Here is a 62,568-nt window from a genome sequence, read left to right on the forward strand (position 1 = left end):
CTTTTAGTTCATTTGTTACTTTGTTAGTAATTTTAGTTCAGTTTAAAAAATGCTAATTAAGAAGCATTTTGAAATTTTGTTTACACCAAACAAACTTTTAACTTCTTGGTTTTTCAATTTCATCTTTTTGGCTTTAGAAATTGTGTTTTTGACAAACGGGGTTTTTCAATTTCATCTTTTTGGCTTTAGAAATTGTGTTTTTGACAAACGTATTTATACTTTACATTAAGTGAAAAATCAAATAAAGACTTTTTAGCTTGGTAGCCTATGGTTTTTTATTAGTTGCCAAACACCCCTAAGTAATACCTGATCAAAATGCAGTTATAGCTAACATGCCGACCTTAAGATTAAAATACAGCTAGCTACCACACTTACAATTTACAACAGATTGGTGGTCCATCTCAGGCTTGAGTCCTACAATACCAAATCCAACCTCAGGACATCGCACAAACACGTACACGGTGGGTCTACTCAGCCACTCAGGTCACCTCAAGAACAACTGTTTAACACATGCAACTAAACCAGTAACGTGGGATTTCTGCTTGACTGCACTACAAGTTTCATGTTTGTTAATAATGCGCGTTAAATGTAAAAACTGATTGTCAACGAGTTATATACAGCTATTCAGTAAACTGTGAATGTCCACGACTCCATGAGCATTCGAAAAAATTGTAAAACATCTAGATTCAGATAAAAAAAAACTAAAAAAAAACTAAAAATCGTTCAACTTGTAGAATTTCCTATTAAAGTATTGAGTACGTTTTCAAGAGTTTCAAGAGGATAGAATTTGCTATTCATAAAGGGCTAGCTATGCAACTTGTAGCGCCCTTGCCCCCTGCAACTTGTGTATATCTTCCGATCTTCAATAAAATACATATTTGGTTAAAAGCAGAGAATAGAAAAAAAAAAAAAAAACAACTTTCTTTTAGTTCACAGCTGGATCCTGACTGCAACTGTAAACTGAAAAGGCAACAATTAGCTTCCACATCTTGTTTATACTCTAATAAAAAGACTTTTCAGGCTTCTAAGCCAATGACCTATCATAAGAATCATCCAACCAAGCCTTAGAAATCCTCCACCGCACCCATCCACTACCCTCAAGGACAGTACTTCATACGCAGTTTACCAAGGGTCTCCACAAACTCAACCGGAAGTGCATTACTGAGAAAGTTTTCCTCCCACATCCTATGAAGATCTGTTTGGAAGGGTGGGCCAGTAAGTCACATAAATCTCTAGTAAAATTTCCACATTCAACATGCAAGACCGTAACTGTGACAAACAGTAACCTAAAGAACAGTGTATAAGATCCTAGAGCACAAAATGTTGGGCTCGATTTCTTTAACAACATTCAATAGTTCACTTTCATTCATGTGTTCTGCAAACAATCATACTCAAGCTCCATTATTGCTTAAAGAAGAACAATAGCTCACAGTATCTGGACACCAAAACTCTTACTGTTGTTTCAGAAGGTTTCCTCAATTAATTATTGCTTGTTTATCTTGTTATGAATATTTATGAACTATTCTTTCTTAAAAGTAAATGACTGTGAACTGCTATATAAAAAACTATGTTTCTAAGTTCTAACTAAAGCTTAGGAAAGCAACAACCTTTGAGTATCATATTAACCATGTGAACAGAACTTATTTGTAAGACGTTATATATTATGACATGTTTCCTGACATCCTAACTATTCCGCTCCATAAGGGTATGTCCACTCTCAAATACCAATGCAGTGAGTTAGTGAGCAAAAGACTCGAGCAAGCTCCTTGTCTTTCCTTACAAACTACTCTCATCTGGGGGTACTTTCAAGTGATGCCCATTCACTCTGAAATTTGTTCCAACAGTGTCTCGACTCTTGACACAATGAAACAGTGTTCCTACTGGTCCAAACAACATTGTAGTAAGCAAACATGTGAATTTTATTGAAGACTTTAGAAGTGTCCAACTTTGATAACACGGTATATGCATCACTCAAAACATTCCTGCCTACATACCAGACTTGTTCGTAGCAGAGAGACACATGATGAGCAAGTCAAATCGTGGGAGCTTGGCTAAATTATCCAAGTATCTGACAGCTAGCTCAGTTTCTTCCCTATAGAAAGACCGTCAAACAAAGTCAAAAGTTTTGCTAACAATCCTGAACAGCAAAAGGGGAGCAAAAAAAATCAAAACTAACCTGAAAAAGGTAGCCATGCACTTGATAATGTCAATCAGCAATGCCGCAGACAAGGAATTTTTGAACAAGTGTGGCAAGGAAGGAGGAGATATAGCCTAACCAAGTAAAAAGTGAAAATTTGTTAAATTCTCGTTAGTTGAAACATCGTGTATTTACTCGTTAGTTGAAACATCATGTATTTCAAACCACAAACAGGTGCTCATACAGGTGCATCCAATCAATTTAAGATCTCTTGGATGGGTAACACGGTTTACGCCTAAAAATACTTAATCCAAAAGATTCTAACAATGCAAAATACCAAATAATAGTTCTACGCCAACTTTTTCCAAGTATTGCCAACTACTCGACATAATAAGGCTTGGCCAATCCAAGAACAAACAAAAACATTTCATGCTCAGAGACATATCCATCAATTACGTTGAAAAGCAAGATACAACAAGTACTGTGTAACCTTTAGCAAACGAGCTTGTAATGCAACATCACCAGAAACACCCCTCCAAGAAATCTCAAACTGATAAGCTGACTTTGGTGATGTGATGGACTTTCCGGCTTCAGCCATAGCTCGAGCCGCTGCACCTGAAGCCAGCTCTTGCACAGACATCTTAACTTCTTGCTTCTTCATACCATGAACATTCTGTGTACAATTCAACCATTAGTAATTGTAATAGTCATCTCTAAAGAATTGAGAACAGAAATTATTCAGTTCAAAAGTGGGAATTTTCTTTCTTTAATTGTTTTTCTTTCTTCATTTTTTTTTTCCCGAAACCAAATAAGACAAATCGGACAGGTACCCCAACACAAGTCCTAAATGCAAGGAGGTTGAAGTCATATAGGTTGACTAACACATGCATAATGCAAAACAAACAGGACATGTACAAACTACAATACTGCAATGTTGACATCTATGTGGAGCAGTATTGTGCATGGGCAGCACAAGACGAGTGATAGGAAACCTGGAGTTCACAATCACTGGTCCACTCGCAGACTGCTAGATCAGGAAATCGCATAAAGCAAAATAAATCAAATTGTCCAAAGACGGTTCACAGCGGAATGGAAGGGCATGATCACAGACTAGAAGACTTGGCCTTAAAAGACAGAAAGTATGTGGTTCAGAGCATGTTTATTATACATAAAGGCGTAAAGCATGAATAAAGAAAAGGCACAACAAGACCTTGGAAGCGTCTGCAATAGGTTTTAATGTTGCACCTTCCTGAGATCCATTTGAATCTTCTCTTAGGCTTCTGTTACCAGCATTTGCAGATCTACCGACCACTTCCTATACAATGACCAAACACTTGTTAGGAAGCTTATCACGTTTGTTCACCGGAAAGAAAACACCCAGTAGGTTAAACATTACTAATATGTGTAACAAGTTACACATATAATGAGATTTTCATTTCTATTGGTAAAGGGAAACTGAAGTACCTCAATGATTTCTATGAATATTAATTTCTGGTCTGGTGTACCAAGAGCCCAGATGGATATCATATTCTAAAAAATACAAGCAGTTATTAGGAAGGCCATGTTATTTATACCTTAATGCGATTTTCATTCCCAATGACCCTCTGCGCTCCTTGAGTGGAATTTTTCATTGTCTCCGACGCCTTCTTAAGAAGCTCCTGGAGAAGAAATCCCAAATATGGTGGTACAATCAACAATGTAATAGAGAACTGTGCAAACTGATATCAAGATCAAAGGCAATAACGCCTTTCTCATTAATATTGATAACTGAACTCGAATACACAAGTGAAGACTAAATTGTAAAAACAAGGTGATATTCTGGTATGCTAACCTCCCAATGTCTTATCAATATGCGCTTAAAACGCAACATGGACCAAAACTTTTAATTGAACAAAAAAACCAGTACAAGTTTTCAACTAAGTGGTTGAATCGAACTGACTGAAACACTAAGTTTTCCATTTGATGACTAAGGTGAGGTATAGAACAGAAACACTGTGAAAGCTTGTAAAACTGAGGGAGAAGAAGAGATAAGGGTATAGGATTATTGAATGAAGGGAGTGTGGTATGACTGGTATCTAGTCTAAGCTTTACACTGAACCGTTTGAGTTTTAACTGCAGGTGATCAGCTGCCCCCAGAGGCCCAGACATATGTTTACGCAATTTGGGGCGAGATGGAGTGGACTGATTACCAAATTGTCATGCTTCTTGCCATCTTTTTATCATGTCCATCAGGGTTACTTCTTACTATTTGAAAAGCTCAAGAGGTACTAGACATGATATATTCTATTATTTATTTTGGTAAGTGAATTGTTCAGAGAAAGTTTCAAGACTCAGCACCTACAGGCTGTACGGATAGGATTTTCTGACAAACAAAAGGATGCTGCAAGGATTTCAAGTAGGAATCCTCCAGCAGACTCCAAAAAAAAGGATCTGACCCCTCTACTCAATTGATTGAATCCTCAGAAGCATCTACAGTGGCAACTGACCTCCCAACTGCCCGCACCTGAACAGCCCAGCAAATAGCTAAACTTCTAAGTAGTCACACTTATACAGAGCATAGGAAGCAGCAAACTCTAAGCAATCTACTAAAAGCTCTCCTAGTCTTGATTCCTCTGACTGTGGCTATCCATCCCAAGCGCCAATCTATGCAATCTTTGATGCTTTTGAGGTAATTTCTACACAGATTCAAAAACTACTGGATCTTTGAATCTGTGTAGACACATTTTTTTTATTTTGATAACTTCTGTAAAGTAATCAGTACAGGTTGCTAGATGGGGTAATCGAATAGAAAAAAAGATACTTTTTTTTTATTGAATCAAAAAGGTTCCTTGGCCTTAACATCTCTCATATGAAGACGTTTGAATGGCGGTCTAAACTTCAAGCACATACATCAACTATGAGTGTTGTTTACATTTAAAGGTCACCCCCTACACTAACCATAGTGATAAACACGTTCGAAACATCCAAAGCAAAACTTAACAGCAAAATTTCTTGGGGATTCCTTACCTTGTCATACATCGCCTTTGCTTCCGCATGCTGCTTCTTAAGTTCTTGGTTCTGAGGCTCTAACCTCAGAGCAAACTCAGAATCTGTAGATAGTTGCATATATTATATGTATGAAAATAACCATTATAACTGGAAAAGTACTGGTAAGTTCTAATCTAATCAATTTTTTGTAAAACGACGTAATTAAGGACACCATATACCTTCAAGGGATGCTTTTAGCTTCCCAAGTTCTTTCCTAGCAGTGCATCGCGTCGTGAGTGCAGCTTTGGTGTAGCGGTCATCCAAATTTAAAGCCTCTGTACAATCATTTTCAGCCTCTTCGAATCTAACAAACAAGAAAGACAAAAGGTAAAAATAAAATAAAACACACATCCTATATGTCTCTTTGATTCAAGTATATAAATAGCTCACCTTTTAGAACTATATAACAAGTTCTTACTTCTTACCAGTCATGAAGAAACAGAAAACAAATATGTCCATGGAGACGAAAGATCTAAAGGGTCAAAATTTGGAAAGATAAAATTTATAGAAATTGTCTTAATAAAGCCTTGCTGGAAACTTCATTCGGTACAATACCTAATTCATGCTGCTTATATGGAGGATACACGTTCACAAATTCCAACAAGATACTGGAAATAACTTAGGATGGTTTTAGAGGGAAAAACAAAATTTATTAGTTTATAGAGCAATATGTTCTCTTCCATTTCTATTTGACAGTCGTTTAGCATGTTCAAATACTCAAACCGTCACAATAGTGATCTCTATATAGGGTAACAAAAATTGTTCACATCATTGGAAATAACTCAACAACATATATCCCTCCAAGCGAAACAACACCATATTGGAACTTTTAATATATTGATACAAATGGCAAACCAATAAGGCCAACTCAAAGAACACGTAATGCAGCTCACTAGTAAACTTACCTCTTGATTTTAAGGTACGCCATGGATCTATTTGCAAAAGCCACTGCTGTTGGTGATAAAGCAATGCTTCTTGAATAACAATCAATGGCTTCGTTATACTTTTTCTGCTTAAAACACTCATTTCCCTGTACACACGAAACAACATTACTAAATTCTACACTAACTAACTAAATTTTACGCAATGGGAAAGTGTACATGGTTCATACCAAATCTTTTTCCGTAGCATCAGTTGTAGAACTTTCTTGAGTTAACAAGTCCTGATAACTTCTTTGTAATGAGGATGTACCCTAATACATTTAGTTAAAAACATTTGTATATTAGGAAATGAACCTAAGGTATAATAAATATAGTAATTTAATATTTACCACGTGTTTATCTTGTTTTAACCTTTTGTCTTTTTCTTTGAGTGAAAGCTCCCAGTCTTGTAAATTATTTATAAGCCCTTGAAAATACTGAAAAAAAAGATAATTATAAAAACCCTAATAATATAACGGAAGTCATAATTTAGAAGAGAGAGAAGAATTAGTTACGAGATTAGGATCATCGCGATTGTGTTTGTTCCTAGCAGCAGCAGCCATAGTAGGCAGTCAGAGAACAGCTCGAATTTCAGTGCGCGCGCGAGATGGTTCTAGAATTTAGAGACATCTATGCTTTTTTTAATGTTAAAGTTTATTGAGAAAGTACTAAAGTACCCCCATTATGTTTCGCTCCTTGTCCTTTTTTACTTGGGGTACCGTCCAAATTCACCAATTTTCTACAATTTGCAGGGAAGCCTTCTGGGACCGTGGTACTCATTTGAGTTTAAAAAAATGGGGAATCTGAAATTTGGTCACTTCCTGGCGTCCCAAAGTAAGGATTTCGTCAGAGTGTATTCTAGTGAATGTGTTTGTTGAGTTGAACGAACACCGTTAGACATAGTGCTAATGGTACTCACTCCATAGTATGCCTTTAAAATGCCAGTGTTTAACGATGAGGACTAGCATTTAACAAATTTAAATACGCGGATTAGCACTTAGCATCCTGGTGCTCGCTAGCACGAGAAACATTTCAAAACCAGCAAGCTCAACTGTGGTTATTGAGTTGAATTTGATAGTGGTTACTTAGCTACTTAAATTGGAAGTGGTAATGATACAGTAGGCCGGTGGAAATACAAAGTTCAATTGAGGGGAGAGTTAAACAATAACAATGTCAATGCTACCTGCAAATTTGAAAACCAAAATGGCATTTAAATTATAACTAGTCATACATTATAAAATCTTTTGAGAGCATGTCTCTACAGTAAGCTCTACCAAAGGGAAGGTGTAACCCAAATGACCTGTGGCAACCTTTCATTTATGACGAAATTCCCAGGGTCTGAGAATTTAAATCCTGCAGAAAAGAAAGATGAGGGTTCTAAGCATTGGCTCTCTATATCGAAGATGTCACATATGTAATCAGAGCTAGTGTCTGTAAAGTAGATGCAATTTCTTTTCAGTCCGGGATAGTTAGACGCCAGGATAGACAATGAATTAAAAGGACCTACAAACAACGTTGCGCCGCCAATATTCTTCACCTCCACCCACTCCTTGCTATCTTGACACAACTTAAAAATCCTAAATCCCATAGGGTATTCAGAGTTCTTATATTTGAAAGGACGAAGTCTTGGAATGATAAACAAGAGTTCTCCAGATAATTCAACCAGACGGGCATACTCGGTGTAGAGTTGATGGACGAGTTCATTGCTGCAAATTGTTTAGTTCCTGGAGAAGGAGGGCCGACATCACAAACCACAACTCTAGAGGGACCATAGAATTGCCCTGCTACATAGAATTACCAATCGTGATACCTAATGTCTCTACATATAGTTATCATACTCCTGTTAGGTGTTTCCTTGTTATCTACTATTGTTGTCCAGTTATTGTCTCCTGGAGTGTAAAATGCGCACCAAGCCACTTAACAGAAGCACGACACAACGATCGCCTTCCATGCTAAACAGTGTCGGATGTGAAGACAACTCAGCTCTCAATTTCAGACTCCTAGTAACTTGCCTAGAAGGGATGAACATGTAGTCGTGGACAACACCACCCAGATACTCAAATAACTCAACGGCATATTCTGTATCAATTCTGGAGGGCTGGGTAGTCCACCATCCAGGATATTTCCGTAGCAGGTGGTAGAAAGATCTTTGCCTCTGTGAGTGGATTCAACAGAAACATGGATGGACTGTTTTTACCTATCATAATTAACCAGCCAATGTTCGACCCAATGCATTCATGAGTGTGTGGATTTGGTGTTTTAAGCCATATTCTTCTATTTAGGGAGGGACTGAAGAAACATGTACCTAAATTCTCGTCGTTGATCAGCAGCCAAAGGATTTGAGGAGGTAACTTCCTGGGGGGCTTAATTGCCACGAAAACTGACCGCCATAACTTGCAAACTACACCGAAACGAACGTAATCTGTAACATCGGTCATCAAACACAAAGCTATTAATTCTAACAGTTCCTTTGGAAGACTAGACCAGCAAGTATCCATCGTGAAGAAAACGACCAAGAATCCTCAGGATAAGAGGGTGAGCGTAAAAGGGTTTTGGTGGAGGAAGAATCAGATCTAATTTTCCAAAAATATTATGCCCTCGGTAACATATCTTGGACAAAATGAGGGATGGAATATTGGAATCTCATCGTTGGTGCTAGTGTGCTACAAACATATATGTGAACAATAAGTTTGATGTTTCAGTTAACATTTCAGTGTTTTAAAACCCAACATCTCCAGCAATTACTTGTAAGCTGGTTTCAACAGAAGAAAACAGCTTACAAAGTTCGTTCCCATGAGTAGTAAATTGGTCTTGCAAAAGCACAGTTCTCACGGGGAGGAGGATAACTGCAACACCATATAAATTCCATGTATAGGTAGCCTAAAATTCATACAAGATCTAAACATGCAAGGTGTACAAATTTTAGAAACAAAAATGGAGTCATAGAAAACTCTCAAGTTAGAACTTTGTAAGAAAAATGAAAAGTCTCTAACCTGCAGGGCTTGGAACAGAATATAGTTGGCAATCCTATGTCTTGAGGAAATGTAACCACTGTCCCAGTAGGACTCATGACCCACCGGATTGTATTTGGTGGAAGCGTCAAAGCATTTGCAGCTTTCTCCTGTGTGAAACAAAGTGACAATATCAGAAAACTCAATGGCCTGAACGTAATTCACCAAAGTGAAAAAAGTAAAAAGAAAAAAACCAAATAATATGCAAATTGGACAGTATTCATAATCAATAAAAAAAAATCAACACCTGTGCTATCTCATCCCGGCGTTTCTTCAATTTGTCTTCCCTCTTTTTCCTACTGGAATCTTGACTAAGAATTTTCCTGATTGCCTCGGCCTAGTTGTATGAAACCAATAGGCATGTTTTACATTTGAATATCCTAACCATCAAGGAAAAAAAAAGAAATGAAAAAGCAAACCTCAGAGTCCCGATTCTCCTTCTCCACTTGCATTCTACGTCTTTGAGCAGCTTCGGCTTTCTTTAGTTGCTGCTCCACTTCAGAGAGCTTCTCCTTTTGCTCTGCCACCATATAAGACCCAGAAAAATCAATGTAAGCCCAAAATAAAAAGGAAAATGCAAAACAAATATTATAAAATGAAAGGATAAACAAAATATGACAATGTTATAGAAGACTAGAGTATGAAGACCTTCAGCTGCCACGTATTGCTCCAGCTCAGCTGCTTCTAGAATCAGTTAGATATAACAAACTAACAGAATTAGTTATAAGAATTAGTTATAACTGTATTAGAGAACTCTCTGTATATAAAGAGGTGTAATCAGAGGTGTAATTACTCAGTGAAAAATAATGAAAAATTCTTCTGCCTCAGTCTTCATTTCTTCTTCTTCTTCATACTTTGTTCATGGTATCGGAGCCATTGAATCTAAGTTCTTCATCATGATCCACCATTAAAGAATCAATTCAGAGTTCTCAAATTCAATAGAATCATCAGGTTTTACTTCATTTCTTGATTTTACTTCATTTCTTAATGCTTCAATCCTTTTGATTCTTCAATCTTTGTTATAATGACATCAAATTCTGCTGTTACTGCTTCCGCAAGCACATCTGCATCATCTAATATGAATTCAATAAACATTAGTCATTTTGTTCCTATTAAACTCAACAAGGATAATTTTCTTCTATGGAAATCATTGTTTTTGCCGATTCTTAGAAGTAATAATCTTCTTGGCTATGTGGATGGTTCACTTGTATGTCCTCAAGAGGTTATTTGTGTTGATGGTACAACAACTGTTAATTCTCATTATCTTGATTGGGTAAAGCAAGATCAGACTCTTTTGATTTGGATTAATGCAACATTATCTGAAAGTGTGCTTCCATATGTTATTGGAATGACTACTTCACGAGAGTTATGGAATGTGTTGGAGCGAAGGTTTTCAGCAATTACTCAGTCACACCAGCATCAGTTGAAAAACAAACTCCAAGCTACCAAGAAAGGTAATGATTCGATGGGAGAGTTCTTACAAAAGATCAAAGAAACCTCAGATAGTCTAGCTGCTGCAGGGGTTATAATAAGTGATGCTGATTTAGTTTCTTATGTGTATAATGGATTACCATCTGAGTATGAAGCATTTTGCACAGCAGTGAGGGTTAGAAAGGAACAAGTGTTATTTGATGAATTGCACAATTTGTTGTTGAGTGAGGAGATTACTATAAGTGAAAGAACAAGAAATTTGGTTGCTTCTTCACCTCAAGCATTCAGTGTGAATAGATTTGCTCAGCAAGATATTTCTCAAAATGGTTATAAGAACAATGGATATCAAGGTAATGGCTATCAAGGTAATGGTTATCAGGGAACTGGATATCAGAATAGAGGAAGAGGTCGTTCAAGAGGTCGAGGAGGATACAATAATTATCAAGGAAGAGGATATCAGAACTCTCAGAATTCACAGAGTTATCAGAACTTTGGTTCAGCATCTTCTTCAAACTCTCCAGTCACACAAGGTGCAAAGTCTGGCATCATAGGAAGGGTTCAATGTCAAATATGTGGATAACCGGTCATCTTTGCTATAGATTGTTTCAATAGGATGAATCATGCCTATCAAGGAAGGCAACCACCATCCAAGCTTGGGCTATGGTCGCCCAAAGAGGATCTACTCCAACATGTGCCAATTTATCGATGAACAATGGGTTTACACGTCTGGGGGCAACAAATCACATGATGGCGATATTAATAACTTGGCATAACATTCACCTTACACCGAAGTGACAAAGTCTTAGTGGGTGATGGTCAAAGTCTTGACATCAACAACATTGGTAATTCCTATGCTCATACTTTAAATTCCTCCTTTCACTTGAAAAATATTCTTCCGTGCCTCAAATATCACAAAACTTGCTATCGTTCATAAATTCATCAAAGACAATAAGCTGTTCTATTACATTTCCTCCCACTTCATTCTTTGTGAAGGATATTTTTGGGAAAATTTGTTTTCCAAGGGAATCATGAGAATGGGTACCTCATGAAGTTCATGCATCATTCATCAAATCTAACTTCGCATAAGTCTGCTTTGCCTTTGTTGGAGTCAAGACCTTTGCTCAAACCTGGCATCATAGACTAGGGGCATCCAAATAATGTTTCCTTTTCCAAAATAATGACTACATATAGTTTATTGTTGTTGTTGGTAAAACTAATTGGTCTTAGCATGTAATCAAGGAAAGAATGTCGGACTTCCTTTTCAATCTTCTATTTCATGTACTACTTCAAAACCATTACAATTGATTCATAGTGATTTGTGGGGGCCATCCTCTATTCCTTCGATTTGAGGATTCTTATACTATGTCTCTTTTATTGATGATTGGTCAAAGTATACATGGATCTTTCCATTGTATAGAAAATCTGATTTTTTTTTCTCTATGTTTCAAGTGTTTAAAAATAGTGTTGAAAATCGGTTTGATACAAAAATAAAAAGTTTCGGATGTGATGAAGGTGGTGAGTTCAAGAGTAATGTAAACAATTTTTAACTACTCATGGAATTAATTTGCGGTATTCTTGCCCTCATAAAGAGCCTTCTTTGAGAGAAAACATAGACATATTACGGAAGTTGCGGAACTTTAATTGCTCAAAGCAATGTCTCTCCAAAATCTTGGGTTGATATTTTTCAAACTTCAGGTTTTCTTGATAAATAGAATGATCCCTCAAACCTTGTCGGGTTACACCCTTTGAGAAACTCACCAATAAAAGACCAGATTACTCATTCCTAAAAAATTTTGGGTCGCTTGTTACCCATGGCTTAAACCATATGTTTCTTCTAAACTCCAACCTAGAAGTATGAGAGTGTGTGTTCTTAGGTTCTGAGTTTAGACCACAAAGGTTCTGAGATGTTTAGACTCCAAAGCGAGGAAAAATATACATATCGGGCATGTTGTTTTGATGAAACAAATTTTCCTTTCAAAACATTATTACGGTTTCAATTCCATCAATTCCTTCAACAACAAAATCATCTATGATTGTTCCGACTTTTAATTTTCTTCATTCTACCAATTCTCAATCCAATACTCTTCCTATTTCTAATTCCACTCCTACCGATGTAATTCCCTCGCCAATACCATTTCTGTTTTTTTGTGAGGAAGACAATCCTTCTCGAGTGTCGAAAATAATCGTCTTCAAATCTCGGGAATCAATTCCTATCACTCAAACATCATATCCCAATAGTCAATTACAATCTTCTACTAATCCATTTGTCAAGCACTTTACTTAATCCCTCGGTTCATACAAGATCAAAGTCGGGAATCTCTAAACCAAAGAAAATCTTTAACTTGAATGTTACAAGGCATCCTTTACCATCCGCTTTCGGTTTCACATCTAGAAACTAAAGTACCGACTCCTACATGCTATACTCAAGTACATTAAACATCAGTGGAGACAAGCAATGCAAGTAGAGTACAATGCTCTCATTCGGACGGGGAACACGGTCGTTAGTTCCATCTGCTCCCCATCAACATCTTGTCGGAAATAAATGGGTATTGATTAAAAGAAAAGATTGATGGCTCGATTGATAAATACAAAGCAAGATTAGTGGCAAAGGGATTTGATCAAGAAGAAGGCGTGAACTTCAATCGGACTTTTAGTCCGATGTGCCAAAGTCTGAACCATTAGAATGATTTTATCATTAGCGGTTCAAAAGGATTGGCGGGTAAAACAACTAGATGTAACTAATGCTTTCTTGCATGGTACTTTCGAAAGAAGATGTGTATATGGTTGACCACCACGGCTTTATTGATCCTCTGAAACCTCATCATGTCATCGTAAACTACATAAGTCTCTATCTGGACTTAAACAATCTTGAGAAAATGGTATGAAGCTTTGATGAATGTTTTGGTTGATATAGGATTTACCTTATCTCAAGTCGATCCTTCTTTATGTATAAGATCCACGACTCGGGACATTACATTTGTTCTAGTATATGTTGATGACATCTCGGGTTCTGAGGGAGTTCTAAATCTTATTGTCAAGCTTTGATTGATCAGCTAAGCACAAAGTTCGTCATGAAGGATTTAGGTGACTTACATTTCTTCTTGGGATTGGAAGTAACAAGGGATAAGGATGGCATGTTCTTAACACAGACAAAGTATGTGTTGGATATTCTGAAGAAAACTAAGATGGATGGAGCAAAACCCTGTTCTACTCCTTGTTCTACTTCAACTAAGCTTGATAAAACCGGTGGAGAAGAACCGCATGATCCTATTGAATTTAGATCTCTAGTAGGCCCCTGCAATATGTTACTTGGACAAGACTAGACATCGGTTTTTGAGTTAATCGAGGTTTGTCAATTTATGCAATGTACAAGGAGTACTCATCTTCTTTGCAACCAAGAGGATACTTAGGTATCTAAAAGGTACTATCAATATGGTATCAAGTTCTGAAAGGAAATGCTCAAGTCGAAGCATTTTCGATCTTGGCCGAGCGGGGGATGTCCTTTTGATAGAAGGTCTACCAGCGGGTCTATGTGTTTTTATGGTTCAAATCCTATAATTTGGAGTTCTAAGAAGCAAACAACGGTTTGGGATCATCGTTGAAATTTGAATACGTGGCTCTTGCATACATTTTTGAGATTTATTGGTTGTGTATCTTTGCTAAAAGAACTGAAAGTTTTTCTGCAGGATTCACCTATTTTATGGTGTGATAATCGAGTGCTATTGCCCCGTCCATGAATCCGGTGTTTCATGCACGAACAAAACATATAGAGGTTGATTTTCATTATATTCGAGAACAAGTTACTAACAAAGTTCTTAGGTTACAATATGTGTGCACAAAAGACCAAGTTCTTTGATATTTTTACAAAAGGATTGTCCACAACTAGATATTCAATGTTACAACAAAGACTCGATGTTCGATTTGCGAAAAACCGACAGAAATCACTTAGGTTTGAGGGGTGTTTTTCCACTAGAGCATGAAGACCTTCGTTTTGCTATCAAGCTTTCTTGAATACTCATCAAAGCTTGAGGGGGTGTATAGAAGACTAGAGTATGAAGACCTTCACCGCCACGATCGTATTGTTCCTCATTTCGCCTACTTCTAGAATCAGTTAGATATAACAAACTAACGTAATTAGTTATAAGAATTAGTTATAAGCGTATTAGAGAACTCTCGTATATAAAGAGGTGTAATCGGAGGTGTAATTACTCGATTGAAAATAATGAAAAATTCTTCGCCTCGATCTTCATTTCTTCTTCTTCTCATACTTTGTTCAAATGTGTGCTCACTTCTAGATGGTCTTTGGGGGTAGCCCATCCGGGAACTCAATTAGACTGCTACCCGGATCCAGTCATGGTGTGTCTCTACCCACTGCTGATAGCCCTCTTTTCGTGTTGTAAGTGGGCTTCCTTTTACCTTCCACCAATGAGTCAAGAGATTCCTTCTTTTGCTTCTTTCTCTGGATTTCGGACTCGACATGAACCCAGCTCTTCCTCACCAACATAATCTGTATCTTCAATTAGCTTATCTGATCTTGATTTCCTTTTACCATCTCTCCCTGAGCGTGATGAATTATATCCCACGTCTTCATCATAGACCCCATCCACCAACCTACTCTTCGAAACACTAGAAATCTTACGCTTTCTCTTGCTATCATCTTCATCCTCAACAGCATGATCTGCTGAGAACTTCGGCGTTTTGAATTTTTCAAGGTAACAGATCTCTGCATCTTCCTCACCATCACCAATCCCACCATCTAGGACACAGGGCTTGGGGACTCGCTTGCTCTTTCTAACCGGCTCAATTTTGTCTATTTGCTTCCCAGAGACACTTTCTTCAGGCATCTTGGCGCTTGCAGTATCATCCTTCTTTCCAAGACCATAACCACATCTGGAGAAATCTTTCCATGGGACTCCCTGCAGCCCACCCTTCTTACCTGGAGGAGATTGATCATCATCAGAATTGTCCTGCAGCACAAAAAATTCAGCACAATGGTTTAACATAATCTCAGCACTTATTTCAATCCTACCTATCATTTTTCGTCTTCTATCAATTATACACTAGCCTCAAATTATTAAATAGGAAAGGAATTCTGCATAAGCTACCATGCTATAAAGTCAACTTAAGATGATTTAACGTCCCATAAACTTGCATAAAACACATTTGAAAACGATAATCGTATGACACCATTTCAAACCTGTACTCTCATAAGCTTGCAAAAAGAATGATGAACTACCTGGAGAATCAGTTTTGGCCTTGGCCGAGAGATGTCAGATAGGCGTGAAGACTTCATGGATGAATCGCCAACATCTGAAGAGGGCTTAGGATGTATTGTTCGAGTTACACCCCCTACTTTGAGCTTGACTTTCCTAAGCTTGTTTTCATTTCCCGAACCATCAGTAACTAAAGCTGAGTGCCCAGAGTTCTGACTTGATTGGAGATTGCTTTTGCTAACCTTGCTTGTGCTTTTCCAATTAGCAGGGGCAAGAGCTCCTTCACTGCTCCTTGTGAAATTTGACCCACCACGTCCGTGCTCATTAATGCCTCTAGAATTACCATTATGAGATCCATCAAATCCTCCAACTCTACCATCATCTTTCCGAGACTTCCTGCGGAAACTTTCGCCTTCAACATCATTTAGATTATATTCTTTCCTCCGGGAACTCTTTCCATAACCGTTGTTCTCATCACTGGAAACCTTAGAAACCTTTTCCGACGCAGGTGTTGATGAAGGAGGTGAAATATCAGGCCGTCTATAAGTGCCTGTTATAGGGGAGTGATATCCTCATAAAGTTATCAGGCACGCGTGGAGCATAAGCGAACTCAGGACATCGACCTCCAAGACCGACCTGTGAGCAGCTCCCTTGTGAACACACATAATGCGCAAACATAAAAGCGAACTCGGGATATCGACCTCTAAGACCGACTGTGGCGGCTCCTTTCGGTGGTAGGTGGTACGAACAAAGATGTCACCGATTTAACGCATGGCGAGACGAGAGCATACCGGATAGGATCACCACCGGGGGTAATCATTACCAAAATCTTACTTGTACTTCCCACCACCGGAAAATAAGGCGACGCGCGCCAACTCCCAATCAGCACATGACTAATAATATAACCATCCCAACACTCATTCACGATCTCCACCTTACACGTGTGCAAGAGACACACGTGTCCCCCGGATTGACATTTCCTTAAGCCTATAAATACCACCTATTTGAACTACGTCGGACCTGATTCTCTCTCCCCCAAAAAGAGAAAAACCAAAAGAGGATACGTAGGCAACTCGCTCACAAGCGAACTCGGTCCCTCCAGAGAATCTCACCCCTCTTCCCTCTTTCTCCGCGAACCTCAAGGAAAACCAAAACACCCCTTTACATTGGCGCCGTCTGTGGTTTCGATTACTTTAGAAATCACATTACCCTAACTCAAAATTTTGCAATTCTCAAGCCCACGAAGCATGGTCAGCCTCGAAGCTCAAGTTCAAAACCTTGCCGAACAACTGGGTGTAACAAACGAAAGCATTTCCTTGCTCAGGCAAGAAAATGCTACTTTACGGGCCCAAGTCGACGCTTATCAATAGCAACCAGTCGGTAATGTTGCTGAAAACGGCATCAACGAAGTTAATCAGCAGATTAACGAATTGTCACATAGGATAGGCCAAAGTGCAGTCAGAAAAGACGCAACCCAAATTGTTCAAAAATGCTCAAGACATATCTCGCGTCCCCGTTCTGTGCTGACGTTCTCAGTAAATCCTCTCCTCAAAATTTTATCCAGCCACGTTTCCCCATGTATGATGGCAGCACCTGTCCCGGTTAACATGTGGCTCGATACATTCAAAGTTTGGCCCTCTACGGTTCTTCCGAAAGTATGATCATCTTCACATCAATTATTTCGGCCCGTCTCGAGGATGGCGACTTGATTGGTTCTTTCTCTCGAACCCGATTCTATTAAAACTTTTGAGCGACTTCATCGACACGTTTGCTAGCCAATACGCGTGCATAATGGGGGCGTAAGAAGGCAGATCTTGATTTGCTGTTCCAGTTATCATTCAGAGAAGACGAGACCATTCGCCAATTCTTAGGGCGGTTCAAGGCTGAATTGTTGTGTATGGAAAGTGGACTGAAAGAGTCTTTTTCCACACTGGCATTTTCTAACGCCTGTCGAGTGCGTAATACCGACCTCTCCAGATCGCTCATGAAAGAACACCCAGAAACGTTATCCGAACTGTACGCACGAGTTGACAAGTATATCAAGTTGCAAGAAAGTTTGCAATCTAGTGGTTTAGCCGAGAACCAGGAGGTAGCAGCGATCTCTGATCATACCCCGCGTGCCAAGAAGCGATCCAGGTCGCTGGCACCAAAGGTAGGAACCCGGCGGGGGATAACGGCGAGAGAATTGATGATGTCGACGACACTCTCCTAGTTACATTCTAGACAAGATCCGACGAGCCTCGTACTTCCACCCAGAGGTGAAGCAGCCAGTAGATCGACCTGATAAGCCATATTGCACCTTCCACAAAGCCAAATGTCATGAAACCAATGCGTGCTGGGGGCTTAAGCACTATCTTCAAGACCTTGTCGAAGCTGGTCATATTAAACAGTACACCGACATTTCTAACGGTGATTTGCGTCATAAGCTCATGGCTCGCCGAGTGCACAGCCGATCTCCACCTCGCCGAAAATGCAGTCGATCTCCACCTCGCCGTCACCACCAAGACTTTCAAGGTCGGCCTCACAATAGAGGACATCCCCAAGATCGTTCTCGTCACGAGTGAAGACAACACTCCTCTGATCGTGACAATGCCCGAACAATTCACATGATTACTTTCCCTGATGATTCAATTACTTCATCCAGAGAGAAAAGACGTCGTATTGGCGCTCTTCAAGAAGTATATCACTTTACTTCCCAAGCAGCACATGCTCCGCGTTGCTCAGGTTGCCATTTAGGAGATATCATTTTCATAGAGGCCGACCTCAACAAGGTCTGCTTTCCTCACAATGATGCACTAGTCGTCCACGTCAAGATCAGCGACTGGATAGTAAAGCGCATCTTGGTCAACCCGGGGAGTTCTTGTGATGTTTTATTTTACCACACTCTCCAAGAAATGAGGTTACCCAAGTCAGTTCTGATAGACCCGATTGCCCCCCTTTATGGGTTTAATGGTTCCAGGGCCGACCCTGTCGGTGATATCATCCTTCCAGTATCAGTGGGATCTAAAGAGGACAAAGTCAGCTGCAATACGCGATTCAGCGTCCTGGACATCCCGTCGTCCTATAATGCCATCTTAGGACAATGATGGATCCACCAAATGCAAGCTGTACCTTCGACGTTGCATCAAGTTCTCCGTTTCGGGCCCTGAAGGATGATGGGCCGAGAAGCAATCAACTGGAAGCATACCATTGTAACAAAATCTTGTCGTTAGGAAAGACCGACAAAGATTACACCACTCCACACAAGTAGCGAACCCATCGGGTTATACCATGGCCAAAGACACTGGTTGCGGAGGTCGAGCCAACGATCAGCAAAGACGGGGGGCTCTAGTAAGAAGAGAAGGAAGTCGCCCACTTACAGGAAGCCAATCCGGCCGTTGCGGCTCCATCGAAGCGGATTCCCAAAGTCGCCTCGGTTGGTGTTAATACCGCTGATCCACGCCCCCGGAAGACCCTCTACTATTGTTATCTCACCACCCAAGCATCCCAATGGATTCCACGACCATATGTCGCGACAACAAGTCTCCATGCCGCCGATCGCCTCTCCCCTCCGCCCCGTCCTCGTCAACACACGGATACCGATTCGGTTGGGCGAATCGATGTACTTTCCTCAAGTCATTTGCGGTGCGTTCGCGAAGAAGCATCGCCACCCAGGCCAGCACCTCCACAGGTCGACAGAGAGCGGGTGAACTTAGGAACTGATAATGACCCCAAGTTTGTATATGTAGGGGCTAACCTTGACCCAACACTCAAGGCCCAGCTTGTATTCGTCCTCACAAGAGTGCCCCAAAATAGAATGGGGTACCAGATCACTCACAGTGCTGACACATACAAATAAAAAGACGAATTGCCCAGGTTACCTCAGGAAACTAGCTCTATTATATCACAGCTTATAAGGTGACAGGATTACATAACAAACTTACAACTCGCCATCTCTGGGCTCAACAATTAGTTCTCCAGGCATGAGCGATTCATCAATCTCAGCATCCCTCCCAGTCACCATAACAGATACTCCATCCAAGTCTAAACTCATCAAAGACATCGACGCAAAGAAGATCGGTTGGTGTAGCGCAATCTCCGGCATGACCTCTGAAGCAGCAAGAGCGCCACTAATTACTCCCGGCACCTGTTCTACCCCGATGTGAGATGTATAGCGTGCATGATCTGTCTTCAAAGCGTTGTAGTCCACCTCCAGTTCAACAAAGTCTGCATCCGAGCGTCATAGGCTTTGGTAGGCCCCCGAGCAACCTTCTTGCGGTGTAAGGCATACTGCGTTGACCTACCAATTTCCGCGGTCACGCCAAGGCGTTCTCTTTGACTCCCAGTAGTTTCGCCTCGGATATTCTGCGCCCCGGTGTCTTTCAAAGATCTTGGCGGACTTCGGTGCTTGATGAGCTTTCTTCATATCTTCAAGTTCCTCGCGTTCCATCTTCGAGGCCTCCTGGACATTTTTCAGCTCATCAGACAGCTTCACCACCGCTTCTCTATCTGCCTCCGCGAACTGGGCAATCTCCTTCAATTTCTGAAACCCACTTACTAGTTGTAAAAACACACGCATGATTAATAGCCACAAAATAACAGCGTGTATACGTAAACAGTTACATCAAACGCAGATAGACACGCGTACCAAACATTGCGCAATTTCCATTCGTCTCAAGTTATCAGCCAGCCCTTTCTCATCCAGCTCCTTGCGGTTGCCATCCAGAGCTATCTGTTCTAACAGGTAACCCGATATCTTACTCGATCTGAAGCTACAATCACTTCGCTTCACAGTTAGTTGCGCCCCATGCTCGTCCAGAAAAACAAAATGTCCCTCTAGCTCATCAGCAACCACAACAGCCTTTCCACTCGCCTTATGCGGAGCTTTCGCTTTCGCCACCGGACTGGGTTCACACCCCCGTCGAGGCGCACTAGACCCCGCCCCAAAAGTGGCCAAGTCCATGACTGCTTTCAGTCGCTCCACTCCGGGCGAAACAATAACCTGGCCGGGCCACCATCGAACCGCCCGGTCTTTTGGAGCTTTCCCCAAGAGCGTGCCACGCTACTTTTGTAACTCGGACATCGTCTTGCTCAGAGGCATCGCGCGGCCTCTTCTCCGACCTGCTCCTTGCGCGAGGGTTGAAAACCACCGTTTCTAACTCCACAGGAGCATCGATCGAACCCCCTTCAGGGCGGAAGCTCGATCCTCCAGCTCCTGAGGCACCACCTCTAGCAGGTCGCCTCGCGCCGCCATGCGCCCGTTGCCTTTCTTCTCGTGTTACTAAGTCACTCGTTCGCGTCTCCATCACCTCTTCCCTTGTCTGACCTCGAGCTTGATCTTTTTGCGCCTTCCTTTTTTCCCGGATCGCGGGGGCCCTTCTCCACAAAGAAATTGTGCAACTTCAGGCAACTTCGCTTGCTTTTCTGCACGAGTCAACCGCGAACCTCTCTATCTCCCCACGATCAGTTCGTTTCTTCACAGAAAACTCTGCAGCCAAAGCAAAATAAGGGCCTGTTAGAACAACTATCAATCGTTAAATAAAGCAACAACAGAAAAATGTTCCTACCCACCGGATATGTTACAAATCCTAGTTCGCAATCTACACCCATTCGCACAGTAGTTCCCAACTAGCAGCAACGGCCTCTTTGTCCAGGCCTCGTTGCTTACACCATCGATCACAGCAGAACGAGTCGTCATTGTTTGCAAGCTAAAGTTCAAATTACCAGATCGCCTTATAACATAGTGCTCAACTATGTCGGATACCCCTATGTCGTATTCCCTACTCGCATTCAACAGGTTAAACACCTTAAACAATCGCCAGGTGTTACCAATGAACCGACAAGGAGACTTCCAACAATGGGCCAAGAAGTCACATACCGGTTCGAACGGTATTTGCATATCGCTCTTAGTTTGTCCCTCACAGATTATTATTCCACCATTTGGGGTTGTACTCCTCGCTCTGAACATTTTCACTCGGCCCGTGGTTCATATATCTCCGTGTCGGGGACATTAATCCCATACGCTGCCCCTCGGTTCGGGGAACGAGTTGCAAAGACGACGGTTTACACTTCTAAGGGGCACATCGCTTTGATGACGACATCTCCCCTCGACTGACGTACTGGCTCGCCACCTTCCGACCTAGATCGGAGTATTACCCTCATCTACCATATCTTCCTCATCCAGTTCAACCTCAACGCCAACACTCACTGCTTCTTCATCCTCATACTCTCCGCAACTCAATGATATCTCCCGAACCTCCTCCGATCGAGTATCATCAGAATCAGACATTATAACGAGTCTTTTCTATCAATTACTCAAGCTTAAACCCTATAATATTACAATGACCTACTTACTTAACAAAGCGCACTGGACAGAGAGGAAAGCAAATTGAAAATGGAAAGGTAACAGCAGCAGAAGCACTCACCTGAGGAACCTTAGCTTGCGTTTTTGCGGAAGAAGAAAACACGCAGTACCCTTTTGATGTCCCAAATTTGATTTTGTATAAATCGCCAATTCAGTTACCAAGAAGTTATGATTACAGCCTATGCTCTAGCCCGCTGCGTGTTCCAAGGTAATCGTCTTTTCAGCGATTCAGGTATATCTGATGACACGTTTCTTCCTCAATCAACTACGATTCTCATCGCGTGCATATGGCGGCACAACTTCCCTTTCCGCCAAATCATCCTACCACATGATTCAAAAGTTCGCCCGCCCGGTCGGATCGTCCACCATTTTCATAAATGTTCCACACGTTCTTCCATTTTTCTCTCCGCTAACGCGTTTCCGTGACAAAAACACTTTCACTGGAGGGCCGTGGTAGGGAGTGATATCCTCATAAAGTTATCGCACGCGTGGAGCATAAGCGAACTTCGGGACATCGACCTCAAGACCGACTGTGGCAGCTCCTTGTGAACACACAATGCGCGGCATAAGCGAACTTCGGGACATCGACCTCCAAGACCGACCTGTGAGCAGCTCCTTTCAGGTAGGTGGTACGAACAAAGATATCTCGGTACAAACGCATGGCCAGAGACAGAACGCCTTGGATAGGATCACCACCAGGGGTAATCATTACCAAAATCTTACTTGTACTTCCCACCACCGGGAAATAGGGGCGACCGCGCCAACTCCCAATCAGCACATGACTAATAATATAACCAGCCCAACACTCATTCACGATCTCCACCTTACACGTGTGCAAGAGACACACGTGTCCCCCAGATTGACATTTCCTTAAGCCTATAAATACCACCTATTTGAACTACGTCGGACCTGATTCCTCTCTCCCCAAAAAGAGAAAAACCAAAAGAGGATACGTAGGTAGCTCGCTCACAAGCGAACTCGGTCCCTCCAGAGAATCTCACCCCTCTTCCCTCTTTCTCCGCGAACCTCAAGGAAAACCAAAACACTCCTTTACACCTGTGAATCAGGTCTTGGCCTACGAGAAGTATTACTTCTTTTCTTTCTCACACCAACAACATCAAATGCAGAAACTCCAAATCCTTCCATGACGTAAATCTAAATGTTAATCAGTGTGTCACGTTTCACAAATGCGTAAAATTTGGTTGTTTCTACTTTCCTAAAAACCTGGGGGAAAAAAGGAACATAGTACGAATAAGTACCTCCAGAATTGAGCAAACAAAAGACCCCCTCAACTCACATTACATTATTCATGAGATTGCAAGAAAAAAAACACACAACAAAACAAACAAAATTCTCACATCAACACTAGAGAACTAATCACAAGAGAAAATCCATTAATTGATGAGCACTGAAAAAACCATTTCCAAGTAAACAGGAAATCTATAGAAAAAACATTAAAAATAAATAAGTTGTTAAGATTCGGCCTTGACTAGCAACCACTTACTATTTCATTAAAAACATAAATCAAGATTATATATATATCCCGATCTTAGAAGTACATACTTATTTTAAAGTTAAAATAAATACATAAGTAAGTAAAACATCACCTAGAAAATGAATTCAACTCTAATGTTTTGTGGGTATTACCTACATACCATAAAGATCATCTCCACAAAATTTGAGCTCATTTGGAAATCTCTAACCTAGCTAAAAATTGTTATCATCTTTAAAAAGAAATCTAACGGTCCAGAAAATAGTGTTTTTGCAATCATCTTTTGCCCAAGTTAGAAATTTTTCAAAGAAGTCGAAATTTTGTAGAGATAATGTTGATAGTGAGTAGATTATACCTACAAAAAACTAGGTTTGAATTCATTTTCTAGGTGAGGTTTTAGTTACGTACTTATTAGGCCGGATCTATATATAGTGTGGAAATATATATAGTGTGGCAGGTGTGGTATATATATTGAGCAGGTTCCGTTTACCACACTTTTTATACCATAGTTTATACCACACTCTCTTACAAGATGAATTAAGTGTTAATAATTTGTGGATATGATCTACTAACCGTAGATAACATCTCTACAAAAATTCATCTCATTTGAAAATCTCTAACTTAGTTAAAAGTGAAATATTTTTCATTGAAAAGTATGGGTATTCTGATAGTAAGCATGCGTTAACACCTTTTGTGGCAAATATCCATCTTATAAAAAATAATATATTTGTGTTTTCTCATACTAAATATGTCAATATCATTGGTAGCCTATTGTACTTGATGAATTATATATGTGAGACATGACATTGTCTACATTAATGACATACTGAGTTGATAACCCATTGTTCTTATAAGAAACATTGGATGTATATCGTCAGTTTATCCAAGTACTATAGCGGAGCCATTAATTATGGACTTATATTTAGTAGATTTTCATCATTGTTGGAAGGGTAATGTGTTATAAACTGGATCCAGTAATGTTTATGTGTTTACCCTTGGTGGAAATTAAGTGTCTTAGATATTATCCAAGCTAATCGCTTTATAAAAGGCATGTGATAATGTTGAGTGGGTTAGCAATCTCTTGGCAAATCTTCCCATTGGTTCTAAACAGCCTCCTAATGTGTCTATGTTTTGTAACTGTCTCATTGTAATAGCTAAGACATAAAGAAATATGTGCAATGGGAAATATATATACATAAATTTGAGATATAACTTAATCAAGAAGCTGCTAGAGATTATGTTAGGTCGGACTTAGTTTGGCCACATGTCTGACCGTACCACTTATTTGGAGGCAAGTGGTTATACGTCGAGGGGGATGAGACTTATGCCCATATATAGGGTGACACTGACAGCAACCCTACCTATGTGATTGGAGATCCCATGAAGTAGGTTCAAAGGAAAAAACAAGTCACTTCGTCTTCCTGCAATACTATTGTCTTATTTATATATGAGACGTCCCACCTTATGGCGAGATGGTACTATAGTATACTTTGTATAACTAGAATTGCAATGAGTAAGAATGAGTTATTTTATTCTTATTGGAATCCATAGTCCATTTTATAATGAGATAGTGTATTTTAACTGCAATGTATACCTGATGGATATCCACCTATGTGAATGTAGAACTGGGTCGGTTCTTATGAGTATACGAACAAATACTCTAGAGCATTCATGGAACACAAGCAGCGCAAAGGCCAAAAAACGCAACACCGCAGAACAAGCATATAATGAAAGAGCAGTGTGGGTGCATGTGGTCTATTTTACTACAAGGGAATGTTGGTTCAAAGATTTTTTAATCCACCACTTTTACGTATAATAAGACATTACTCTATGACTGGTTCAAGTCCGTAAAGCACCAGTATCTTATGCATTGTTTTTTCGATTCTCTCTGGCATTTAATTAACCCATTTCTTTTGTAATATCCTATTCCAAAATAGTGGGAGACTATTAGTATTTTGAAATAGTGGGAGATTGTTGAAATCTCTATAAGTATTTCTAAATACTAGTGTGTGTGTGTGCAAAGTGAAGGAATGCTATAAACTATGGTATAAAAAGTATAGTAAACGTTATATATATATATAAAAAAGCAAATATATCAAAATATAAAAATATAATAAAAAATAGAAATTGAAGATATCCAAATCAATCAAAGAAAGAAAAAAAACAAGATGCCGATAGAGAAAACAAGAGAAACTAGTAGAAAGGTTGAGAAAGTTTTTACCTTTGAAAACTGCAATCGATGCAATTGTCTGAGACGGGAGGCGTAAAGAACAGTGGAAGGAGAGAAGGAAAGGAGAAGAAGGGTGTGAAAGAAATAAGAAAAAAAAGAGGTTGGGTTTGTGTGTAGGGTTAGAATAAGAAGAGGAGAAGGAGTAATGTTATTGTACCTCTCGTTCTTCTCTTTCTAATCTTTTCCTGGCATGGTCTAATAGAAAAAAAAATATGTCTATTTGCCCCCCGTATTTCCTTTCGAGGCCTTTTTCCGGGTTATGTCTAAAGTTCAAACTAGTGTGTTTGTTAAATTTTAACTCATGGAAAGGAAAGGAAATAAAATGGGTGGTCCACTATGGAATGGAATGGAAAGGAAATAATTTTAAATGGTATGTGTTTGGTAAACTGGAGAAAGGAAAGTCAAAACTGGGGAAAGAAATAATCATGTTTGTTTGCAAAAGCTATGGAAATGAATAATTGTATTGTTGGGTCATGGGTGTATTAGTAGTAAGTCCCTATCTATTTATTTCATTTCCTTTCCTTTCCACAAAATTTTCAGGGATTAGCTAAGGACACAAAACCTTTTCCATTTCCATGATTTTGTTTCCATATGGAAAATCCCAGTTCCTTTCCATGGGTAAACAAACACCTTAAAAACTATGGAAAAGGTGGACCACTCTTATTTTCCTTTCCTTTCCATAGTGTTTCCATCATAACAAACACACCCTTACAAAAAATTTAGTGTCAAAAGAAGGCATCCTCACATAGTCACATAGTCACATTTGCATAATTGATTGGACACTTTTTGTTTTTTGATTGGCATTGGACACTGTTTTTTAAGAAAGAATAGGCACTTTTTATTTCCAGTGTCTCACTTTTTATGTTTTGGTTTGGAGAACTTTTTGTCTAAAAATCGGAATTCACACCCGAATTTTAAAATTTTCGTTGATATTGTGAATAATGGAAGTTATGGTGATTATGTTAATTGGGTCTCTTTGGTTTATAATATTTTTTTTCTACAGTATACCCGAAATATAAGCCCTATCTATACTCTATAGTCAACTTGAACTCGTTAAACAACTCTTCGCAAGAATACACGCGCTGAGTTTTGAGCCGGATAGATATAATTTCACTGTGATAGTTTTAACCAGATTTAAACCATTTCATCAACAAGTCGTTGACTCGTTGACCAGATGTGATGAGGAGTCAAGTTCTTCTAAGCAATCTAGGAATCCATGCTTGATTTTAGGAGTGAAAGCATCACGGAATGCAAGTGGTTCAAGTCTGAAAGTGGTACTGTTAAACTCAATACAGTCATACAGATGGCTCTTTAACTTCTACATCTGCGGGATTTGGAGGGACTATTAGGAATCATGAGGGAGTGGTTCTCATGGCCTACACAGGCACCAAATAGCAACCGCCCCACAATTTAGTGCTCTTTCAAGAGCTGAGAGCTATTGATGCAGGCATAATACAAAATATCAAGATAGGGCAATATATTTGATATCTGATTTATGGATATGTATCGTAGATATATGATCCTATATGGGGATATGTTACATTGGGGTGTCTGTAAATATCATGATATATCTACAAATATCAACAAATTATGTGTGGGTATTTTTTACTGCATATGTCGTGGATATATCACGATATATAAACAAATATCCACAAATATCATCAATATTTTTTATGAAATGTGATGATAGTTTTAATATGAACAACTCTAGTGTTAAAAAATACTAACAAATTTATTTGCACATATTTAGAATTGTTATATATATATAATGAAATCATGTTTTGAGATCTGAATACAAGTTCAAATATAAGCTCGGGATTCATGGTGCTCTTAGAACTGAGAGAAAAATTTGAGTTTGGAACATTAGTATTTATCTCTGTAATGTAATCAGACCCAACCCAGACCTCAACTCGACAACGAGATAGGGTTATTGGGTTGAACTGTACAAATTAATATATATACAATAATAGATTGGTCAATGAATATTAATGTTGTTCATTTTCTAGTAGTTAGTGGGGCTACCATTTTCGGAAGAAACCTAGGTTTAATAATCTCTCCCACAAAACTTAATTGTTATTTAAAAAATGGGTTAATTTGTCCAAACCCCCACATTTGTCACAAGTTTATAATAAATCTCTCACATTTATAAACATCACGATTTCCCCTCGCGTCGTCTGACTTCCATCCCAGTTCCATTGGTATTTCACCTAATACCAAAAATACCCCTCAAAAAGAGCAATTATCAAACAACCACATGATCTTAAAAGTTTAAAGGCTGAGAGATTGCCACATGTCAAGTCAAAATGGTTGAATCATTTGCTTACTAATTTAGCTCGAGCCAAGCCAAGTGCAGTAAATCCACACACTTGTCCCACCACTCACTGGTGCAGGAGTCTTCTTCCCTCTCTTTTTTCTTGCCACTTCTCACTTAAAAAAAGTGGCGATGCAAGCAGCACAACCAACAATCGACAACTAATCATAGATCACAAAGAAGTTTCACAACTCATTTTTTTTACCTCATCAATATTAATTGCTAGATTGTACAGAGAAATCATCAAACTCTAATTACAGTTACTCAATCACTCTTTTATTTTCATTTTTTATTGATTTTGGGACCCCATTTTTTTGGTCAGGCCTATATAAAGTATAAACACAACCCTTCGTCAAAATCTCATGGAAACTCAAAAGAACAAGTTAAATAACTTATGAAAAGAGGGGGCATGAGAAAAATAGAGATTGGTATATGGTTTTATTCTGTGCTCATTGATTTTGTGGGAGCATGGGTGGTGATGAGGTTGCCTGACATGGCTTTGAAGTGCCCGAATTTTTGTTGTGTAGTGAAGAAGACAAATGGACTGTCCATTTAAGTTTTGTAAGAGATATGAATGTTGAGAAGATTAGAAGAATATGTTCAAGTTGAGTTAATGAAATCTGGGAAAAGGAAGAAAGAAGAAGACTTTAGTACCAAAGTGAGAGGTGGGACAAGTGTGTGGATTTATATCACTTGCCTTGGCTTGAGTTGAATTAGAAAACAAGAGATTCACCATTTTAGCTCGACACATGGCAATCTTTCAGCCTTTAAACTTTTAAGATCCTGTGGTTGTTTGATAACAGGCTCTTTTTGAGAGGTGTTTGGGTAGAAACTCGCCCAAACACACCAATGGTTTCGTAAGGGAGGTTGTTGCAATGAATTGTTGAGACTGTACCTTTAATAGCTGCCTACGTATCCAAATCGTTCTCTGGAATCAAGTCTCTCAAATGAACATTGTTCTTTGTTTGAAATGATTGTTGGGTATTTATAGGAATCTTATTGTTTAAAATACTCTTTCCTTATTTGATGAGATATTTTCCTCTTTGTATGAAATCTTTCCAAAAGCTTCATATGGAAAAAATCCCTTGACATATCTCCAGACCTGCTATATATAACTTGGGTGCCATAATAGTGGGCAGTGTCATTGCTCCAATAGAGGGCATGTCCGAATGCCACACTAGTAGGCAAGCGGGACTGCCACAGTAGCGGGCAAGCAAGTACGTCTTACTAGTAGGCAAGCAGGACTGCCATGGTAGTGGGCAAGCAAGCACGCCTCATTAGTGGGCGGCTCTTATAGTAGTACCTAATGATGATCGTTCGTAGGGGTACAAGTACACTGGTACATACACCGCCCCCTCTTTGCCGGATGGAATTCGTTCCTTGCGGTGAAGAATAGACATCATATTACTGCAAACGAATGAAATAGTGTGATTGAAATTTCTGCGATGCCATGTGAATAACTTAGTTAAGGTTAACTTAACTTAGAATGCTTTGTATTAAGTGTCGGTGCGTGCACAGTCTCTTTTATAGTGAAGAACACCTAGGTGATAATGTAAAACTTGGGAAACAGAAATTCAATATTGTTGATAGACACAATAAACCATTTTGCATTTATATAGTCATTCCAGCTTGATTGCTATGTGATTTGTGATGAGTGGGGTAAGGTATTGCAAATGCCAACTCCATGACTTTCTGGTGCGTGGGGCAAGATGTTGCATATGCAAACCTCATGACTTCTTGATGCGTGGAGTAAGGTGTTGCAGACGCAAACTCCACGATTTTGTGATGCGTGGAGTAAGGTTTTGCAAACACAAACTCCACGACTTTTTGATGCGTGGAGTAAGGTTTTGCAAACGCAACCTCCACAACTTTTTGATGTGTTGAGTCAGGTTTTGCAAACGCAAACTCCACGACTTTTTGATGCGTGGAGTAAGGTTTTGCAAATGCAACCTCCACAACTTTTTGATGCGTGGAGTAAGGTTTTGCAAACGCAAACTCCACGACTTTTTGATGCGTAGAGTAAGGTTTTGCAAACGCAAACTCCACGACTTTTTGATGCGTGGAGTAAGGTTTTGCAAACGCAAACTCCACGACTTTTTGATGCGTGGAGTAAGGTTTTGCAAACGCAACCTCCATGACTTTTTGATGCATGGAGTAAGGTTTTGGAAACGCAAACTCCACGACTTTTTGATGCATGGAGTAAGGATTTGCAAACGCAAACTCCACGAATTTTTGATGCGCCAATTATGTTTGTGTGAGCCATCCGTGTAAACAATCCATGAATCGGATAAAGGGTCAGTATGTTTTGGCAGGGCTTCCTCGCCCCCAACTATAGCCGTTTCGCTATAGATACCGCTGTCTTGGTTGACTTCGGGGACAAAATCGTCGATAGGGAAATCTACCATTAGGGATGCAAGTGCATGACCCTTTTCTGAAACGCGAGGTTCAAAATTGATGCTATAAGTACTTAAGTAGATGTCCCATTCCGTGAGTCTACTTGATTCACCGCGGCACGAAAAACTTTGCGTAGAGGGATATTACGTGTATACTTTGATCGGTCTTCCTTGGAAATCTGAAATTGAGGCGTCGGCGGCATGAACCAACGCTTAGAGCAATTTTTTCAATTCTCGAATATCTGCTTTCCGCCCCCATTAGTGTTTTACTAATGAAGAAGATCAGACGACCGTCTTCTCCATCGATGAACAGGACTGCACTTACTGCAGTATCTGTAGCGGCCAAGTAAGCTCCAACAAGTTGCCCTGTAGCTAGGCTAGCCAAGATTGGTGGCGAGACCAGGTAGTTCTTAATTGATTGAAAGGTATTTTCACAATCATCATTCCACCTTGCTGAGTCTTTTAACGTTTGAAAGAAAGGATGACACCGGTCCGAGTATTTAGAGATGAAACGATTTAGTGCTGCTAAGCACCCTGTGGGGGGGCTATTGAATCTCCTTTTTCGTTTTTGGAGAGGGCATGACTTGAATGAATCGGATCTGTTCTGGGTTAGCTTCAATACCTCGACGAGTCATCAAATATCCTAGAAATTTTCCTGATATCAGTCCGAAAGCACATTTCAAAGGGCCGCATATTGAATTCGTCAATTCTGTCAAACATTGATTGTAAGTTAGAGATGTGATCGCCACTGTGCTTGGATTTTACAACCATGTCATCAATCTAAGTCTCCATTGTCTTGCCCAACATATCTCCGAATATGGTGTTGATCATCCTCTGGTACGTAGCCCATGCATTTTTAAACTGAAAGGCATAACTTGGTCATAAAAAATCTCTTGGTCAGTGATGAATGCAGTTGCTTCTTGGTCTTTAACAGTTAGAGGGATCTGGTGGTATCCCGAATACGCATCCGTAAATGATAAGCGTGGGTAGCCAGATGTGGCATCTACCAATTCTGATATTCGTGGGAGAGGGTAGGGATTAATTGGGCAAGCTTTGTTAAGGTTCGTGAAATCAATGCACACTCTCATTTTACCATCTTTCTTGGGCACTGCAACCACGTTAGACAACCACTACGGATATGAACTTGGCCGTATGAACTGAGTTGAGAGTAACCGATCAATTTCCTCTCTGATTTTGAGTTTTCTATCCGGGGCCATGTGCCTAAGCTTCTGCCGAACTGGCTTGATGGTAGGATCCATGTCAAGTGTGCGGCATGCAACTTCTGGGCTGATTCCTGGCATCTGCTCGACTGACCAAGCAAAGATCTTTTTGTTCATTTTCGATCAGTTCTGCCGATATGAAAGTTGTTTCTCCGCCTAAATTCCCAATTTGAACTTCTAAGAGGCGGTTGATAGTCGGTGGTCCTTCATTTTGTGAACTAGCAGTATAATTATTGTGCGTGATTGATTCTGATTTAGACACTGCTTGCGAATTACTGAGAATTGTATTTCCCTGTATATCCTACTGACGATATTCCTCCAAGACTTTTTCGTGACAGCTGTGGGAAGTCATCTGGTCGCCACGTACCTTACAAATTTTGTCAAGAGATGGGAATTTTACTGCCTGATGAAAGGTAGAGACTATTGCACCCATGCTGTGGAGCCAGTCTCTTCCTAGGATTGCATTGTAAGGGGACTTGTAATTCATCAGGAGGAATTCAATGTCGATGGACTTGTCCATGAGTGTGACTGGTAGAGAGAATCTTCCTACTGGGGTTGTTGCGGTTTCTGTCAAACCCAATGATTGGATTACTTTCTGCAATAATTAAATTTTCTGACTGCTGCATGTTCTTGTAGCAACCTGCAAAAATGACGCTGACAGAACTTCTAGTATCTATCATGATGCGCTGAACTCGCCATAATCCAATGAAAACTGAGATGACGACAGCATCATAATAAGGATGATGGACGCCAATTAGATCTCTATCACTAAAACATAGGGGACTAGGCTCTTTGGCTTCTGAACGAATTCCTTCAACAAAATCAATGTTATTGACGTGATAAAATTCCCGCGAGAAACCAAACTTGGCTCGTTGTTTACACTTTTGCCTTGTTCGTGAAACATCATTGATTTTGGCATGACCAGCTAGTATGATATTGTGGCTAGTCATTGCTACATTTTGCTTCACAGTTTTTGAAAGCACAAACTCGTCTAATTGTCCCTTGTCGACTAGCCTCTGTATTTTTCCCTTGAGGGATCTGCACTCTCTTGTTTCATGGCCGAAGTCATTGTAGAAGTGACACCAAAGATTTTTGTCACGTGTAGACTTAGTGTTTTCAGACAAGGGTAGCGGAGGAAAAAGTAAGTTGCGTCCCTTGATCTTTTCATATATCGCATCGTACTTGACATTTAATGGAGTGAGCTTCATTTCCTCACGAACTGTGTTAACATTGTTGTATTCTAACTTCTGTTGTGGCCCTTCCAATATGTTCTGCTTCTGTTTGCCTTTACCTTCGTTTGAGTTTTTACTCCGAAAGTCTTTGTCTCTTGAGGCTTTTGATCTAACATCTTCCTCCACGTTAATGAACTACTGTGTTCGTGCAAACAAATCGGATTTTGATTGTGGGGGGGTCCCGTACAAGGGAGTTGTAAATTCCGTTTTTATCAAAATGGACTCCCTCCTTGAATGCATGAATGATCATTACATTAGGGACATCGGTGACCTCTGCTTGCACTTGGCGAAAACAAATTACGAACTTTGCCAATGCTTCATCCTTTTGATGTTGGTGTTGAGCAAGATGTTGACATCCTTAGGGCGTGTCCAATTATGCTTTAAACCAATCTGTGAACTGGTTTGCTAATTCTTGAAATGACGCGATAGATTGAGCTGGCAAGCTGGAAAGCCAACGTAGAGCTTCTCCTTTTAACGTAGACGAAAAAAGTTTGCACAGGAGGGGGTCATCTTTGCGCTATAGAATTAGCCTGCTTTTAAACTCCATAACATGATCGTTCGGGTCTCCTCCTGCTTCGTTGAACGTAGGAAGGTCTGGTTGTTTGAATCCTTTCTGATGCTCTGCATTTTGTATCTTTAAGGAAAATCTCCTGACGACATCTTCATTCACTGCAAGGTCTTTCCATCGTGCTTCAGTGACACCCACATTGGTCATTGTTTTCTTGATGATGTCTTTGATTTGTTGTTCCATGAATAGTGCACCTGTGGCTTCTAGATTTACGACTTGAGGAGTAACTTCACTACGTTGCATCTCATGGTGTTGTCGCCCCCAGTTGTTGCTTGCTTCTATATTTGGCTAGTTCCTTGGGCTGCGAGACCTATGCCAATAAAACGGGCTAGGCTGTCGAACTGGGGAGCCATTTCTTTGGTGTCGCCATATTCTGGGTTGACCGTCGTTAACTTGTCTGTATCAGTTTGCTGCATTCAAGCCATGTCTAAGGTCATGTTGCAATTCGTCTCTGAGGTCCTGATCTTGGCGTCCAATATTGCGTCTTATGGTGGATGTTGTCCACCTTTCTGATGTGCTATGATCAACATTCAATGATCTTGTCATGTTATGACCACTTCTACGCCTAGTGTTGTTGGTATTTCGAGATTTGGATCGTCTTCTTGAATGAGATGAATGTCTGCTTGACCTTGAGTGATGATTCTTAGGGACAGGCTCCAATGGACGGGATGTACCGTAATTAAATTGTAGTCGGTTGGATACACTCCGGTTTTCACCGGATCTGGGAGCTCTTGCCGGTGTGGAAGATGCAGCATCGGCGTAATCCCTTTGTACTTGCTTCCTTTTGTCCGGTTTGCTACGCAAGTAGTTGCTATATCTCCTTCTCTCTTTGAACCTCGACTCAAGGTACTTCCTAGCAAGACGTCTTCATCTCCTATCTCCATATTTTCCGGATCTACTTCGTTTGCATTTGTAACATCTAGATCTTGAAGGTGAGTTACTGGAGCCTGAGATGGCAGATGTCTAAATCTGAGTTGTCGTGGCACTTGGAGTTGAAAAGGCTGATCTTGTAGATCTGTTGCAGCAGGTTGTTCTATCACCTCATGATTGATTAGTACTTCCAAATTTTCGTCTTGTTGTTGTTGTTGTTCACCTGAGACCTTGTAGTTTTTGCCATTAATGGTGCTTGGAAGAAGGAACGTGGAAGAGGGCCCGTCAATAAGGACGGTACCACGGACGGCGCCAATTATGTTTGGGTAGAAACTCGCCCAAACACACCAATGGTTTCGTAAAGGAGGTTGTTGCAATGAATTGTTAAGACTGTACCTTTAATGGCTGCCTACGTATCCAAATTGTTTTCTGGAATCAAGTCTCTCAAATGAACGTAGTTCTTTGTTTGAAATGATTGTTGGGTATTTATAGGAATCTTATTGCTTAAAATACTCTTTTCTTATTTGATGAGATATTTCCCTCTTTGTATGAAATCTTTCCAAAAGCTTCATATAGAAAAAATCCCTTGACATATCTCCAGACTTGCTATATATAACTTGGGTGTCATATTAGTGGGCAATGTCATTGCTCCAATAGAGGGCATGTCCAAATGCCACACTAGCAGGCAAGTGGGACTGCCACAGTAGCGGGCAAGCAAGCAAGCCCACCTCACTAGTAGGCAATCGATGCCACAGTAGCGGGCAAGCAAGTACGTCTTACTAGTAGGCAAGCAGGACTGCCATGGTAGTGGGCAAACAAGCACGCCTCATTAGTGGGCGGCTCTTATGGTAGTACCCAATGATGATCGTTCGTAGGGGTACAAGTACACTGGTACATACAAGAGGTACTTTTGGTATTAGGTGAAATACCAACAAAACTGGGATGGAAATCAGACGGCGCGGAAAGGGGGAGGGGGAAATCGTGATATTTACAAATGTGGGGGGTTTATAAACTTGTGACAAATGTGGGTTGGACAAATTAACCCAAAAATTCTATTTTGTTAAGTTTAATTTCCACACACTTTATGAATAATTTGAGAGCCAACATTTATATAACAAGTTGGTTGCACTAGTGGTAGGCATGTTAGTGCTCAACTTGACCAGACAAGGTTTGACTCCACACCTAAGCAAAACAAATTTACCTTTAGAAAAGTGTACAATAAGTAGATTCGGTTGATATATCGTCAATATATTATAATAAACTCAACTGTTTGGTGATATATTGACATATCATGATATATCAATAAATATCATTGATATTTATATATAGTTGAATATGTCAATGACTATATCGTTATAATTAAATATCTTTGCTTGATTTATCGATATTTATTGTGAAATATTTCGATATTTTTGTACAATAGATGTAGGTCTTGAGGCATGCTTGAAGATTGGATGTGTCAAAGTGGTGGTTTCAAACATTAGAGCATCTATTAGGAGAAGGATGAGTTTATTAGTCTCTTGCAACATACACCATGGGTTCAGAGAATCTAATAAGGCAGGAGACTTGTTGGGTTTAGAGAATCTAATAAGGCAGGAGGCTTGTTACCTAAATTATCGACTGTAAATGATAATATTGCAATGTATTTTATTCCTCCACTGAATAAATGCTTGCAAAGCATAGTGGAAGAAGTTGCATCTGGTTGTATTTATGACAGGGTTCATTAATATATATATATATATATATATATATATATATATATATCTCTATTAGTAAAATACACCATAATTAACCCTACTTTTAAATTAGATTCAACCTTTTTTTCTACCACCTAATACCCCTAATTAAATACAAAAAATATTATTGATGTCTTTAAAAATGACTATTTCGTCATTTAATTTTGTATTTCTATTTATACCCTTCAATTACAACACACAGACAAAGGTGTTTTATGTAAATTCAGGGCAAAAACCAAATCCACGCCTCTATATTGACATGTACGCGGTTTTTGCCATTTAACTACCATTAATACCCACTTCAATTACCATTAATACCCACTTAACTACCATTAATACTGAGTTCTTTCAACTTCCCATCTTTTCTTCATGAACTCTTTCCAGTACTGGTTTTTTATTTATGCTTCCAATTCCGGTTAGAGAACATACTTTTGAGAACATAAAGTTTTTCCTTATCTTTGCTTTGTAGATTCCACCGGAAATACCAAATGCCTACAACGCGACGAATGTCAAGGTTTGCAGTTATCGTCACTTTATGGTGAATTATGTCCTTTTATGGTGAATTATATCCTAAAGGAACATTTCCCATTAGGAGAATAACAGAAGAAGATATATTAAGAGCAAGTTGTAACCATGAGGTTAGACGCGATTCATCCATCAAGATATAAGAGCAAGATATATTAAGAGCAAGATATATTTCGAAGCAAAGTAGGCAAGGCCCGTTAGACGCGATTCATCCAGCAGTGCCCATGAGGTTAGTACATAATCTTTCAGTAATGTTTTTCCAGGAAATTCAACTAAGCGCAATCACCAAATTAAAGTGTACGTACCACTCCAATTAAATGCCTTTTTTCTTAATGGCTGGAATGCTTTTGCTCATCGATTTTTATTAACTTCCCACCCACAATGAGAGTGTATGTATCTTTTAAAAAACGTTTATAGAGTAATCCATTGAATGCAAATGTTCTGACTGAGAAATTAATTTGACAAGTTCCACTATCATATAATGAAATATAAGAAATTAGGCATTGAGGCTTTAGAAAACAAGATAACAGACACAAACATTGTGGAAAAGAAAGTATGGTTATTGCTTATTGAACACAATTTGAAAATCATGTATGTTTCGCTTTACAAGTTACATAATTTGAAATCGGGTATGTTTCTTTTTTTCCCCCAAATCTCTCTGTCTAACAAATTTCAAAGTCAATTTCTATTTTATTATTTCTGGTGGTTTATACCTTCCATCGGATTTGGTCCTATTGCAGGTATCCATCGGCTTTGGTCCTGTTGGAGGTACAGGACTATCGAGAGGCTTAATCTGGCTCAGAGATATTTGTTCTTGGTTAAATTTGCCCACCCTCAACTAGGTGAGAGATGCTGCTTTCTATTTGTACATGCACTTAGGATAGGAAAGTGTTATTGAAAATGTGCAGTATGTATGTATTAATGCTTTCTATAATGAGTAGAGCAAATGTGCAGTATGTATGGATTGACCCTTTTCTTTTTTTTCGTTTGCATTGTCCTTTAAGTTTTTATGATGCATATACGATTGATAATGTTTAGATATTGCAAGAGGTAAATCAAATGAATTTTAGGTTATAAACCCACAATTAACAAAACTTGATTAAGGGCCATCAGAAGAGTTAATTTGAGTGCTAGCACAAATATCCTTCAAATATCTGAAATGCCCAAGGTTTTCTAAGCAATGAACAACATTAGTGTGACTCATTTACTCGAGTGCACTCTGGGTGACCAGCATTTGCTGCACTCTCGCTGTCTGAGTGTTTCCCACTGTTTCTGTCCCTTAAGGCCTCAACAAGTTGGGCTTCCTGGTAAAAGCAGATTATGAATCGTGAACTTACATTTGTACAACATTTGCTTATATGTTGGAGAGGATTCTGGCCCACAATTAGCACACTTGAAAGTTGAAACCAATGTAAAAGTAGGAGACTCAACAGGTGAGTTGATTTTTTGTTTCGGTAAAGAACATGTGAGTTGATCACTTTGTGTGAAACTGTAAATCCGAATAATTCCAGTGCTATGGGCAAAAAGGAAGGCAGAGGAAAGGTAAAACAAAACTTATATTTTCCCCTTTTTCAATAATTTGATTGTACTAAAATCATATGCAGTTGACCATCAAGCAAATATTTGATAGATTTGACCGATTGATTTGATTCAGTACCTAGAATAATAACATTAAGTACTAGGATACATGGTATTCTTTGTAGAGCCCTTTACCCTTACGATATAAGGAGTTATTTTCCTATCAGATCATGTTTGTGCAAATTATATCAAGTATATTATGAACTAAATAGATTTGGTCTAACTTGCTACCACAGTTTTTTTAATTACTATTCCAATAGAAAAATAGGCCCAACCCAATTAATTTCCCATACTAAACCTTTTCCAATTTTATCTGACCATTACATTGGGAAAGGTTACCATTCCTTATGCACTCTAGGAGATGACAGAGTACACATATATTTTGTTTTAGTTGTCAAGTTCTACTAGACAAAGCTACACGTCTGAAAAAATTGTAGCCATTATCAAGGTATGACATAATTTGATTCTTATATGATTATTATTTTTTTCTTTGTTCGTTTAGTTTAGTTTTTTATTCAAACTAAATACTTCTAATTTTTAACATGCTTGCATAAAACTTCAGAACATCTAATTTCCGGGTATCGTTTCTTCATTTTCTCTCATTGTACAGTCTGATTGCTTTTCATTTCTGTCCAGATACTACTGCAAGATAAATATTTTTTTTTTTTTTGTGCGAGTTTACCCAAATATATAAAATGTAAAACGTAAATATTGGCTCATTTCCATGGAACTCCACATAATATTGGCTCATTTCCATAGAACTCCACATAATATACTCATTTCCATGGCTTTCAAGGAGGCATTTACTACATAAGAATTCATTTCTTTCCCATTTTCAATTAATAACTTTTGGAATTTAGGACGAGAGGCAGAGGAAGTAGAACCAATACTGGCTGCGCTACCAAAACTTGAACAGTAAGATCCTAAATCCCAATAGCCTTCTCACCTTTGTGATTGGACATCATTTGATCTACTTAATCTCTAATTGTCAACCAAAGAAGTCTTAAGTATATGCACTAATAACTGATTCCGTACGATCTCATGTACATATATTGTTCATCAGTAGGTGTATATCTCAAATCTGATCTGTTGCCTCATGTTGAGGTGAGTTGTGATCATGCACTGCTCAGTTCTGTTTAGCTATAATTTGATATTCACCTTTGCAAAATTTGTGGAGTTCTATGGTAAGCTACGTGTTTACGTTCAATTTATGCTTTAGTCCTATTTAAGTGCGTGCTTTTGTCCATGCTGATTCTTTTTGATGTCTGGTACTATATTTTGTCTAATTTATATAATTGGACACAACTGTATATTTGTACACAGGGGAAGTCATGAGTAAGCTTTCATTGGCTGACCATGCTACAATTGCAAATATGTCTCCTGAGTATGGAGCAACTATGGGATTTTTCCCTGTTGATCATGTTACTCTCCAATACTTGAAGTTGGCTAGAATAAGTGATGATACTGTGAGTCCTTTATTACTGCTAGATGATTTGTATTATGATTTTATCCCATATTGACCAACTTTTTTTTTCATTCAAAATTTAGGTCTCTATGATAGAGGCCTATCTACAGGCGAATAAAATGTTTGTGGATTACAACGAGGTACACTTATTTTATACTGCTTGGTCTTCTTACAATTTTTTTTTTTTTTTTTGTTTTCCTAGCATGATCATGGATGAAGGTTCTTAACGTATGGTTTCTAACATGTACATAGCCTCAGATTGAGAGAGTGTACTCCTCTTATCTAGAATTGAATCTTGTGCTACAGCCATGGGTATCAGGTCCTAAGAGGTAAAAAAAAATTGTTTATAGTTGCATTGTTTTTAGTAACCACTTTTGGTTAGTTCATAAGCAATCTCTTCTCTTGGCCCTTATGACTCTTGGCAGTCCCCATGACCGAGTTGTGTTAAGTGAAATGAAAACCGACTGGCATGCTTGCTTGGACAGCAAAGTTGGGTTCAATGAAACTTACCTTGCGGGACAACATTTTCCACCTTCTTGAATGAGATCCAACCTTTAGGAGCGAAGATAACTGTCAAAGAAGTGAAGGTCAGTCGAAAGTGTTATTTATATTGATAAATATGAAAACATGGTTAAATCTAGCAAGGGGACGTCATCAACAATCCATATATTTAGCATCAATTGGGGACTTACTAAATGGAAAATGCACTGCTTTAGTTGACTTAAAGTTATATATCTATTATTATTTATGATGTTATTATGTAATGATCATATCCTTTTTTTTTGTTGACTTGTGCAATATGCAGGTCTAATTCCACTGATGTTGAAGATCTTGAGAAGAGGTTGGCTTCACTTCGTCGCATCTGAATCATCCAGGATATCGAGTGCAAGATGCTACAGATACATATTATGCTTATGTAAGATAAGTACGAAATGAAGTCAGTGCATGAAGATGTGATAACCATTAATATACTTTCATTAGATACATGTGTTCTTTTTCTCTGTAAAATTTCTACTATACTGGTGGGTGCATCTCTACTAGCTCAAATCAATCTATGTTCGATTTCAGACTGTGCAGAAGCCATTCCTTATTTAAATGTAGTTTTTCTTCAAAGTTTGTTTTCTGAGTTTTGGAGAGAACCCCATTTGGAGTTGTGGAGATCAGAGACTTATTCTTTCTGTTATGCCCCATGAGAAAAAAAATTCTGCCAGAAGCTTGTAAAGAAACCCAACTCCATGCACTCAATCCACAGTCATGGCTTCAAGTTGAGAGAGGAAAGCTTACTAAATCCCCTCTATTTTCCCCTTCTTCGATGTAAGTACTTTTTTTATTATTTAGCTTGGTTTCCTTTTCATGATATTGAGTTCATTTGTATGTTCTTAGAGAATCTCTCATCAAGGTCCCCGAACCGCCTATTCTCCCATTTTATAATCCTGTCGATTATGTAGAAGTTCTAGCTCAAATTCATGAAGAACTTGAGTCTTACCCTCGTCACAAGAGGTCGAACCTTTACTTGCTACAGTTCCAAGTCTTTAGAGGGCTTGAAGAAGTCAAACTGTTACGGAGGAGTCTCCTTCTAGCTTGGAAGAAAGCAAGCACAATTCATGAGAAAATTGTTTTTGGGGCGTGGTTAAAGTACGAGAAGCTAGGTGAGGAGCTAATATCTGAGTTGCTTGCTTCTTGTGGTAAATGTGCTCAGGAGTTTGGGCCAATAGGCATTGCCTCATAGCTTCCCACTGGTATGGATTTTAATTCCCCTGAAATATATGGGATAAATGAGAAGCGAGTGTGTCGAACTATCTTCTTTCAAATTGAAGATGAGAGAATAACCTGTGACCGACAGAAGATTGTCGCCCTGTCAGCTGCATTTAATTCATTGCTTAATGGGGATTTTACTGAATCACTTCAAGAAGACAGATATTTCCAGAAATGGCATTTCTCCATCGGGTATGAGGGCAATCAGGGATTTTAGTGAAACTGAGAGTCTAAATGAAATTTGTCCTGATCTTTTTTTGGAATTATTGATATTTTCCAATAAATTTTGCTGTTAAAGGCTCAAAGATGCCTGTGACAGGACACTTTCATCTTTTGTTACTTCAAGAGAAGAAGCAGTGGACCTTATAGAATTGACGCTGCTATAGAATTGCGTAGGTTCTTGGGGCTTCCCTCCATACACACAAATGCTTATCGTCTCGTGAATAGTGAAGGAGACAGGTGAACTTCCTTATTTGATTTCCTGAGATTCCTTACTTATTGGTTATGTCTGCCACTGTCATTTAACAGAAGCTTGTATCATTTGGAAACCACATGTGGAAACTTCAGCTTCGTATGAACTTTACATCTGTATTATTTGTGTTACGCGGGAACACCCCTGATTCAATAACATAGTTTCTGCCACCCAGTTCCTGTAGACTCCAATTGAAAGCATAGATCAGTACCAGTACTTAGTAAGTAGTAACTCGGCTGAAAAATCATAACCCGTACTGATATATAGTGCTAAACTTGTGTGTGTGGATGTGAAGGGGCAGGGGGTATGGTAGTTCCTAACTTTTCCAAGTGTAGAAAAAAAAAACGCTCAGCTAATGGCTAGAAATCAGAATTTAAACATTATTTTTCGCATGTGGGATTGCGGGTTCTGTAAATCAATTTGGTCATAACGGTCTGTTACTGATTCACTGGCTGATCCCAGTTGACTAAATGATGCTCTTTTTTCAATTCTACTATCTAATTGGAAGGAGAAATAGTGTTTTCCTCAATGTGAATTTTATGTTCAGTTTCTGCTATTGAATCGACAAGCTCAGCTCTGTGATTTCCTCCTTTAACCCTCTTGGATGGATGTATCAGGAGAGAGCACTATACTGTGAAGGCAAGAAGAAGTGTGATAATCTTGACAAGGCAACAAAATTGGATCCAATATTTAACTACCTGTACATGTATCGGGCTGCATGCCTAATGAGGAAGCAAAGTGTTGAAGCTGCTCTGGCAGAAATAAACCGTGTTCTTGGTTTCAAGCTTGCATTGGAATGCTTGGAACTCCGGTTTTGTTTCTATCTGGCACTAGAGGACTACCGAGCTCCCTTATGCGATGTTCAGGCAATTCTTACATTGTCTCCCAAGTATAGGATGTTTGAAGGACGGGTGGCTGCTACCCAACTATGTACACTTATGCATGAATACCAAGTTGTATGTAGGCTATCATTTATGCATATGTCATTATCGTTATAAAATGTTTTTTGTTTTGAATATTATTAGGCTATTAATTATGCTTATATGTCTATTATTTAAAATTCTATTCTTTCAAATTATAGTCACCATGGACCAACAGAGAACTGTGAAAATGCATCGACCAAGGTGCGCGGAATAATTGCGCATCTAATGGTTGACGTATCTTAGGCGTGTTGATTCTTTGACTGCATTTTGTTTCCTACTATAAACAACTACTTCAAAATAAAATTACTAGAAATTCCGACATACGTCACACATTTGAAAATACTTGGGTATGTATACCAAAATGAATGTCACAAAGAACCACAAACAACATAATAAGCATCTCATAACAAAAGCGTGCGCATTTAAGTATGGGGCAGATCTACTTAAAAAAATAGTCGTTTTATACTATCATCTTCCTACCATGTTTCATATAGGAAACCAATAAATGTTTTATAGTTTTGAGCCACGCTTATTATATAAGCGTTCGTCACATTAAAGGATCACCTTTTATAGCAATAAGAACGGCTTTTAATGAAGTATATAAAGCTATTAATCCAACGATTGAAAATAGTATATAAAGCATAATAAAAGTGTGGAATGTTGAATATAAACAACATTTCATTCGTGGTACAAGTTACTTAAACAACATTTCATTACTTGCAGGTTGCTAGAGAGTACAAGTTACTTGGCTGAATGATGAGTGATCCTTCAGGGTATTTAGAGTGCAATGGAGCAAGGATCTCTTAAAATATGGATTGAATCTGAATCCACTCCAACTGTACAAACTTTGGGCATTGAGGTGCAAAAGGACAGGAACTATGAAAATTTCGCAGAAGACACTATGGTTAAATATAGAACAGCTTAACTCTCCTCTTGATAACTATGTTCACATTCTCTTCAATAAGTTTTGTGTATCGTTCATGTGCAGAGCACGTGCATTTTGCTAGTATATATAGGTTGGGGTCTCCTTAACGGCTTAACCCTATAATTTCAAAAAAAACAAAAAAAACAAACAAACGAACAATATTCTCAAATCAAATTCCTTTAATTCCTTCGCATAAGCTTCTATACATGAATCCCTAATAAAAGTAAAATAGGAAGGATATAATATTGTGGAGAAGATTATATTGGAGAAAGTAATTTTGGAATATAGCTTAAATTCCTTTAAATTGACTTGTAAAACTTTCAATTCATCCTCAATTAATAAGCCACAAAACCAAATTGTAGAACGCAAGGAAATAAATCAAATGATACTTGTAAATCAAGGAACACTGCGGACTACGCGATGTGATTTGCAAACTTAGAATGAGGAGAAATCACACTGCATTCTTGGTTGAGAGATCAAAGAAGCCATTTTTTATTTTTATTTTTATTTTTTTTTTAAATCAAGTGAAAATTTTATTGATAACAAGTTTTATAAATAATTAGGACACGCGTGCAACAAGCTATACTGCAAGTCTTTTCTGAATAGCAAATTCTATTATTCTAAAAACAAACTCATTAGAACCAGCTGTCATTATGTTATTGTCCCATGACTAGTTTTCTGAAGTCTCTTCAGAAGCTAACCAGACTGTTGTGCCATAAAACTGAACGGAATAAAACAATGATGGTTAGGCCTACAAATTTCCTCGTGCTTCTCTATCTTCTTTGTCGCTACTTTATTAGTTGTTTCTCCCACATCAAAGTCTCAATTTTCAAACCCTACCAACAGAGAGACTCCAGTCACATCAACACATCTATGTTTTCCCTCAAGACCAATTGTAAATCTAGACATCTGCAGGCCCGAAGTGTCGATCTGCCTTCAATAGGGAAAGAAAAGGCGAAAGAGTTCGGAGAAGAAAAACCGTTTTTTGGGTTTTGATGTCAACTGGATTTCCTCTTTTACTCATGCTGAACAATTAAAATGACGAGTGTACTTGGATTTCGACTAGAATTTACACAAAAGTCATGTCTGAATGCGTATAACTTAATGGTATAATGAGGAAATAGTCCATCTTATAAGAGACCAGATTAATTATGGAGGATAGAATAATAGAGATGTATGTCAAAATTGGATAAAATGCCACTCAAACATAAGTCTAAAAATAGACAAAATTAATCTAAAATGCTACATCAAATCATTAAACAATATATGAAACTTTAACAAAAATAAAGAAGATAAACAAAACTCTCAAATTTAGTTAAGATTTTCAATTAAAATACATAGCCATTTGAATCTCCTTCTCTTTAAACCCACATTTCTCATAAAACACCTTATTGTCACCACTACAATCAAGAATCACTTTATAACACCCCATCAATTTCGCATGATTCGTCAAAAACTCAATTACCTTTTGTCCTAATTTCATCCCACGGACATTTGAATCCACAACAACATCTTCAATATGCCCCACTTTCCCACAATTTCTCACGAACTTCTTTTCTAAGAAAACACTTCCCGTTGCAACAATTTTCTTTGATTCAGTATCTTCAATCACGCAAATCACGTGATCATCACCATATGAGCTTATATCTTGAAACCTTGCATTAAATTCTTCTTCGGATATTGGATTGCAAACTGTCAATTGTTGGAGAAGTTCTATGAAACCTCTTGATTTGTCTGAAATCTCTAGTTTTCGAACTAGAAATCGGTTTTCTTCTTCTATGGACATCTCGACTGAATTCATAAGACTTAACATGAGAAAAAATGAAACTTAAGAATATAATCAGATTTGAAGACCAGCAGAAAGTAATGCAAGAAAAAGACCAAAACACCAACGGAAATAGGAACACATACATATGTTCATTTGATATATGCAACAAGCATTCAACTTAAAGGGTAATCTAAAAAAAATCTAACCAAAGTCCAAGAACTAATAAAGAACGAAACAAACAAATAAACATAATAAATGTAGAAGATTGGAGATCTTATCGAAGATTGACAACACAAAGATCTTAAACGAAAGAGAAGGTTGAAGAATTTTTCTTATCTACTCGAACAACGTTAAAAACACGTGTATAGAGAAAGAGAAGAAGCCGAGTGGGGAATTGATTCTACAAAAGTTTTTTTTTTATAAAGATTCTACAAAAGTTGTATGTCTGCAATTGATTCTACCCCTATTAAAACCAACCTATTTTAAAAGCCTAATAAGAATTTAGAACACATCTTTTGGCATATATATGCTCCATACATAATTTGCCAATCCACTTGACTCAGCTCTATTCTTTTAGAATTAGGAGTTGGGATATAAAAAGTTAGTCAAAATACAAAACATAAGCTACTCCAAAAATAAAAGAAAACGAGCCTTTGAATATATTATTCCAACCAGTTTTGGTGAACCCAAAGTCTACTTAACCACCGCATCCGAAAAGATCACATCAAGGGCGTCATTCCAATTTGCACGTACTTTTCCAGAAGTGGTACCTTTACTCATTTATATATAGTGACAGTAACTAATGATTAACTCACAAGTAACCCTTATATATCGTGACTGCAACAAAAGTATCTCAATTAAAAAAAAAAAAAAAAAGTTGGTATGAAACCTTAACAGGAACATGCTATATCAGATTACAAGTAAAGATGATAGTTTTGAAGCCATTTGTACGTTAAAGTGGGCATGAAGTGTATCTAGTAAACAAGTGTACTATAAAGTTAAAAAAAAAAGGTAGCAAGAAAAGGCATTGTACATTATATTACAACAAGTCAATTCCTTAAAACTTACACAATAACCTATGTACTAAAAATGAAAAGGAAAGAAACACTTGCATATAACTCTGTGGCCATTGTCGTGAAGCGAAAGGAGTTGTTTCATTTTCATCTTCTATTCCTGACTCTTCATCACCACCATTACTACTTACTACTAGAACTATAATACTTATTATCGAAAAAAAAGAAGAGAACTACTACTACTTATAATTACTTCTTGGGATAGAAATCACTAGGAACATGTGCTGGTATCTCTAATATTCATTCCAGTCATGTGTTGCTATCCCGAATCCTTAATCAGTAGTGTGCTCTACGTCTAGTAAATTCTAGTTTGGAAGTATAATCTGATCGAATAACTGTCAGGTGTGTTTCAATTCCACAAGAATATATGAAAAAACTTAACATAACACAACACCATCAAACCACACTTGTAGCTGTATGTATGATCTAGGATTGATCAATGGTAGAATCATCTGCTCATTTCCTCTAGGATGTGATTCAGATGGACCACTGCCCATAAGTGATCCATACGCTGTTAAGTGCAGCGAGCATGCCCACTTAACTTTTTATTATTTTAAGGATGATCCTTTCTTTACAAGAAGCAGCCTTTTGTCTGAGCAACTCTGAGTAGATTGTTCAACCTTAACTCCAAACAAACAATGGCTAGTTTGACATCACAACATCTTCAACTAAAACCAGAAAACTAACTACCCCAACAACTAATTACACTCTTAACTCAGCAATAACATTTGTGCAGCTAAAAACTCGAATGTTACTTCGTAAACCCGGTTCAAAACCACCCTCTCCAAGCTTATTCGCCAATAGAAAAATCAGCTGTAGCAGCCGATACACTAGCAAACAAAAGAAAAACCCCATGAACGATATCAAAACATGGTAATACTAGAACCCATCGAATTTCAAACAAAAAAAATCGATTTATTAAGGAAAAAACGGCTTTTGGGAAAATAAACACGGTTTGGTCCGAAAAACACGTTTTATAAAAACTAGTCACTCGCTCATCTGCGCCAAAGGCAAACTGACGGCCCAGTATTTTTTAATCTCAAAGTCTCGATCTCTCATCTCAAGCTCACCTCGAGGTAAGAAATATGATCCTAAAAACTCGATTTTTTTTGTTTGAAATTCAATGGGTTCTACACACTCAAAGTGATAAAATAAGCATTTGATTTGAATTCATGTGGCCGTTTGAACTTCTGAAGACTTCGAACACTTCAAAAAATAAACACCACTTCAAAACCCAACAACAAATCTAACACTTGTATTCAAAACACACCACTTCATTCTCACCACCTCAAAACACCAAAAACAACAAAACAGAGAGTGACAGAGAGAGAGATGACAGGAATGCTGCTGCTAACAAAGGGCGGTGGATGTAGCGGTACCACTGGAAAACAAGAAACAAAGGGACAGGAGCAGGGAAAAGAAGCAACAGCTGAACAGAACCAACTCTCTAACAGCTGAACATAACCAAAAGAATTCCTAGGTATCAAAATCGCAAAGGAGACAAATAGTATTAGCAAACCATACCCACCCTCAAGCATTGATTAAACTCAACAGAGTTGAGTCGAAACTCTAAGTCATGTGTTGCTATCCAGAATCCTTAATCAGTAGTGTGCTGTAAGTAGTGTACTCTAAGTGGCCGATACGCCGTTAAGCTAGTGCAGCGAGCATGCCCAATTAACCTTTTATTATTTCATGGATGCTCCTTTCTTTACAAGAAGCCTTTTGTCTGAGGCTCTAGCAACTCTGAGTAGATTGTTCAACCTTAACTCCAAAAAGAAAAAAATGGCAGCTGCAGCAACAACACCACTTAACATCACAACATCAGGTGCAACTACAAATTGTTCCTACTTATTAGCAGTTACTTCAAAACTAGTAACAACCATCAAAACTGCGTCTTCATGCTGAAAGTGACAATCAAAATGACATCGAACAGTTTCCAAGCAAAAGTAAACGCCTTCTCAAATCCTTGCTTAGTCGACGCAAGTCACAGAAGGATGAGGCAGTGTATACTTTCTTAGATGAATACTAGAGTAAGAAATTATACATAAACACACAATAGAATCAATCTAATATAGATCCATAGATGCAAATCATGTATAATGAATTCAAACAAAAAAAAAATCGCGTTTTTAGGATCTTCTTACCTTTAGAAATCAAGTGAGAGATGCTGGTCGAGTGAGAGATCGAAAAAAAACGAGTTTTATTTGGAGAAAATAACCGGGCCGTCAGTTTGCCTTATAACCCAAAAAAACAAATACCCCCTAAGGTTTTTATAACAGATTTCTAGATGTAAACTACAGGAGAACCTTTTTCTCATTTGGTGTCGCACGAGATCTGCAACAGCTGAAAGATATCAACATCTTGGATTGCGACAATTTAAAGGAAATAATTGCAGCAGAAGAAGAAAATGTGAATGAAGTCGTGGACCATTGCATTCTGCTTCCTCAGCTACAAACTCTCCAACTTGGAGGCTTACGCAGGCTAACAAGCGTGTACCAAGGAGACTTACCTATCAGTTGTCCTTTGCGTTCTATTGAAGTTATTGGATGTCCAAGTTTGAAAAAGCTTCCTCTTGTAGCCCAAAGCTGCTTCCCATCTTATTGAGATCTGGGGAGAAACTCAATGGTTTGGAGGACTGATATGGGAAGATGAAGGCCTCAAGTCTTGCTTCCAGCCTTTCTTTGTTGCGTAAGCAAAAAATTATTTTACATTACTCACCATTTTAAAGTTAAGTCAACAAAGAAGAGAGAAACGAAACAAAGAATGAGCTCAATCCCCATTTTAATTTTTCAGTCTAATGGCGAAAATTTTACCTCGGTTGAAACGCTAGCTCTGAATTGAATCTTTCAGACCGTAAAAAATAATCAATGGTAATTTCTTGTTCTTGTTCATATCTCTTTCTCAGATCAATTGTTGATTCTAATTTGAAAAAAAAAAAATCTTATTTTTGTTTAGTGTTTGGAGAATTTTGGCTTTTCAACGTATTCTTATAGGAACAGAACTACTTACATTGATTTTTAATAATTTTAACGTTATTTGTGCATGGTTAGGTGAATTTTTCAATATATATATCACATTTTCAGATTGAGTTTGTGCATTTTGTAGCAGAAACCATATACTTTGCCATGTAAGTTTTAGGGTTTGTATTAAGATAAAGTAACAATTTAATTGGTTTTGAGTGCTTGTCGAAAGTCATTTTTCATGTCACGATCGGTCTTTCGTTGGCTTTGTGTTACAGATGCAACAAAGTGTTTACATAGCAGTAAAGTTGAACTTCAAATTAGTAGCTAGTATTACCAGCCTAGTATCAGAAGACCAAATGTGGGATAGCCAAGTTGTTGAGACTGAGAACTAGTGTCTGAGCTAGGAAGACTAGTAAAGGGCATCTAATATTAAGCTAGCTTGTTTGGTTAGGTTGTGCTGTTGAAGAGTCTTCAGCTCATTAAATAGGGTAAAGAAGAAGTTGAGCAGCAGAGAAGGGTAGGAGGCTCAGCTCAGAACATTAGCATCTAAAGCTACATTGTAGGACAGCACTTTGCATAGTGTTCCAAGGTGAGATGAGTGCATAAATTTGCTCCTTGGCGCGCCTAGTGTTACCCTTGTACTTAATCTGCATCATTTGGCTTGAAAGGTTCTTTTACCTATGAAGTTTTGTGAATCAGTAGTAAATTAGCAATAAATTGGCTAATACTTAATAATTATCTATGACAATCTATCTCAGTTTACAGTTGCTGCATTGCGAGCCATCAAGAGAAGTTGGAGTGATCCTACCAAGTATTTGACGAACTGGAATAAGGGGGATTCATATACATCTAATTGGACTGCAGTTCTTGATCTGCTTCAATTTCACACACAACGATGGATACCTACATGTCAGAGAACTGTATGTGTTTCCTCTTTACTTTATTCTTATTTTTTTTATTTTTTTGCCCACACAAGTAGAGAATTTTATTGATCAAGGGATGAAAGAATGTTTACACACGCAGGGAGTACTAACAGAAGCATCGAGAAGATTTTGTGCCCTTTAATCCTTTATTGAAGATGGTGTTTCATTAGATGAATCGTGCAAGTCAATGGCAGAGGAAGCACATGGGAAGGAAATATGGAATTGCAGCGGCTCCTCTTGTTACGAGAAGTAATATCTGCGTCACCGAGTAAGCCCCTAATCCATTACCATTAAGCACATTTCAAAGTCATATTTTATATTCGTTTTTCTATCCCAAAAGATCACTTATCCTCTTAAGGTGCTTTGTAACGAAACTTATCTGTTTGTGTACATTATATTGCTATGAAAAAATACTAAATTTTCTATTCTGACATAGATGGATTTCATGAATGCTTTATAATTACTCATTATGGATGACTGGTTTTCCTGTTACTGTTCGGCATAAGATGTAATGCACCTAGTTACATATATGAGTTTATGACTATTTAGTACCACGTATTTTCATTTTTTTTCCTAAATGGTATCTGTACTTTGTTTCTCACCTATTAGTACCACGAACTCTTAATTTGTTTCAATTTAATACCTTCGTCTGTTTTCCGTCCAATTTGTCTAACGGCGCTAAATAACCCAATTAGATTAGAAAATTTAGGGGTAAATAACCCAATTAGCCCAAATTGGGTTATTTGATTGATTGAATCTCAGGCAAAAAAAATTTCGTCCGACTGAGAGAGATAGAATATTACTGGAGCAAAAGATACTCAATTGGTGGGAACTACACTATAAATGGCCATATCCATCGGAGACACAGAAGGTTGCTTCAGCGGAATCAACTGGTTTGGATCATAAACAGATAAATAATATTGTGTTTTTAGCTCATTTTAAGACTTGGGCTTGTTGCAGATCTGAAGGTTAATTGAAAATTGAGTTCAAAATGAGATCTTTAGATCAATTTAAGATTTGGGTATTGATTAGTTGTTTGATTCTTCAATCTGGAGATGGGTTTTATTTACCTGGAAGTTATCCTCATAAACATGAAGTGGGTGATCGGTTATCCGTGAAAGTGAATTCACTTACTTCCATTGATCTGTAAATACCTTATAGTTATTATAATCTTCCTTTCTGTAAACCATTGGAGGGAATTAAGGATAGTGCTGAGAATCTCGGTGAGCTTTTGATGGGTGATAGGATTGAGAATTCGCCGTATAGGTTCAAAATGTACACGAATGAGACTGATCTTTTTGTGTGTCGGTCTGATCCTTCGAATGCGAATGATTTCAAGATTTTGAAGGAAAGGATTGATGAGATGTATCAGGTTAATTTGCTTCTTGAAAACTTACCAGCTATTCGGTATACGAAGAAGCAAGGGTACATTCTTAGGTGGACTGGGTATCCGGTTGGGATTAAGGTTCATGATTAAGGGAATCAAAACTCAAATTAAGAAGCGCTGATGTCATCTTGACATTGGGCTAATTGGGTTATTTATTAGTGTCGTTAGACAAATTGGATGGAAAACAGACGGAGTACTAAATTGAAACAAATTAAGAGGTCGTGGTACTAATAGGTGAGAAACAAAGTACAGGTACCATTTAGGAAAAAAAATGAAAATACGTGGTACTAAATAGTTATAAACTCTTACATATATTTGATCATTTAAGTGTTTTCAATTTTAGAGTTTTACCTTAGTTTCATTTGTGTGAGGTGGATTATTGACGATTTTGGCTTACCATAGGTTCTACTTGAAAGATGCAGTTCTTGAAGGGGGTTTTCCATTCAACAAAGCCCATGGAATGCATGCATTTGAGTACCCAGGGATTGACCCAAATTTAATCAAGTGTTTACCAGAGCAATGTTCAACCTCACCATAGTAGTAGTAAAAAAGATACGGTGAAGTATATAGAGGATTCGAAGATCGATCTGAAAGAAGTTGTCGATGTTGGTGGTGGTCTTGGAACCACACTTAGCATAATCACTTCAAAATATCCTTCCTTAAGGTATTAACTTCGACTTGCCGCACGTTGTTGAACATGCACCATCATATATTCATATCCACGTATAATTTTAGTCTACAATAAAATGTTTTTGGACCACTGTACCTTGATAGAATGGGTTGATTGCATATTTGCATGTGTAGAACACTCGGGGGAAGTATGTTTGACAATGTTCCCAGTGGTGAAACCATTTTCTTGAAGGCAAATTGAAATATATGATATCAGTCCGGTTCTTAAGCGGACATGAGAGAGAAATGAGCCAAATCAGCTTTGTGGAGTAATTTTTATAGTTAGTAGGTCCGCAGGTATGAAAAAGAGAAAAGAAAATAAATTGAAAGAATAAAAAACGAGATTCACAAGTTCTTCTCCAAACCATGGCCCAAAAAATCACCCATCTAAAATCATATCCCAAAAAAATTAGTGGATATATCTCGATAAATTGGTAAACCGATATCGATATTTCGACATATATCCATCGAATATTGAACCCCTTTTTTTTCCGGATATATCGAATTTCCGATATGAAAGTTTATATCGCCCGAGCGATATAATCGATATTATTTCGAGATAATTGATATTACAAGTTAACTTTTTTAACCAATTGTTAATAACTTAATATTGAAATTTCGAAATATCCGATATATCTAAAAGATATATAAAGCGTAGATATCAATTAAGATATTAAATTGAGATATTCGATATTTTAGAAACTTTAGGGTAAACTTAATAAAAACGTTTTTTAGATATTTAGATATATGTTCGGTTTTAATAGAATTTTTATATTAAAATATATGTAATAAATGTTTTGGGCCTTGCTCCAAACAACAGGGAGGGCTTCCTTAGTTAGGTCTTCCCCAAGTCCCCAACGGTTTCACCCATCTAAAAAAAGCTTTTCCAAAAAAAATCGTGTTATTATTTTGACACCCTAAAAAAGTGCTATTATTTTGAGAGCTCTCTCTCTCTCTATAAGATCACTACTACGGTCTCAAACTCTCTCTCCGTGCCTCCCTCCCTCTTTTTGGTTTTCTTTTTCTAGTCCAACCACCTTCTCAACGCTTCGCGAATTTAGTAAGACTAGTTAAAGTTTGTTGAATTGTAGTTGCTCCTTTATTTTTATGGAATCGGAAGTTTTGAGAAAGTAATGTTGTTCTAGACTTCTAGTGTAGATTTGTGAGAATTGGTGTGTTGGATATCATGCCCAAGAATTAGTTCATAAAGTTACAGTCAAATGACATTAAAAAACCAATTCATGTTGCCTAACAAACAAAGGTTTAAAGAACTAATTGGGGTTAATATGAAGAATTGAGTGTAGATAAGCATGTGCAATTAGACCCCCAAACTCAATAGAAGGTTTGAGTACTCTGCAGATGTATGTTGTAATAAGTGACATAACATATAAGTATGATAGTTATAGTGTCATATCTATTCGTAAAACTTATATACGACAATATATAAGCCGTGCGACGATTAATATAAGATAAGCCGCGGCGACACTATATAACAAAGAAAGTTTATATACGACAATGTATAAGCTGTCCAACAAGAGTATGAACATTTATTGTTCATAGTCCAACAAGAGTATAAACATTCATTGTTCAAAGTCCAACAAGAGTATGAACATTCACTGTTCATAATTCAATGGTATGAACATTGAATGTTCATAGTCCAACAAGAGTATGAACATTCAGTCCATTTGTGTGAACTAGTTATTCGAATTTCGAAAACTATAAGCTGGTTGCCATGGGACTAACACCACCTGGAGACTTTTCAAATAGCACAGGTTAAAATGTAAAAGTTAAGAACTCAACCGTAGAATCCAAATATAGCTAGAATTAATTCAAAAACTCAAAATCAACCCCAAATTTAATAAAGACAAATTGATAGAATCATAGAAACTACTAGGAAAATGGCATCCAAAAGCAATTTAACCCATCATAACTCTGTTGTCATCTTGTCGAAAATGCATATCGAGCGTGAGATTATGGACTAAGCAGCTAATTATATATATTTCTATAGCCATAGTTAACATCATAGTCGTTTCCATGTGACCAACACCTGACCCATGTTGCTCTCCACCCTCACCAATATTGTTACTATTACGAGTACTAACATCTCACTCTCCTACAACACCATAGCTCCTAGGGCAGGCATAAGAGCCATCAATTCCACTATAACCACCATAGCCACGACTACCAACAACCACGCTGCCACCAACACCTAGAGTGCTCCATTGAGATGCTAATTCATATTCTGTATTAGCATTATATGATGCAGAGCCATAGCCAGGTCGATTGCCATTACCTGCAAAAAGAAAAATAACATATGTGAAATGAGAGAGAGAGAGAGTCTACCTAAGGAAGAATAACTTTCGTCACTTGTACTACAATTTTGAGTTGTGTCATCGTCGTGCAGGAAAGGTTGTTCACTGCAACAAAATTAACATAACAATGAATATTTGAATTTTTTTATCAGGAATATAAAAATGGAATGATAAAAGAGAATTTCTTACGGATTTATAAGTTTTGGACAAGTTCTTTTATCATGTTGTCCAGCCTGACCACATCCACTACGTTTTCTGCCATGATACTTTTGCACCTTCCTGAGTGCCTTCTCCTTTAATCCCTTAAGCCTTTTTCCACATCTTTTTGGCCTCGCATGATTCTGTTCATAAAAACTATTTTCCATATTAGAACCCTTTTTTCCCGGACCTCCTACACTTGTACCACAACCAAACGTTTGACTACTAGTACCACAACCAATCACCAACTTATTAATTTCTACAAGTGCACTCTCCAAAGCATCGGTATATACTTTTGTTGCTTCTTTACTTCTAAGGGCCTTGTTAACTACAAGTGCAGACATTTGAATAAATTCACTCTACTTCATTAGATATGATTTATCATCTGTGATCTCCATTCCACCATTATCTATAACTATCCCTGATTTTGCAGTTTTACACCATCACTTTAAAATATACTGATCCGACAATTTATTAAAGTCATGCATCTTATTCAAATAAGCCAAAATATGTCTACAAGGGACCCCCAAACTCTCAAATTTTTTGCAAGTGCATCTATGCATGAAGCCAAATCTAAACTTTTCTGATAAAGAATTTCCCGAACTCTAAACTTCTCCACCATTTTATTTTGAACTTTATAAAGACGACAGTCGTCATTTTCACCAATAAGCTCAAATTTGTAGTTGAAGCTCATACACAACTCTTCTTGAAATATAAAAAACAACTCAAATGTATAAACTCCAACCATGTGTACCAAGAAATGGTGCAACATTTTCATTTTAGGTTTCTCAATCATATCTTTGTGATTAGCCACCAACTCTTTATTACGTTGGTGCACAAGTCCCCTACCATATTGAATCATAAAATCTACCAATGAATTCTCGTTGTTAACATACCTCTTAAGAATGCGTGGGCGCTTTTTGCTCATTGGCTACTTGACATACCAGCTGAGAAAATACTGTTCACATGTGCGGGCACCCATCCTGACTGGATTTCATACATTGATTGTAGTCATTTATTATCACTTAAGCCACTTCTCTCAACAAGCTCTGTCCACCTCGAATCAAACTCTTCCTTCGTCTCTGAACCCCATATGCAGTTTGAGAACTCCATATAATGTTGGTTATACTTAACCTTATCTAACTTTACAGAGAACTTCATAAGTCCTTGTTCAAGTTTTAAGTACTCGTGAAACATGCCTCCATCTTGCCCCTTCATCTCATTACGCTCATCCCTACGAAGGTTATTTAAGTCTCTTTCTATAAAACCAATATGCTCAGTTCCCCCTGACTGCACTCTAAGAAGACTGAACTGTTGATGTGGCAGAATATTTACCATGCTAAGTTGTTGACTTAAGCATCTTTGGGCACCAGAAACTCCACGATGAGATCGTAGAAGGTGAACTCTTCGTGGGGTTGCCAATGAGTGGCTATGCCCTTTAACGAAAACACTAACCACGAAAGCACCAGACGCTAACTTCTGTAGTGCGATTTTTGCTCTACAATCTTCTTTTGAGTTGCCTCGATTCCTTTTCGTGTCAATGTCTGCTATTAGTAAACATTTTCCTCGTTTGTAACATACGTACTCCTTTCTTATGATCTTGTACTTCGAACACTAAATCTAGCTTTTTTCGCATAAGCATTGTAAAAACATTTAGAATCAACTAGTGTCTCAAAAACTTGACTTTTTTTCGGCTTGACACTACATGATACTTTAGGAATATAAATCTCAATATTTTGTCCACCAATACTTCCACTCTGTAATTCGAATTCTTTGTTTTCTATTTGAGATATTAAGTCCGCTAGTAGAGATTGCACCAAAGGGAGACAAGTGCTCGTTCAAAATGAAAGCAAAATTTTTTTTTTGGGAAAAACCGTTTGGGCAAGAAAGTTGGGGATGACCTGTGGAAGTGTGTTGGAAAAGATTGTAAATCCCGTTTTTTATGGTGATTCCATCGGGCACTCATCAAATTGGATTGGGCAACCCCTCAAATTTTTTTTTACAAATTTGCCATATTACAAGTTTGCCATCAAAGCCCAAGCCCAGCAACCAATTCAACCGGTATCGCCAAAACGAACCCACCGGGTCATTTCTGTTTATACTCAAACGACATGGCCATGTCGTTTGTGTGTATACTCAAACGACTTGGCCATGTCGTTTGTGTGTAAACTAAAACGACTTGGCCAAGTCGTTTGAGTGTACAATCAAACGACATGACCATGTCGTTTGAGTATTAGTTTGAGTTTGAGTTACACTCAAACTACATGACCAAGTCGTTTGAGTGTATACTCAAACTACATGACCACGTCGTTTGTTAGTGTACACTCAAACTACATGACCAAGTCGTTTGAGTATACACTCAAACTACATGACCAAAGTAGTTTTAGTATACACTCAAAGCGATATCGTTTGAGTATACTCAAACGATATAGTTTGAGTGTTAGTGTGAGTAACACTCAAACGACTTGTCCATGTAGTTTGAATATACACTCAAATAACTTGGTCATGTAGTTTGAGTATACACTCAAACGACATGGCCGCGTAGTTTGAGTGTACACTCAAACGATATGGCGCATAGTTTGAGTATACACTCAAACGATATGGCCACGTAGTTTGAGTGTTAGTGCTCAACACTCAAACGACTTGGTCATGTAGTTTGAGTGTACACTTAAACGACTTGGTCATGTGTTTGAGTGTACACTCAAACGACGTGGACATGCACTCAAACGATTCCAAACGCACTCAAACAATTTCAATTGAATTAGAAAAATTGAAATCCGATTTAAAAAATTAGGTTAGAAACAACACAATTACATCAATAAAACTACATGCACTCTGCACTCTTTATCTGTTATGACATAATATCTTTATAACCAAGTTAAAACATGTAATCAAACATACTACATGTAATCAAACATGCTAAAATCTAAAATAATAATTTGTTTTATATCTAAACTTGTTATTATTATTATTTTTTCAATTGTGAATCATAAACTAGTTTGGGGTTTGGAGTTTAGAGTTCAGGGTTTAGAAATTTCGTACCAACATATTTCACTTAATTATTTGAAATAATAATTTGTTTTATATCTAAACTTGTTATTTTTTATTTTATTTTTAAAATTGTGAATCATAAACTAGGTTGAGATTTAGGGTTTAGGGTTTAGGATTTAGAGTTGTTTACAAATTTCGTACTAACATATTTTACTTAATTATTCAAAATAATAATTTGTTTTATTTATAAACTTATTATTTTTTATTTTCTTTTTCAAATTTTAAATCATAAACTAGTTTGGGGGTTTGGGTTTAGGGTTTACAAATTTCATACCGACATAAAAAAAATAATTTCAAACATATTTCACTCAATTATCCAAATCTAAAATAATAATTTGTTTTATATCTAAACTTGTTATTTTCCATTTTTTTTATTCAATTGTAAATAATAAACTAGTTTGGGGGGTTTAGAGTTTAGGGTTTACAAATATATTTCACTCAATTATTTGAAATATATCAAAATTTCAAATATATATATAATACTCATTCACTCAGTTTAGAGTTTAGGGTTTACATAGAATACTCAAGTTTCTCTACATATTATAATACTTAAGTTTCTCTAAATGGAACATGAAGATGAAGAAGAAGTATTTGAGGTAATGTTTGAGGTACAACAACAAATTAGAGAAGAACAACAAATTAGAGAAGGAGAAAATAGAAGATATGTTGAAAGTGAAGAAGTGGAACAAAATGTTGAAGGTCAAGGTGAAGAATTTGAAGATGCGACAAGTCGAGCAAATGAAATGTCGAGAAATCGTCGACGACAAAGTGCAAACCTAAATAATGAGGTAACACTTGATTAAAATGAATACAAAACACTTGATTGATTGAATGAATGAATGAATGGATGCAAAATGAATGAATGCAAAACCCGAGCCCAAACGACATGGCTGGGTCGTTTGGGAACACTATAGAACTACATGGCGGTGTAGTTTGAGAACACTACATAATGACATGGCGGTGTAGTTTGAGAACACTACAGAACGACATGTCCAGGTTGTTTGATTACACTATAGGACTACATGGCTAGGTCGTTTGGTAAAACTATAGAACGACTTCTCCGAGTCGTTTGGGGACACTATAGAACTACATGGCCGGGTCGTTTGGACCCTCTATGAAACTACATGGCTGGGTCATTTGGACTAAATTTAATTAAAAGTTTTTTTTTTTTTGTGACTTTGAAACTAAATGCAAATTGTTTGAGACTTTTGTTTTATTATTCTATATGTAGAATTCTTTGCCGCTATCCGGGAACCGATCCTCTGCAAACTCGAATGATGTGGATTGTCAACCCGATTTTAAGTGATACAACAGAAATTTTTACTACGAAAGAGGTATGATTGAGTAGGCATTGATTTCATTTTTTTTTTAAATTTTCTAAATATAATTTTATTAGTGTATTAATAATAGTTGTTGTTTTTTATGTGTTTAGGTCTTTCATACACGTAGCGAGGCAATCGGTTGGGCAACCGCTAGAGGAAGACAAGTTAATGTTGTTGTGGTCATTGAAAAGTCGGAGTGTGCCAAAGGAAACCGAGTAGCAAGATTGAATTTGGCTTGCGAGTGCTCGGGTGTGTATCGGTCACACAAGAAGGAAGGCAAAGAGAGGGCTAATAAGAGAAGGTCGGGAACCAAGAAATCGGGATGTCCATTTAAGTTAAAAGGTGTTTTCAAACTAAAAGACCGCTTCGATAGTTGGAAAATTGTCGTTCTTAATGGTGTTCACAACCATCCATTGGCGAAAAACCCTGAAGGACATGCATTTGCTACTCGACTAACCGTTCAGAGTTCGAAATTATTTGTCGAGATGAGCAAGTGTGGAATAAAACCTAAACAAATATTGGATTCCATCAAGAATAGGTATCATGATAACATCTCTAGTATATCCTAAGTCTACACCGCAAGCGCGAAGGTGAGGAAATTGGATATGAGCGGTCTCGCCACAATTCGCAGAGATTGCGTAAGTTGTTAGCAAAAGAACATTATTTTGAGGAGTTGAGGCGGGATGAGAATATCGAGGAGATAACGGGATTGTTATGGGCCCATCCGGAAGGTGTTAAGTTGGTTCGGACTTTTCCAACGGTTTTTTTTCATGTTAGACGCTACCTACAAAAACTACGGTGTCGGTGGCCTTTCGTGATACGGTTTGTTGGGGTGAATTCAACGTGGAAATCTTTTCACCGTGTGTCAAGTCCGCTCAAGATATGAAACAACAATTGACTATGAGTGGGCCCTGCGATCATTTTAGTGGCTTGCTTGGTGACATAAGCCCATCCGTGATCGTGGTTCCGGGGGACTTGGCTCACGATGAGTGCCCGTGAGTTTTCCCTAACGCACAAAGCATCTATGTAGATGGCATATCGCACGTCGTCCCTTTCAAAATGTTACGATATTTTTCCAACTACAGAACTTGTAGAGAAGGCCCAATTCTCGTGGAACACTGTAGTCAAATCGAAGACAGAGGTTATTTTCCAGCGTAGATGGGATGCTTTGGAAAAATATTACAGGGTTGAGTACTCCAATTTTGTTTATTATTTGCGAGAGACTTGGTTTCCTCACAGGGATCGATTCGTATGTTGTTGGACTGACCAACACATTCACTTTGGGAGTACAACGACCAATAGAGTTGAAGGGTCTCATGCTCAGGTGAAGCGTGTACTAGGAAATGCAAACTGTCATGATTTTTTGAGTATGTTTAGCTTAATCCACCCGATTCTAGAGATCCAGATGTCCGAGATTAGAGCTACTTTCGAGAGAAATATGATTGTAACTCAACACCACCACCGGATTCCTTTGTTTCGTGAACTCAGAGGCCTTGTCTCACGCAAGTGTTTGGACTTGTTATTTAAAGAAATAGATACCCGCGTAAAACATGTTAAAGATGGAGAGATAAGGTGTTGGTGTTATTTGCGCACAAGCCATGGACTGCCATGTGTTCATGAATTAATTGAATTTGAAGAGCAAGAGCGGTCCATCCCTTTGACTGCTATCGACCCCTTTTGGAAAACATTATTGTCCGCTTTCTCCCAATGCCGGTGGGTGTTGGTCCCGATGTTGCACCTTCGATGGACTTGTTCATGAATAGGTTTGCAATGGTTTTGAAGAAGAGCAAAGGGTTATGATTAGGAAGCTTATGGAGATTGCCGCATTACGAGAAAGTACATGGCTAGTACCGCCTCGTGAGGAAGCAAAACCAAAGGTCGGCCGAAGGTAGCTACTGCCAGAAAGCTTCCAACCTGGAGATGATAACTCTTCAAAGCGAGATCCATCTCATTTTGAACATTCTCAACGTGACTATAAAGAGTGGGTCTCGTCACAACCAAAACACTACCACCCAAAACACCCACACCACACCAAGAAAGAAGTCTTCTCCAAAACTACCAACCCAAAACATCCACACCACACCAACAAATAAGCCTTCCAAAAAAACAAAAAAACAACCACACCAAGAAATAAACCTTCTCCCAAAACACCAAAACAACCACATCAAGAAATAAGCCTTCTCCAAAAGCGTCACACCACCGAAATGTGATAGATGGCTTAGACTTTGGAAAGACGAGGGTCCTAAGGATTACGGGTTGGATATTCTGAAAAAAAAATGCATAAATACATTGTTAGAGTCCATGACCCTGTTGGCGATGGCAAAAAAGCGGTTATAGAGCTTTCTCGCATTGCATTAGGAAGAAGTCAAGAAGAATGGCCACGAGATGAGAAGGGAGTTGTGCGAAGAGCTTATGACAACCTCCCCTTTATTGTACTTTGTACAATCAAAGTGAGGTTTTTAGATGAAGGAAATCTACATGAAGAAGGTTACGCACCCTTAAATAAGTGGATGAGCATGCCTTTTTCTTTGGATACTTATTTGCTTCAAGATTTAATGTTGTCCTTATGCATTTAGGAGCTCATCGGTGCTTCCTTCTCATGCATTGAGAACCCAAGCAAATCACGAGAGAGTGACCCAAGTGTTGGGAAAATCATGTTGGTGAAAATCATTTTGTCAATGTTGAACTTGTTGAAGATTGTCCGGTTCCTCAATAATGCACCAATGGCTTAGAGCTTCGATATGATATTCTTTGAAAGTTGGAATTTGGCCTTGACAAAGAAGGTAATTGCAATTTATGGCATTGAACATTCCCAATTTAATATGGGAAAAGGAGCTCGTTGAAGACCCAACAGTACATGTTATCGACTAAGTTGTTTGTATGTTGTCGATATGATATTTTGATGTAATTTGTATTTTGATGTAATTTGGAACAAGTGTAATTTGATTTGATTTTTATGTTATCAATGTTAGGGCTTTTATTTGATTTGATTTGGAAATCGAGTAATCGACTAAGTTGATTCGGACGGCAATCGAGTGATTTGGAAATCGAGCGATCGACTAAGTGATATATTGATGTAATTTGGAACAAGTGTAATTTGATTTTATTTTTATGTTATTTGGAAA

At 38.2% G+C, this 62,568-nt stretch overlaps 3 protein-coding genes, 1 long non-coding RNA gene and 1 pseudogene across 20 annotated transcripts; 2 read left to right on the forward strand and 3 right to left on the reverse strand.

Annotated features, from left to right (window-relative positions):
- Positions 1 to 719: 719 nt before the first annotated feature.
- On the reverse strand, positions 720 to 6,782 carry LOC147489880 (uncharacterized). 4 transcript variants are annotated; one of them, XM_086571865.1, is made up of 12 exons: positions 6,600 to 6,782; positions 6,435 to 6,521; positions 6,276 to 6,326; positions 6,070 to 6,194; positions 5,344 to 5,468; positions 5,144 to 5,226; positions 3,712 to 3,795; positions 3,348 to 3,452; positions 2,628 to 2,810; positions 2,177 to 2,271; positions 1,995 to 2,092; positions 720 to 1,195 (listed from the first exon to the last, which is right to left on the reverse strand). In XM_086571865.1, the coding sequence occupies exons 1-12, from the start codon at positions 6,645 to 6,647 to the stop codon at positions 1,098 to 1,100; spliced, it is 1,182 nt and encodes a 393-aa protein (XP_086427991.1). In that variant the 5' UTR covers positions 6,648 to 6,782; the 3' UTR covers positions 720 to 1,097. The 4 variants fall into 4 exon arrangements, with proteins under 4 accessions (XP_086427991.1, XP_086427990.1, XP_086427993.1 ...); XM_086571864.1 differs by having other exon boundaries at positions 6,276 to 6,356; positions 6,600 to 6,777; XM_086571867.1 differs by having other exon boundaries at positions 6,276 to 6,356; positions 6,457 to 6,521; positions 6,600 to 6,685.
- Positions 6,783 to 8,860: 2,078 nt separating this feature from the next.
- Positions 8,861 to 19,823, reverse strand: LOC147489881 (uncharacterized; annotated as a pseudogene). The gene is made up of 9 exons (XR_015202871.1): positions 19,663 to 19,823; positions 19,476 to 19,560; positions 18,178 to 18,316; positions 15,763 to 16,289; positions 14,816 to 15,493; positions 9,515 to 9,615; positions 9,343 to 9,432; positions 9,078 to 9,205; positions 8,861 to 8,930 (listed from the first exon to the last, which is right to left on the reverse strand). The product of XR_015202871.1 is annotated as an uncharacterized LOC147489881 (transcript).
- Positions 19,824 to 36,378: 16,555 nt separating this feature from the next.
- On the forward strand, positions 36,379 to 40,778 carry LOC147489882 (aconitate hydratase-like). 5 transcript variants are annotated; one of them, XM_086573002.1, is made up of 10 exons: positions 36,379 to 36,648; positions 36,727 to 36,888; positions 37,400 to 37,501; positions 39,098 to 39,152; positions 39,301 to 39,421; positions 39,561 to 39,703; positions 39,786 to 39,842; positions 39,955 to 40,031; positions 40,128 to 40,289; positions 40,508 to 40,778. In XM_086573002.1, the coding sequence occupies exons 5-9, from the start codon at positions 39,355 to 39,357 to the stop codon at positions 40,240 to 40,242; spliced, it is 459 nt and encodes a 152-aa protein (XP_086429128.1). In that variant the 5' UTR covers positions 36,379 to 36,648; positions 36,727 to 36,888; positions 37,400 to 37,501; positions 39,098 to 39,152; positions 39,301 to 39,354; the 3' UTR covers positions 40,243 to 40,289; positions 40,508 to 40,778. The 5 variants fall into 5 exon arrangements, with proteins under 5 accessions (XP_086429128.1, XP_086429130.1, XP_086429129.1 ...); XM_086573004.1 differs by having other exon boundaries at positions 36,738 to 36,888; XM_086573003.1 differs by having other exon boundaries at positions 36,379 to 36,888; positions 39,304 to 39,421.
- A 4,287-nt stretch (positions 40,779 to 45,065) lies between these two features.
- Positions 45,066 to 49,420, reverse strand: LOC147489883 (glucosamine 6-phosphate N-acetyltransferase-like). 6 transcript variants are annotated; one of them, XM_086572167.1, is made up of 3 exons: positions 49,128 to 49,420; positions 48,763 to 48,952; positions 45,066 to 45,582 (listed from the first exon to the last, which is right to left on the reverse strand). In XM_086572167.1, the coding sequence occupies exon 3, from the start codon at positions 45,576 to 45,578 to the stop codon at positions 45,102 to 45,104; it is 477 nt and encodes a 158-aa protein (XP_086428293.1). In that variant the 5' UTR covers positions 45,579 to 45,582; positions 48,763 to 48,952; positions 49,128 to 49,420; the 3' UTR covers positions 45,066 to 45,101. The 6 variants fall into 6 exon arrangements, with proteins under 6 accessions (XP_086428293.1, XP_086428294.1, XP_086428297.1 ...); XM_086572168.1 differs by lacking the exon at positions 48,763 to 48,952; XM_086572171.1 differs by lacking the exon at positions 48,763 to 48,952 and having other exon boundaries at positions 45,066 to 45,568; positions 49,128 to 49,394.
- LOC147489884 (uncharacterized) lies at positions 49,166 to 52,651 on the forward strand. 4 transcript variants are annotated; one of them, XR_015201848.1, is made up of 6 exons: positions 49,166 to 49,306; positions 49,412 to 49,488; positions 50,033 to 50,170; positions 50,340 to 50,501; positions 50,605 to 50,772; positions 52,294 to 52,651. It is a non-coding gene; the product is annotated as an uncharacterized LOC147489884 (long non-coding RNA). The 4 variants fall into 4 exon arrangements; XR_015201846.1 differs by lacking the exon at positions 50,033 to 50,170; XR_015201847.1 differs by lacking the exon at positions 49,166 to 49,306 and having other exon boundaries at positions 49,354 to 49,488.
- Positions 52,652 to 62,568: the final 9,917 nt, after the last annotated feature.

This window comes from Coptis chinensis, chromosome 7 (assembly GCF_015680905.1).
Source record: "Coptis chinensis isolate HL-2020 chromosome 7, ASM1568090v1, whole genome shotgun sequence".
Taxonomy (NCBI): Eukaryota; Viridiplantae; Streptophyta; class Magnoliopsida; order Ranunculales; family Ranunculaceae; genus Coptis; species Coptis chinensis.

Excerpts from the sequence above, each read along its gene's own strand:
- LOC147489880 (XM_086571864.1), bottom strand. The coding sequence starts at position 6,647 with ATGGCTGCTGCTGCTAGGAACAAACACAATCGCGATGATCCTAATCTC. Across the intron at positions 6,357-6,434 it reads TAAAACAAGATAAACACGTG|GGTACATCCTCATTACAAAG; the intron begins GTAAATATTAAA and ends TAAATGTATTAG. Across the intron at positions 5,469-6,069 it reads GCGTACCTTAAAATCAAGAG|ATTCGAAGAGGCTGAAAATG; the intron begins GTAAGTTTACTA and ends CTTGTTTGTTAG.
- LOC147489882 (XM_086573000.1), top strand. The coding sequence starts at position 37,141 with ATGAAATATAAGAAATTAGGCATTGAGGCTTTAGAAAACAAGATAACA. Across the intron at positions 39,843-39,954 it reads TGTTTGTGGATTACAACGAG|CCTCAGATTGAGAGAGTGTA; the intron begins GTACACTTATTT and ends ACATGTACATAG. Across the intron at positions 40,032-40,127 it reads TGGGTATCAGGTCCTAAGAG|TCCCCATGACCGAGTTGTGT; the intron begins GTAAAAAAAAAT and ends GACTCTTGGCAG.
- LOC147489883 (XM_086572165.1), bottom strand. The coding sequence starts at position 47,473 with ATGGGGTTTTTCTTTTGTTTGCTAGTGTATCGGCTGCTACAGCTGATT. Across the intron at positions 45,569-47,373 it reads TTTTGAACCGGGTTTACGAA|TCGAGATGTCCATAGAAGAA; the intron begins GTAACATTCGAG and ends TTATGAATTCAG.